This window comes from Heptranchias perlo, unplaced genomic scaffold, assembly GCF_035084215.1.
Source record: "Heptranchias perlo isolate sHepPer1 unplaced genomic scaffold, sHepPer1.hap1 HAP1_SCAFFOLD_141, whole genome shotgun sequence".
In the NCBI taxonomy this organism is placed as follows: Eukaryota; Metazoa; Chordata; class Chondrichthyes; order Hexanchiformes; family Hexanchidae; genus Heptranchias; species Heptranchias perlo.
The window spans coordinates 210686-282774 of NW_027138657.1; the positions used below are offsets into that span (position 1 = coordinate 210686).

At 54.8% G+C, this 72089-nt stretch overlaps 1 protein-coding gene across 1 annotated transcript; it reads right to left on the reverse strand.

The window, feature by feature from the left end:
- Positions 1-6116: 6116 nt before the first annotated feature.
- On the reverse strand, positions 6117-35088 carry LOC137308853 (probable G-protein coupled receptor 139). The gene is made up of 3 exons (XM_067977305.1): positions 34865-35088; positions 33450-33547; positions 6117-7015 (listed from the first exon to the last, which is right to left on the reverse strand). Exons 1-3 carry the CDS (start codon positions 35086-35088, stop codon positions 6117-6119), a joined length of 1221 nt encoding a protein of 406 aa, XP_067833406.1.
- Between the last annotated feature and the right edge of the window lie 37001 nt (positions 35089-72089).

Below are 72089 nucleotides of genomic sequence, written 5' to 3' on the forward strand. Positions count from 1 at the left end.
GGTGCAAGGCAAGGAGGGTGGGAATGGGACAGGTTAAGAAACAAAAGATAGGTCTAGAGGAGCTGTAAATGGCAACAGCAGAACCATTACCAGCACCCGCTGTCTGAACAAAAGATGGGAGTAGTGGTTCTGATCTGAAGTTATTGAAATCATTGTTGAGTCCGGAAGGTTGTAAAGTGCCTAATCAAAAGAAGAGGGGCTGTTCCTCGAGCTTCCGTTGAGCTTCATTGGAACAATGTAGGAGGCCAAGGACAGAGAGGTCAGAGTGGGAGTGGGACAGAGGTCAGGGTCACACTTGCGGACTGAGCGGAGGTGTTCAGCAAAGCAATCACCCAATCTGCATTTGGTCTCCCAATGTAGAGGTGACCGCATCGTGAGCAGTGAATACAGTATAACCAAACTGAAAGTACAAATAAATCACTGTTTCACTTGGAAGGAGTGTTTGGGACCCTGGACGGTGGGAAGGGAGGGGTGAAAGGCAGGTGTTGCATCTCCTGCACTCGCAGGGGCGGTGCTATGGGAATGGGACTGGGTGTTGGGGGTGATGGAAGAGTGGACCAGGGTGTCGCGGAGGGAGCGGTCGCAGCAGAATGCTAAAAGAGGAGGGGAGGGGAAGATGTGTTTGGTGGTGGCATCGCGTTGGAGGTGGCAGAAATGGCAGAGGATGATACGTTGATTGTGGAGGCTGGTGGGGTGGAAGGTGAGGACAATGGGGACCCCATTATGGTTCTGGGAGGGAGGGGAAGGGGTGAGGGCAGAGGTACAGGAAATGGAATGGACACGGTCGAGGGCCCTGTCAACTACAGTGGAGGGGAATCCTCGCTTGAGGAAAAAGGAAGAGATATCGGAAGCACTGGTGCGGAAGGTGGCATCGTCAGAACAGATGCGGCAGAGACGGAGAAACTGGGAGAAGGGAATAGAGTCCTTACAGGAAGCGGGATGGGAGGAAGTGTAATCAAGATGGTTGTGAGAGTCAGAGGGCTTCCAATAGATATTGGTTGACAGCCTATCCCCAGAAATGGAGATAGAGAAGTCGAGGAAGAGAAGGGAAGAGTTGGAGATAGATTATGTGAAGCTGAGGGAATGATGGAAATTGGAAGTAAAGTTGATGAAATTTTCCAGTTCGGGGCAAGAGCAGGAAACGGCACTGATACAGTCATCAATATAATGGAAAAAGAGGTGAAGGAAGGGACCCGAGCAGGACTGGAACTAGGAATGTTCCATGTATCCCACAAAAAGGCAGGCAGAGCTGGGACCCACACGGATTCCCATAGCGACTCCTTTTATTTGGAGGAAGTGAATGGAGTCAAAGGAGAAGTTGTTCAACATAAGAACAAGTTCAGCCGGGCGGAGGAGGGTGGTGGTGGATGGGGACTGGTTGGGCCTCCGTTCAAGGAAGAAGTGGAGGGCCCACAGGCCGTCCTGGTGGGGGATGGAGGTGTAGAGGGACTGGAAAAAGGAACAGTTAGGGCCGGGGAACTGGAAACTGTTAAAGTGGCGGAGGGCATCTGAAGAATTGCGGATGGAAGTGGGAAGAGACTGGACAAGGGGAGAAAAAATAGAGTTGAGATAGGAAGAAATAAGTTCTGTGGGGCAGGAACAGGCTGAAACGATGGGTCTCCCAGGGCAGTCCTGTTTGTGGATCTTGGGAACGAGGTAGAAGTGGGCTGTGTGGGGTTGGGGGACTATGAGGTTGGAGGCCATGGGGGGGGAAGATCTCCAGAGGAAATGAGGTCAGTGATGGTCTGGGAAACTATGACTTGATGTTCAGCGGTGGGGTCATGGTCCAGGGGGAGGTGTCAGAGACTTGGCGTTCAGCCTCCACAAGGCAGAGGTCTGCAGAGGTCTGTTTGCCACACAACAACAACAGCACCGCCCTTGTCAGCAGGTTTAATGACAGTGCCAGGGTTGGACCTGAGAGAACGGAATGCTGTTAGATCAGAGGGAGGGAGGTTCGAGTGAGTGAGGGGAGTGGAGAAATTGAGACAGCCGATGTCACACCAGCAGTTCGCAATGAAAAGATCAAGAGAGGGTAAGAGGAAAGAGGGAGGGTCCAGGCAGAACGAGAATTCTGAAGATGGGAGAAAGGGTCCGCCATGCAGGGGGAAGAGTCCTGGCCAAAGAAGTGGGCGCGGAGGTGAAGACGGCGGAAGAAGAGCCCAGCATCGTGTCGAGCTAGAAATTCATTAAGTGGGGGCGCAAGGGAATGAAGCTGAGGCCTTTGCTAAAGACTGATCATTAGGGTCAGAGAGGGAAAGGTCAGAGGGGATAGTAAAAACATGACAAAGAGCGAGATTGGAGGGAGAGATGGGGTCAGAGGAAGGGGAAGAAGGATTAGGAAGGGCGTTGGTATCGAATTATTATTATTAAATGCTTCACAATGCCCAAATGTGACCCAGTGTCCAGAGTGTATTATTATTAAACACTTCACTGCAACCAGATGTGACCCAGTGTCCAGTGCGCATTATTATTAAATGTTTTACATTGACCAGATGTGATCCAGGGTGCATTATTATTAAATGTTTCACATTAACCAGATGTGACCCAGTGTCCAGTGTACATTGTTATGAAGTGCTTCTGTCAATCTATGATTTTATGATTCTTCACGTTGACCAGATTTACTAGAATGGTTCCAGGGACGATGGACCTCAGTTACGTGGATTGACTGGAAAAGCTGGGATTTTTCTTCTTGGAGCAGAGAAGGTGGGGAGGAGATTTGATTGAGGTGTTCAAAATCATGGAGGATCTAGACAGAGTAAATAAAGAAAAACTATTTCCATTGGTGGAAGGGTCGCGAACCAGAAGACACAGGTTTAAGGTGATCGGCAAAAGAAACAAAGGCGACATGAGGAAAAGCTTTTTTACGCAGCGAGTGGTTAGGACCTGGAATGCACGGCCTGAAAGGGTGGTGGAAGCAGGGTCAATTGTGACTCTCAAAAAGGAATTAGATAGGTACCTGAAGGAGAAAAATTTGCAGGGCTACAGGGAAGGAGCAGGGGAGTGGGACTAGCTGGATTGCTCTTGCAGAGAGCCAGCTCTGGCTCGATGGGCTGAATGGCCTCCTTCTGTGCTGTAACCATTCTATGATTCTATGTGATCAAATATGCATTATTATTAAAGGCATCACATTAACCAGATTTGGCCTAGCGTCCAGTGTACATTATTATTAAATGTTCCACTGTGACCTGATGTGGCCCATTATCCAGTGTGCATTATTATTAAATGTTCCACAGTGACCTGATGTGTCCCAGTGTGCACTATTATTAAATGTTTCACGTTGATCAGAAATGACACAATATCCATTGCAGACACAATATCCATTGCTTCACAGTCACCAGATGTTACCCATTATCCAGTGTGCATCATTATTAAAGGCTGCACAGTGCCCAGATGTGACTCAGTGTCTGGTGCACATTATTAATTGTTTCACATTGACCAGAGGTGCTGCAGTGTTGTGTCTGCAATATTAGTAAATACTTCACTTTGACCAGATGTGGTCCAGTGTTCATTAATTATTATCAAATGCTTCACATTGACCAGATGTGGTCCAGCGTGCATTATTATGAAATGCTTCACATTAACCAGGTGTGACCCAGTGCCCACTGCATATTATCATTAAATGCTTTACAGTGCCCAGATGTTACAGAGTATCCAGTGTGCATTATTATCACATGTTTCACAGTAACCAGATGGGTCGCAGTATCCAGTGTGCATTATTGTTAAATGTTTCACAGTAACCAGATGTGACCCATTGTGCATTATTATTAAATGCTTCACATTGACCACATGTGGTCCAGTGTGCATCATTAGTAAATGTTTCACAGTAACCAGAAATGATCCAGTGCGCATTATTATTATTAAATGTTTCTCATTGACCAGACATGACCCAGTGTGCATTATTATTATTAAATGTTTCACAGTAACCAGATGTGGTCCAGTGTGCATTATTATTATTAAATCTTTCACAGTAACAAGATGTGGTCCAGTGCACATTATTGTTATTAAATGTTTCACATAGACCAGATGTGGTCCAGTGGACATTATTGTTATTAAATGTTTCACAGTGACCAGACGTGACCCAGTGCGCATTATTATTATGAAATGTTTCTCATTGACCAGACATGACCCAGTGTGCATTATTATTATTAAATGTTTCACAGTAACCAGATGTGGTCCAGTGTGCATTATTATTATTAAATCTTTCACAGTAACAAGATGTGGTCCAGTGCACATTATTGTTATTAAATGTTTCACATAGACCAGATGTGGTCCAGTGGACATTATTGTTATTAAATGTTTCACAGTGACCAGACGTGACCCAGTGCGCATTATTATTATGAAATGTTTCACATTGACCAGATGTGGTCCAGTGTACATTATTATGAAATGTTTCACAGTAACAAGATGTGGTCCAGTGGATATTATTATTATGATTAATAATAATAAATGTTTCACTGTAACCAGATGTGGTCCAGTGTACATTATTATTAAATGCTTCACAGAAACGATACGTGACCCAGTGTACATTATTATTATTAAATGTTTCACATTGACCACACGTGACCCAGTGTGCATTATTATTATTAAATGTTTCATAGTGACCAGACGTGACCCAGTGTGCATTATTATTATTAAATGTTTCATAGTGACCAGACGTGACCCAGTGTGCATTATTATTATTACATGTTTCACATTGACCACACGTGACCCAGTGTGCATTATTATTATTACATGTTTCACAGTGACAAGACGTGACCCAGTGTGCATTATTATTATTAAATGTTTCATAGTGACCAGACGTGACCCAGTGTGCATTATTATTATTATTAAATGTTTCACAGTGACCAGACGTGGCCCATTGTGCATTATTAATATTCAATGTTTCACATTGACCAGATGTGGTCCAGTGTACATTATTATTATTAAATGTTTCACATTGACCAGATGTGGTCCAGTGCGCATTATTATTATTAAATGTTTCACATTGACCAGATGTGGTCCAGTGGACATTATTATGAAATGTTTCACAGTAACCAGATGTGGTCCAGTGGACATTATTATGAAATGTTTCACAGTAACCAGATGTGGTCCAGTGGACATTATTATTAAATGTTTCACAGTAACCAGACGTGACCCAGTGCGCATTATTATTAAATGTTTCAGATTGACCAGATGTGGTCCAGTGTACATTATTATTAAATGTTTCACTGTAACCAGATGTGGTCCAGTGTGCATTATTATTATTAAATGTTTCACATTGACCAGAGGTGACCCAGTGTGTATTATTATTATTATTATTAAATGTTTCACATTCACCAGATGTGGTCTAGTGTACATTACTATTATTAAATGCTACTCATTGACCAGATGTGATCCAGTGTGCATTATTATTAAATGTTTCACAGTAACCAGATGTGACCCAGTGTACATTATTATTAAATGTTTCAAATTGACCAGATGTGGTCCAGTGTACATTATTATTTTTTTACTCGTTCATGGGATGTGGGCGTCGCTGGCGAGGCCAGCATTTATTGCCCATCCCTAATTGCCCTCGAGAAGGTGGTGGTGAGCCGCCTTCTTGAACCGCTGCAGTCCGTGTGGTGAAGGTTCTCCCACAGTGCTGTTAGGGAGTGCCAGGATTTTGACCTAGCGACAATGAAGGAACGGTGATATTATTATTAACTGCGTCACGTTGACCAAATGCAGTTCCATTTTTTCCTCCTCTTCTCCTGCATTGGACACTTTGCATTTGTTATATTTTAGTTAACCGAGTTCATTTATTCTATTAAAATCCAGTGCGAGGGGCAGACCCTGTCTGATATTTGAGGGATGGCATTTGACTGTATCCGTGTTGGATAAATGTCCCATATCCCCACAGTCAATTGACTTATTCCCTTGAGCCCCTTCCTTGCTGCGCATGTTAACTCTTTCCTCATCCTCAATTAATCTACATCAAAATCCAACTTGCCTTCTTTTGCCTATCTATAATTGCCAATTCCCTCTCAAGACTGACAGTCTCTCTCTTCCTATCTCCTGCCAGCGTGGTGTTATTGAATAGAAGAGGGGACTGTGTTGTAAATCTCCAAAGCCTGCTGCAGCTTTATGTCAGTTGTTTGTTATTTACATAATATGCCATTCAGTGTAAACAGATATTTCACCCCATTCTTCAGCTCCTCTCTGAATTTCCTCTGTGTCAGTCCATAGATACACGTGTTGGTGCAGGAGCTGAGAAGCTGCAGCATGTACCCCGTTTGCTGATTGATGTATATCGGGTTACTGTAATATTTGTCTGTATAATTGTAGTTTTTCACCCGCCAACTTAAGGAATGTACAACATACGTCAGCCAGAGTAGAATGAAATTGCCGGATAGAGTGAAGAGTAAAATCATGGATTTCTTTCGGCTCTCGGTCTCTGGATCATCGTGATTATCCATATTGCTCAGGAGGGCCCTGCGGACTATATTGGACATTATAATGTGCTTGACGGTGAGAGCATTGAAGAGCAGGATGAAGAAGATGGGCAGTAAAGGGGTTAAAATGCTGTCGAACCACTCATACGCCGCCCACAAGGGCGAGTTGTAATAGGCAGCGGTTTCAATGCAAAAATACGGGACATTGTTAATTATAAGTTGGGGTTCGTACATGAAGTAAAAGGGAATGCTCCTCAAACAGCCCAGCACACACACTGTCCCGACAACCACGCTCGCCGTCCTCTGGGTACAAAACTTTGGTTTGAGATTCTGACAGCAAATGGCTACAAAGCGATCGAAGGTGAAAGCGACCGTGAACCAAACAGAACAGTCCAGAGCCGCAATCTTCGTCACAAGTTTCAGGGCGCATATCGGAGTGATGAACAAAAAATTTACTGGCAAGTAAATGTTGTTAATTCGTTTCAGTATAACTTCAATGATCACCACCGTTAGATCGGCCACTGCCATTGCTACCAGGTAACGAGTGATACATTTGGAGAGTCCGCACTTTCCTCGGGACAGGATCACAATCGCCACCAAGTTCACTGTAAGAGAGAGAAAAGGACATTCTCACCAGGCTCACCCAAAAATAACCAGTCCCCCACAAGTCGGCTGCTTGTTCCCTGTGTTGACTGTAACTGGTTCTGTGCACAACAATAAACTGGGGAATTGCAATGAGGATAATTAAAATGAACAACATCGATTGAATCTTACAGAAACTGAATTAGTTAAGAGATTACAAAATCGGGTGTTATTAATGTGAGGTGGAAGGGTCAGGTAAAGGAAGTGAATTTCATCAGTTAAAGATTACATATAGGAGGAATAAAACAAGGCAAACTTAAAATGATTGGGAGTGTACAGTGATCTGGAATAAAGATCAACAAAATCAAAAATGAGTTGTGAGATTGTGAGGGATCAGAATAAAACACAAGAAGATTAATCATTGAGATTAAAGGTTGTAACAGAAGTGAAACAAAGGCACGCAATGGACAAATGACGGGGAGTGAGATAAAAAATAAATCGGGATATTGGAGGAAAGGCGAAATACACAATACTGGGTCCAAGTTACAACCCCCATCAGGCCATTCGGCCTAACCAGTCCGAATTCGGGTTTGCCCTCCAGACGAACAGATAATTTGAATCCTATCGACCAACCCTTCCCTCATATCCCATTCACTTCATCCAACTCTCCAATCTCATCTTCAATGTTGCCATTGTTTCTGCCTGAACCCTGGAAGTGAATTCCAGCAGCCTCCCTACTCTCTCTCTCTCTCCCTCTGTGTGGGGAACTCACTCCAGTACTTCAATCTCTCAAAATACCAAATGTCTGAGATCCCGGATTCTGTTGGGGAGAGGTGAGGGAGGGGTGGTGTTGGGGAGAGAGGAGGGGGGAGGGATGGTGTTGGGGGTTTGAGGGCTTGTGCTTTGGGCGTGAGCTTGGACCTTTGCAGGGGATTTGTGTGCCCGAATTGCAACGTAATTCCTTATGTTGGTAAACACACTGGACTGTGAGGCAAACCCCGCAGCGGAGTGAGTCACCATGGAGTGAGACACCAAAGAGTGAGTCACCATGGAGTGAGACACCAAAGAGTGAGTCACCATGGAGAGAGACACAATGGAGAGAGACACAATGGAATGAGACAAAATGGAATGAGATATTGTGTACAAAATTATGAGGGGCACAGATAGGATGGATACTAAGGAGCTTTTTCCCTTCGTTGAGGGTTCTATAACAAGGGGGCATAGATTCAAGGTAAAAGGAGGGAGGTTTAGAGGGGATTTGAGAAAACTTTTTCACCCAGAGGGTGGTTGGAGTCTGGAACTCACTGCCTGAGAGGGTTGTGGAGGCAGGAACCCTCACAACATTCAAGAAGCATTTGGATGAGCACTTGAAATGCCATAGCATACAAGGCTACGGACCAAATGCTGGAATATGGGATTAGATTAGACTGGGCTTGATGGCTGGCGCGGACACGATTGGCCGAAGGGCCTCTATCCGTGCTGTATAACTCTATGACTCTATGACCATGGAGAGAGACTCAATGGAGAGAGACTCAATGGAGAGAGACTCAATGGAGAGAGACTCAATGGAGAGAGACACAATGGAGAGAGACTCAATGGAGAGAGACTCAATGGAGAGAGACTCAATGGAGAGAGACTCAATGGGGAGAGACTCAATGGGGAGAGACTCAATGGAGAGAGACTCAATGGAGAGAGACTCAATGGAGAGAGACTCAATGGAGAGAGACTCAATGGGGAGAGACTCAATGGAGAGAGACTCAATGGAGAGAGACTCAATGGAATGAGATACAATGGAATGAGACACAATGGAATGAGACACAATGGAATGAGACACAATGGAATGAGACACAATGGAATGAGGAGAGTCCATGGAGTGAGCAGAGACCATGGAGTGAGGAGAGACCATGGAGTGAGGAGAGACGTGGGAGTGAGGAGAGAACTTGGAGTGAGACTCGGGACACCATGGAGAGAGACACCATGGAGAGAGACACCATGGAGAGAGACACCATGGAGAGAGACAATGGAGAGAGACACCATGGAGAGAGACACCATGGAGAGAGACACCATGGAGAGAGACAATGGAGAGAGACACCATGGAGAGAGACACCATGGAGAGAGACACAATGGAGAGAGACAATGGAGAGACACCATGGAGAGAGACAATGGAGAGACACCATGGAGAGAGACACCATGGAGAGAGACAATGGAGAGAGACAATGGAGAGAGACAATGGAGAGACACCATGGAGAGAGACACCATGGAGAGAGACACAATGGAGAGAGACAATGGAGAGACACCATGGAGAGAGACACCATGGAGAGAGACACAATGGAGAGAGACACAATGGAGAGAGACAATGGAGAGACACCATGGAGAGAGACACAATGGAGAGAGACAATGGAGAGACACCATGGAGAGAGACACCATGGAGAGAGACAATGGAGAGAGACTCAATGGAGAGAGACAATGGAGAGACACCATGGAGAGAGACACCATGGAGAGAGACAATGGAGAGAGACACCATGGAGAGAGACACCATGGAGAGAGACAATGGAGAGAGACACAATGGAGAGAGACAATGGAGAGAGACACCATGGAGAGAGACAATGGAGAGAGACAATGGAGAGACACCATGGAGAGAGACACCATGGAGAGAGACACCATGGAGAGAGACACCATGGAGAGAGACACCATGGAGAGAGACAATGGAGAGAGACACCATGGAGAGAGACACCATGGAGAGAGACACCATGGAGAGAGACACAATGGAGAGAGACAATGGAGAGAGACAATGGAGAGACACCATGGAGAGAGACACAATGGAGAGAGACAATGGAGAGACACCATGGAAAGAGACACAATGGAGAGAGACAATGGAGAGACACCATGGAGAGAGACACAATGGAGAGAGACAATGGAGAGACACCATGGAGAGAGACACCATGGAGAGAGACAATGGAGAGACACCATGGAGAGAGACACAATGGAGAGAGACAATGGAGAGACACCATGGAGAGAGACACAATGGAGAGAGACAATGGAGAGAGACAATGGAGAGAGACAATGGAGAGACACCATGGAGAGAGACACAATGGAGAGAGACAATGGAGAGAGACAATGGAGAGACACCATGGAGAGAGACACAATGGAGAGAGACAATGGAGAGAGACACCATGGAGAGAGACACAATGGAGAGAGACAATGGAGAGAGACACAATGGAGAGAGACAATGGAGAGACACCATGGAGAGAGACACAATGGAGAGAGACAATGGAGAGAGACAATGGAGAGACACAATGGAGAGAGACAATGGAGAGAGACAATGGAGAGAGACAATGGAGAGAGACAATGGAGAGAGACACCATGGAAAGAGACACAATGGAGAGAGACAATGGAGAGAGACAATGGAGAGAGACAATGGAGAGAGACAATGGAGAGACACCATGGAGAGAGACACAATGGAGAGAGACAATGGAGAGAGACAATGGAGAGACACCATGGAGAGAGACACAATGGAGAGAGACAATGGAGAGAGACACCATGGAGAGAGACACAATGGAGAGAGACAATGGAGAGAGACACAATGGAGAGAGACAATGGAGAGAGACAATGGAGAGACACCATGGAGAGAGACACCATGGAGAGAGACAATGGAGAGACACCATGGAAAGAGACACAATGGAGAGAGACACAATGGAGTGAGACGAGAACATGGAGTGAGGAGAGACCATGGAGTGAGGAGAGACCATGGAGTGAGGAGAGACCATGGAGTGAGGAGAGACCATGGAGTGAGGAGAGACCATGGAGTGAGACTCGGGACACAATAAATCACTCGGATAGTTGGGGAATCCATGAAGTGACAGCTCAGAGGAGGCGAACTAAGTGCAACTGGAAAATAAAATAACACAGAGCTGGTAGAACATTCATTATTAACTCAGAGATTAATTGCCCACTCTCTCTCTGACCATCAATCAATGCTGTCCCATTCCCCACTTTCTCTCCAACCCTCAATCAATGCTGTCCCATTCCCCACTCTCTCTCTCTGACCCTCAATCAATGCTGTCCCATTCCCCACTCTCTCTGACCCACAATCAATGCTGTCCCATTCCCCGCTCTCTTTCTGACCCTCAATCAATGCTGTCCCATTCCCACTCTCACTCTCACTCTCTGGGCCTCAATCAATGCTGTCCCATTCCCCAGTCTCTCTCTCTGACCCTCAATCAATGCTGTACAATTCCCAGCTCTCTCTCTGACCCACAATCAATGCTGGCCCATTTCCCACACACTCTCTGAACCTCAATCAATGCTGTCCCATTCCCCGCTCTCCCTGAGACCCTCAATCAATGCTGTCCAATTCCCCGCTCTATTTCTGACCCTTAATCAATGCTGTCCCATTCCCAACTCTCTCCACGACCCTCAATCAATGCTGTCCCATTCCCCGCTCTCACGCTGACCCTCAATCAATGCTGTCCCATTCCGCACTCTCTCACCAACCCTCAATCAATGCTGTCCCATTCCCCACTCTCTGACCCTCAATCAATGCTGTCCCATTCCCCACTCTCTCTCTGACCCTCAATCAATGCTGTCCCGTTCCCCGCTCTCTCTCTGACCCTCAATCAATGCAATCCCATTCCCCGCTCTATTTCTGACCCTCAATCAATGCAGTCCCATTCCCAAATCTCTCCCCAACCCTCAATCAATGCTGTCCCATTCCCGCTCTCTTTCTGACCCTCAGTCAATGCTGTCCCATTCCCCACTCTCTCTCTGACCCTCAATCAATGCTATCCCATTTCCCGCTCTCTCTCTGACCCTCAATCAATGCTATCCCATTCCCCGCTCTATTTCTGACCCTCAATCAATGCAGTCCCATTCCCAAATCTCTCCCCAACCCTCAATCAATGCTGTCCCATTCCCGCTCTCTTTCTGACCCTCAATCAATGCTGTCCAATTCCCCACTCTCTCTCTGACCCTCAATCAATGCTATCCCATTTCCCGCTCTCTCTCTGACCCTCAATCAATGCTGTCCCATTCCCCACTCTCTCTCTGTCCCTCAATCAATGGTGTCCCATTTCCCGCACTCTCTCTCTGACCATCACTCAATGCTGTCCCATTACCAACTCTCTCTCTCTGACCCTCAATCAATGCTGTCCCATTCCCAATTCTCTCTCTCTGAACCTCAATCAATGCTGTCCCATTCCCCACTCTCTCTCTGACCCTCAATCAATGCTGTAAAATTCCCCACTCTCCCTCTGACCCTAAATCAATGCTGTCCCATTCCCGACTCTCTCTCTGACCCTCAATCAATGCTGTCACATTCCCAAATATCTCCCCAACCCTCAATTAATGCTGTCCCATTCCCCGCTCTATTTCTGACCCTAATTCAATGCTGTCCCATTCCCAACTCACTCCCCGACCCTCAATCAAAGCTGTCCCATTCCCCACTCTCTCTCTGACCCTCAATAAATGCTGTCCCGTTCCCCGCTCTCTCTGACCCTCAATCAATGCTGTCCCATTCCCAACTCTCTCCCCGACCCTCAATCAATGCGATCCCATTTCCACTCTCACTCTCTGGGCCTCAATCAATGCTGCCCCATTATCCGCTCTCTATCCGAACTTCAATCAATGTTGTCCAATCACCACTCGATTCCTGACCCTCAATCAATGCTGTCCCATTCCCCACTCTCTCTCTGACCCTCAATCAATGCTGTCCCATTCCCCACTCCCTCTCTGACCCTCAATCAATGCTATCCCATTTCCACACTCTCTCTCTGACCCTCAATCAATGCTGTAATATTCCCCACTCTCCCTCTGACCCTCAATCAATGCTGTCCCATTCCCCACTCTCCCTCTGACCCTCAATCAATGCTGTCCCATTCCCCACTCTCCCTCTGACCCTCAATCAATGCTGTCCCATTCCCCACTCTCCCTCTGACCCTCAATCAATGCTGTCCAATTCCCTGCTCTCCCTCTGACCCTCAATCAATGATGTCCCATTCCCCACTCTCTCTCTGACCCTCAATCAATGCTGTCCCATTCCCCACACTCTCTCTGACCATCAATCAATGCTGTCCAATTTGCCACTCTATTCCTGACCCTCAATCAATGCTGTTCCATTCCCCACTCTCTCTGACCCTCAATCAATGCTGTCCCATTCCCCGCTCTCTTTCTGACCCTCAATCAATGCTGTCCCATTCCCACTCTCACTCTCACTCTCTGGGCCTCAATCAATGCTGTCCCATTCCCCAGTCTCTCTCTCTGACCCTCAATCAATGCTGTACAATTCCAAGCTCTCTCTCTGACCCTCAATCAATGCTGTCCCATTCACCGCTCTCCCTGAGACCCTCAATCAATGCTGTCCCATTCCCCGCTCTATTTCTGACCCTCAATCAATGCTGTCCCATTCCCAACTCTCTCCACGACCCTCAATCAATGCTGTCCCATTCCCCGCTCTCACGCTGACCCTCAATCAATGCTGTCCCATTCCCCACAATACTTCTGACCCTCAATCAATGCTGTCCCATTCCCCACTCTCTGACCATCAATCAATGCTGTCCCATTCCCCACTTTCTCTCCAACCCTCAATCAATGCTGTCCCATTCCCCACTCTCTCTCTCTGACCCTCAATCAATGCTGTCCCATTCCCCACTCTCTCTGACCCACAATCAATGCTGTCCCATTCCCCGCTCTCTTTCTGACCCTCAATCAATGCTGTCCCATTCCCACTCTCACTCTCACTCTCTGGGCCTCAATCAATGCTGTCCCATTCCCCAGTCTCTCTCTCTGACCCTCAATCAATGCTGTACAATTCCCAGCTCTCTCTCTGACCCACAATCAATGCTGGCCCATTTCCCACACACTCTCTGAACCTCAATCAATGCTGTCCCATTCCCCGCTCTCCCTGAGACCCTCAATCAATGCTGTCCAATTCCCCGCTCTATTTCTGACCCTTAATCAATGCTGTCCCATTCCCAACTCTCTCCACGACCCTCAATCAATGCTGTCCCATTCCCCGCTCTCACGCTGACCCTCAATCAATGCTGTCCCATTCCGCACTCTCTCACCAACCCTCAATCAATGCTGTCCCATTCCCCACTCTCTGACCCTCAATCAATGCTGTCCCATTCCCCACTCTCTCTCTGACCCTCAATCAATGCTGTCCCGTTCCCCGCTCTCTCTCTGACCCTCAATCAATGCAATCCCATTCCCCGCTCTATTTCTGACCCTCAATCAATGCAGTCCCATTCCCAAATCTCTCCCCAACCCTCAATCAATGCTGTCCCATTCCCGCTCTCTTTCTGACCCTCAGTCAATGCTGTCCCATTCCCCACTCTCTCTCTGACCCTCAATCAATGCTATCCCATTTCCCGCTCTCTCTCTGACCCTCAATCAATGCTATCCCATTCCCCGCTCTATTTCTGACCCTCAATCAATGCAGTCCCATTCCCAAATCTCTCCCCAACCCTCAATCAATGCTGTCCCATTCCCGCTCTCTTTCTGACCCTCAATCAATGCTGTCCAATTCCCCACTCTCTCTCTGACCCTCAATCAATGCTATCCCATTTCCCGCTCTCTCTCTGACCCTCAATCAATGCTGTCCCATTCCCCACTCTCTCTCTGTCCCTCAATCAATGGTGTCCCATTTCCCGCACTCTCTCTCTGACCATCACTCAATGCTGTCCCATTACCAACTCTCTCTCTCTGACCCTCAATCAATGCTGTCCCATTCCCAATTCTCTCTCTCTGAACCTCAATCAATGCTGTCCCATTCCCCACTCTCTCTCTGACCCTCAATCAATGCTGTAAAATTCCCCACTCTCCCTCTGACCCTAAATCAATGCTGTCCCATTCCCGACTCTCTCTCTGACCCTCAATCAATGCTGTCACATTCCCAAATATCTCCCCAACCCTCAATTAATGCTGTCCCATTCCCCGCTCTATTTCTGACCCTAATTCAATGCTGTCCCATTCCCAACTCACTCCCCGACCCTCAATCAAAGCTGTCCCATTCCCCACTCTCTCTCTGACCCTCAATAAATGCTGTCCCGTTCCCCGCTCTCTCTGACCCTCAATCAATGCTGTCCCATTCCCAACTCTCTCCCCGACCCTCAATCAATGCGATCCCATTTCCACTCTCACTCTCTGGGCCTCAATCAATGCTGCCCCATTATCCGCTCTCTATCCGAACTTCAATCAATGTTGTCCAATCACCACTCGATTCCTGACCCTCAATCAATGCTGTCCCATTCCCCACTCTCTCTCTGACCCTCAATCAATGCTGTCCCATTCCCCACTCCCTCTCTGACCCTCAATCAATGCTATCCCATTTCCACACTCTCTCTCTGACCCTCAATCAATGCTGTAATATTCCCCACTCTCCCTCTGACCCTCAATCAATGCTGTCCCATTCCCCACTCTCCCTCTGACCCTCAATCAATGCTGTCCCATTCCCCACTCTCCCTCTGACCCTCAATCAATGCTGTCCCATTCCCCACTCTCCCTCTGACCCTCAATCAATGCTGTCCAATTCCCTGCTCTCCCTCTGACCCTCAATCAATGATGTCCCATTCCCCACTCTCTCTCTGACCCTCAATCAATGCTGTCCCATTCCCCACACTCTCTCTGACCATCAATCAATGCTGTCCAATTTGCCACTCTATTCCTGACCCTCAATCAATGCTGTTCCATTCCCCACTCTCTCTGACCCTCAATCAATGCTGTCCCATTCCCCGCTCTCTTTCTGACCCTCAATCAATGCTGTCCCATTCCCACTCTCACTCTCACTCTCTGGGCCTCAATCAATGCTGTCCCATTCCCCAGTCTCTCTCTCTGACCCTCAATCAATGCTGTACAATTCCAAGCTCTCTCTCTGACCCTCAATCAATGCTGTCCCATTCACCGCTCTCCCTGAGACCCTCAATCAATGCTGTCCCATTCCCCGCTCTATTTCTGACCCTCAATCAATGCTGTCCCATTCCCAACTCTCTCCACGACCCTCAATCAATGCTGTCCCATTCCCCGCTCTCACGCTGACCCTCAATCAATGCTGTCCCATTCCCCACAATACTTCTGACCCTCAATCAATGCTGTCCCATTCCCCACTCTCTGACCATCAATCAATGCTGTCCCATTCCCCACTCTCTCTCTGACCCTCAATCAATGCTGTCCCATTCCCCACTCTCTCTCTGACCCTCAATCAATGCTGTCCCATTCCCCACTCTCTGACCCTCAATCAATGCTGTCCCATTCCCCACTCTCTCTCTGACCCTCAATCAATGCTGTCCCGTTCCCCGCTCTCTCTCTGACCCTCAATCAATGCTGACCCATTCCCCACTCTCTCTCTGACCCTCAATCAATGCTGTCCCATTCCCCGCTCTCTCTCTGACCATCAATGAATGCTGTCCCATTCCCCATTCTCTCCCTGACCCTCAATCAATGCTGTCCCATTCGGTGCTCTCTCTCTCACCCTCAATCAATGCTGTCCCATTCCCCACTCTCTCTCTCTGACCCTCAATCAATGCTGTCCAATTCCCCGCTCTCTTTCTGACCCTCAATCAATGCTGTCCCATTCCCACTCTCACTCTCACTCTCTGGGCCTCAATCAATGCTGTCCCATTCCCCAGTCTCTCTCCCCGACCCTCAATCAATGCTGTCCCATTTCCCGCTCTCTCTCTGACCCTCAATCAATGCTGTCCCATTTCCCGCACTCTCTCTCTGACCCTCACTCAATGCTGTCCCATTCCCAACTCTCTCTCTCTGACCCTCAATCAATGCTGTCCCATTCCCGACTCTCTCTCTGACCCTCAATCGATGCTGTCCCATTCCCCGCTCTATTTCTGACCCTAATTCAATGCTGTCCCATTCCCAACTCACTCCCCGACCCTCAATCAATGCTGTCCCATTTCCCGCTCTCTCTCTGACCCTCAATCAATGCTGTCCCATTTCCCGCACTCTCTCTCTGACCCTCACTCAATGCTGTCCCATTCCCAACTCTCACTCTCTCACCCTCAATCAATGCTGTCCCATTCCCAACTCACTCCCCGACCCTCAATCAATGCTGTCCCATTCCCAACTCTCTCTCTCTGACCCTCAATCAATGCTGTCCCATTCCCCGCTCTCTCTGACCCTCAATCAATGCTGTCCCATTCCCAACTCTCTCCCCGACCCTCAATCAATGCGATCCCATTCCCACTCTCACTCTCTGGGCCTCAATCAATGCTGACCCATTCTCCGCTCTCTATCCGAACTTCAATCAATGTTGTCCAATCACCATTCGATTCCTGACCCTCAATCAATGCTGTCCCATTCCCCACTCTCCCTCTGACCCTCAATCAATGCTGTCCCATTCCCCACTCTCCCTCCGACCCTCAATCAATGCTGTCCAATTCCCCGCTCTCCCTCTGACCCTCAATCAATGCTGTCCCATTCCCCACTCTCTCTCTGACCCTCAATCAATGCTGTCCCATTCCCCGCTCTCTCTCTGACCCTCAATCAATGCTGTCCCATTCCCCACTCTCTCTCTGACCCTCAATCAATGCTGTCCCATTCCCCACAATCTCTCTGACCCTCAATCAATGCTGTAAAATTCCCCACTCTCTCTCTGACCCTCAATCAATGCTGTCCCATTCCCCACTCTCTCTCTGACCCTCAATCAATGCTGTCCCATTCCCCACAATCTCTCTGACCCTCAATCAATGCTGTAAAATTCCCCACTCTCTCTCTGACCCTCAATCAATGCTGTCCCATTCCCCACTCTCTCTCTGACCCTCAATCAATGCTGTCCAATTCCACGACCTCTCTGTGACCTTCAATCAATGATGTCCCATTCCCCACTCTCCCTCTGACCCTCAATCAATGCTGTCCCATTCCCCACTCTCTCTCTGACCCTCAATCAATGCTGTCCCATTCCCCACAATCTCTCTGACCCTCAATCAATGCTGTAAAATTCCCCACTCTCTCTCTGACCCTCAATCAATGCTGTCCCATTCCCCACTCTCTCTCTGACCCTCAATCAATGCTGTCCCATTCCCCACAATCTCTCTGACCCTCAATCAATGCTGTAAAATTCCCCACTCTCTCTCTGACCCTCAATCAATGCTGTCCCATTCCCCACTCTCTCTCTGACCCTCAATCAATGCTGTCCCATTCCCGCTCTCTCTCTGACCTTCAATCAATGCTGTCCCGTTCCCCGCTCTCTCTGACCCTCAATCAATGATGTCCCATTTCCCACTCTCTCTCTGACCCTCAATCAATGCTGTCCCATTCCCCACTCTCTCTCTGACCCTCAATCAATGCTGTCCCATTCCCGCTCTCTCTCTGACCTTCAATCAATGCTGTCCCGTTCCCCGCTCTCTCTGACCCTCAATCAATGCTGTCCCATTTCCCACTCTCTCTCTGACCCTCAATCAAAGCTGTCCCATTTCCCACTCTCTCTCTGACCCTCAATCAATGCTGTCCCATTCCCCACTCTCTCTCTGACCCTCAATCAATGCTGTCCCATTCCCCACTCTCCCTCTGACCCTCAATCAATGATGTCCCATTCCCCGCACTCCCTCTGACCATCAATCAATGCTGTCCCATTCCCCACTCTCTCTCTGACCCTCAATCAATGCTGTCCCGTTCCCCGCTCTCTCTCTGACCCTCAATCAATGCTGACCCATTCCCCACTCTCTCTCTGACCCTCAATCAATGCTGTCCCATTCCCCGCTCTCTCTCTGACCATCAATGAATGCTGTCCCATTCCCCATTCTCTCCCTGACCCTCAATCAATGCTGTCCCATTCGGTGCTCTCTCTCTCACCCTCAATCAATGCTGTCCAATTCCCCGCTCTCCCTCTGACCCTCAATTAATGCTGTCCCATTCCCCACTCTCTCTCTGACCCTCAATCAATGCTGTCCCATTCCCCACTCTCCCTCTGACCCTCAATCAATGATGTCCCATTCCCCACTCTCCCTCTGACCCTCAATCAATGATGTCCCATTCCCCACTCTCTCTCTGACCCTCAATCAATGCTGTCCCGTTCCCCGCTCTCTCTCTGACCCTCAATCAATGCTGACCCATTCCCCACTCTCTCTCTGACCCTCAATCAATGCTGTCCCATTCCCCGCTCTCTCTCTGACCATCAATGAATGCTGTCCCATTCCCCATTCTCTCCCTGACCCTCAATCTATGCTGTCCCATTCGGTGCTCTCTCTCTCACCCTCAATCAATGCTGTTCCATTCCCCACTCTCTCTCTCTGACCCTCAATCAATGCTGTCCAATTCCCCGCTCTCTTTCTGACCCTCAATCAATGCTGTCCCATTCCCACTCTCACTCTCACTCTCTGGGCCTCAATCAATGCTGTCCCATTCCCCAGTCTCTCTCCCCGACCCTCAATCAATGCTGTCCCATTTCCCGCTCTCTCTCTGACCCTCAATCAATGCTGTCCCATTTCCCGCACTCTCTCTCTGACCCTCACTCAATGCTGTCCCATTCCCAACTCTCTCTCTCTGACCCTCAATCAATGCTGTCACATTCCCAATTCTCTCTCTCTGAACCTCAATCAATGCTGTCCCATTCCCCACTCTCTCTCTGACCCTCAATCAATGCTGTCCCATTCCCAACTATCTCCCCAACCCTCAATCGATGCTGTCCCATTCCCCGCTCTATTTCTGACCCTAATTCAATGCTGTCCCATTCCCAACTCACTCCCCGACCCTCAATCAATGCTGTCCCATTCCCCGCTCTCCCTCTGACCCTCAATCAATGCTGTCCCATTCCCCACTCTCACTCTGACCCTCAATCAATGCTGTCCCATTCCCCGCTCTCTCTGACCCTCAATCAATGCTGTCCCATTCCCAACTCTCTCCCCGACCCTCAATCAATGCGATCCCATTCCCACTCTCACTCTCTGGGCCTCAATCAATGCTGCCCCATTCTCCGCTCTCTATCCGAACTTCAATCAATGTTGTCCAATCACCACTCGATTCCTGACCCTCAATCAATGCTGTCCCATTCCCCACTCTCTCTCTGACCCTCAATCAATGCTGTCCCATTCCCCACTCCCTCTCTGACCCTCAATCAATGCTATCCCATTTCCCGAACTCTCTCTCTGACCCTCACTCAATGCTGTCCCATTCCCAATTCTCTCTCTCTGAACCTCAATCAATGCTGTCCCATTCCCAATTCTCTCTCTCTGAACCTCAATCAATGCTGTCCCATTCCCAATTCTCTCTCTCTGAACCTCAATCAATGTTGTCCAATCACCATTCGATTCCTGACCCTCAATCAATGCTGTCCCATTCCCCACTCTCCCTCTGACCCTCAATCAATGCTGTCCCATTCCCCACTCCCTCTCTGACCCTCAATCAATGCTATCCCATTTCCCGAACTCTCTCTCTGACCCTCACTCAATGCTGTCCCATTCCCAACTCTCTCTCTCTGACCCTCAATCAATGCTGTCCCATTCCCAATTCTCTCTCTCTGAACCTCAATCAATGCTGTCCCATTCCCAACTCACTCCCCGACCCTCAATCAAAGCTGTCCCATTCCCCACTCTCTCTCTGACCCTCAATAAATGCTGTCCCGTTCCCCGCTCTCTCTGACCCTCAATCAATGCTGTCCCATTCCCAACTCTCTCCCCGACCCTCAATCAATGCGATCCCATTCCCACTCTCACTCTCTGGGCCTCAATCAATGCTGCCCCATTCTCCGCTCTCTATCCAAACTTCAATCAATGTTGTCCAATCACCATTCGATTCCTGACCCTCAATCAATGCTGTCCCATTCCTCACTCTCTCTCTGACCCTCAATCAATGCTGTCCCATTCCCCACTCTCCCTCTGACCCTCAATCAATGCTGTCCCATTCCCCACTCTCCCTCCGACCCTCAATAAATGCTGTCCAATTCCCCGCTCTCCCTCTGACCCTCAATCAATGCTGTCCCATTCCCCACTCTCTCTCTGACACTCAATCAATGCTGTCCAATTCCACGACCTCTCTGTGACCTTCAATCAATGATGTCCCATTCCCCACTCTCCCTCTGACCCTCAATCAATGATGTCCCATTCCCCACAATCTCTCTGACCCTCAATCAATGCTGTAAAATTCCCCACTCTCTCTCTGACCCTCAATCAATGCTGTCCCATTCCCCACTCTCTCTCTGACCCTCAATCAATGCTGTCCCATTCCCGATCTCTCTGACCCTCAATCAATGCTGTCCCATTCCCCACTCTCTCTCTGACCTTCAATCAATGCTGTCCCGTTCCCCGCTCTCTCTGACCCTCAATCAATGCTGTCCCATTCCCAACTCTCTCCCCGACCCTCAATCAATGCGATCCCATTCCCACTCTCACTCTCTGGGCCTCTATCAATGCTGCCCCATTCTCCGCTCTCTATCCGAACTTCAGTCAATGTTGTCCAATCACCACTCGATTCCTGACCCTCAATCAATGCTGTCCCATTCCCCACTCTCCCTCTGACCCTCAATCAATGCTGTCCCATTCCCCACTCTCCCTCTGACCATCAATCAATGATGTCCCATTCCCTGCTCTCTCTCTGACCCTCAATCAATGCTGTCCCATTTCCCACTCTCTCTGACCCTCAATCAATGCTGTCCCAATCCCCACTCTCTCTCTGACCCTCAATCAATGCTGTCCCATTCCCCACTCTATTCCTGACCCTCAATCAATGCTGTCGCATTACCCAATCTCACTCTGGCCCTCAATCAATGCTATCCGCTTCCCACTCTCACTCTCTGGGCCTTAATCAAAGCTGTCCCATTACCAGCTCTCCCTCTGACCCTCAATCAATGCTGTCCCAATCCCCACTCTCTCTCTGACCCTCAATTAATGCTGTCCCATTCCCCACTCTCTCTCTGACCCTCAATCAATGCTGTCCCATTCCCCACTCTCCCTCTGACCCTCAATCAATGATGTCCCATTCCCCACTCTCCCTCTGACCCTCAATCAATGATGTCCCATTCCCCGCACTCCCTCTGACCATCAATCAATGCTGTCCCATTCCCCACTCTCTCTCTGACCATCAATCAATGCTGTCCAATTCCCCACTCTATTCCTGACCCTCAATCAATGCTGTCCCATTCCCACTCTCCCTCTGACCCTCAATCAATGCTGTCCAATTCCCCACTCTCTCTCTGACCCTCAATCAATGCTGTCCCATTCCCCGCTCTATTTCTGACCCTCAATCAATGCTGTCCCATTCCCAACTCACTCCCCGAACCTCAATCAATGCTGTCCCATTCCCCGCTCTCCCTCTGACCCTCAATCAATGCTGTCCCATTCCCCACTCTATTCCTTACCCTCAATCAATGCTGTCCCATTCCCCGCTCTATTTCTGACCCTCAATCAATGCTGTCCCATTCCCACTCTCACTGTCCGGGCCTCAATCAATGCTGCCCCATTCACCACTCTCTATCCGACTGTCCATCAATGCTGTCCAATCACCACTCGATTCCTGACCCTCAATCAATGCTGTCCCATTCAACGCTCTCTCTCTGACCCTCAATCAATGATGTCCCATTCCCCACTCTATTCCTGACCCTCAATCAATGCTGTCGCATTAACCAATCTCACTCTGGCCCTCAATCAATGGTATCCCCTTCCCACTCTCTCTCTCTGACCCTCAATCAATGCTGTAAAATTCCCCACTCTCTCTCTGACCTTCAATCAATGCTGTCCCATTCCCCACTCTCCCTCTGACCTTCAATCAATGCTGTCCCATTCCCCACTCTCTCTCTGACCTTCAATCAATGCTGTCCCATTCCCCACTCTCCCTCTGACCCTCAATCAATGCTGTCCAATTCCCCGCTCTCCCTCTGACCCTCAATCAATGCTGCCCCTTTCCCGACTCTATTCCTGACCATCAATCAATGCTGTCGCATTACCCAATCTCACTCTGGCCCTCAATCAATGCTATCCCCTTCCCACTCTCACTCTCTAGGCCTCAATCAATGCTCTCCCATTCCCTGCTCTCTCGCTGATCCGCAATCAATGCTTTCCCATTCCCCGTTCTCTCTCTCTGACCCTCAATCAATGCTGCCTCATTCCCCACTCTCTCTCTGACCTTCAATCAATGCTGTCCCATTCCCCATTCTCCCTCTGACCCTCAATCAATGCTGTCCCATTCCCCACTCTCTCTCTGACCCTCAATCAATGATGTCCCATTCCCCACTCTCTCTCTGACCTTCAATCAATGCTGTCGCATTCCTCACTCTCCCTCTGACCCTCAATCAATGATGTCCCATTCCCCGCTCTCCCTCTGACCCTCAATCAATGCTGTCCAATTCCCCACTCTCTCTCTGACCCTCAATCAATGTGTCCCATTCCCCGCTCTCCCTCTGACCATCAATTAATGCTGTCCCATTCCCCACTCTCTCTCTGACCATCAATCAATGCTGTTCCATTCCCCACTCTCTCTCCCTAACCCTCAATCAATGCTGTCCCATTCCCCACTCTCTCTCTGACCCCAATCAAAGCTGTCCCAGTCCCACTCTCTATCTGACCCTCAATCAATGTGTCCCATTCCCAACTCACTCCCCGACCCTCAATCAATGCTGTCCCATTCCCAGCTCTCCCTCTGACCCTCAATCAATGCTGTCCCATTCCCCAGTCTATTCCTGACCCTCAATCAATGCTGTCCCATTCCCCGCTCTCCCTCTGACCCTCAATCAATGCTGTCCAATTCCCCGCTCTCCCTCTGACCCTCAATCAATGCTGTCCCATTCCCCACTCTCTCTCTGACCCTCAATCAATGCTGCCCCATTACCCACTCTCTCTGTCCCTCAATCAATGCTGTCCCATTCCCCACTCTCTCTCTGACCTTCAATCAATGCTGTAAAATTCCCCACTCTCTCTCTGACCCTCAATCAATGATGTCCCATTCCCCGCTCTCCCTCTGACCCTCAATCAATGCTGTCCAATTCCCCACTCTCTCTCTGACCCTCAATCAATGTGTCCCATTCCCCGCTCTCCCTCTGACCATCAATTAATGCTGTCCCATTCCCCACTCTCTCTCTGACCATCAATCAATGCTGTTCCATTCCCCACTCTCTCTCCCTAACCCTCAATCAATGCTGTCCCATTCCCCACTCTCTCTCTGACCCCAATCAAAGCTGTCCCAGTCCCACTCTCTATCTGACCCTCAATCAATGTGTCCCATTCCCAACTCACTCCCCGACCCTCAATCAATGCTGTCCCATTCCCAGCTCTCCCTCTGACCCTCAATCAATGCTGTCCCATTCCCCAGTCTATTCCTGACCCTCAATCAATGCTGTCCCATTCCCCGCTCTCCCTCTGACCCTCAATCAATGCTGTCCCATTCCCCGCTCTCCCTCTGACACTCAACCAATGCTGTCCTATTCCCCACTCTCTCTCTGACCCTCAATCAATGCTGTCCCATTCCCCACTCTATTCCTGACCCTCAATCAATGCTGACGCATTACCCAATCTCACTCTGGCCCTCAATCAATGCTATCCCCTTCCCACTCTCACTCTCAGGGCCTCAATCAAAGCTGTCCCATTCCCTGCTCTCTCTCTGACCCTCAATCAATGCTGTCCCATTCCCCGCTCTCTCTCTCTTACCCTCACTCAATGCTGTCCCTTTCACCACTCTCCCTCTGACCCTTAATCAAAATCAATGCTGTCCAATTCCCCGCTCTCCCTCTGACCCTCAATCAATGCTGTCCCATTCCCCACTCTCTCTCTGACCCTCAATCAATGATGTCCCATTCCCCACTCTCTCTCTGACCTTCAATCAATGCTGTCGCATTCCTCACTCTCCCTCTGACCCTCAATCAATGATGTCCCATTCCCCGCTCTCCCTCTGACCCTCAATCAATGCTGTCCAATTCCCCACTCTCTCTCTGACCTTCAATCAATGCTGTCCCATTCCCCACTCTCCCTCTGACCTTCAATCAATGCTGTCCCATTCCCCACTCTCTCTCTGACCTTCAATCAATGCTGTCCCATTCCCCACTCTCCCTCTGACCCTCAATCAATGCTGTCCAATTCCCCACTCTCCCTCTGACCCTCAATCAATGCTGCCCCTTTCCCGACTCTATTCCTGACCCTCAATCAATGCTGTCGCATTAACCAATCTCACTCTGGCCCTCAATCAGTGCTATCCCCTTCCCACTCTCACTCTCCAGGCCTCAATCAATGCTCTCCCATTCCCTGCTCTCTCGCTGATCCGCAATCAATCCTGTCCCATTCCCCGTTCTCTCTCTCTGACCCTCAATCAATGCTGCCTCATTCCCCACTCTCTCTCTGACCCTCAATCAATGCTGTACCATTCCCCACTCTCTCTCTGACCTTCAATCAATGCTGTCCCATTCCCCATTCTCCCTCTGACCCTCAATCAATGCTGTCCCATTCCCCACTCTCTCTCTGACCCTCAATCAATGATGTCCCATTCCCCGCACTCCCTCTGACCATCAATCAATGATGTCCCATTCCCCATTCTCTCACTGACCCTCAATCAATGATGTCCCATTCCCCACTCTCTCTCTGACCTTCAATCAATGCTGTCGCATTCCTCACTCTCCCTCTGACCCTCAATCAATGATGTCCCATTCCCCGCTCTCCCTCTGACCCTCAATCAATGCTGTCCAATTCCCCACTCTCTCTCTGACCCTCAATCAATGTGTCCCATTCCCTGCTCTCCCTCTGACCATCAATTAATGCTGTCCCATTCCCCACTCTCTCTCTGACCATCAATCAATGCTGTTCCATTCCCCACTCTCTCTCCCTAACCCTCAATCAATGCTGTCCCATTCCCCACTCTCTCTCTGACCCCAATCAAAGCTGTCCCAGTCCCACTCTCTATCTGACCCTCAATCAATGTGTCCCATTCCCAACTCACTCCCCGACCCTCAATCAATGCTGTCCCATTCCCCGCTCTCTCTCTCTTACCCTCACTCAATGCTGTCCCTTTCACCACTCTCCCTCTGACCCTTAATCAAAATCAATGCTGTCCAATTCCCCGCTCTCCCTCTGACCCTCAATCAATGCTGTCCCATTCCCCACTCTCTCTCTGACCCTCAATCAATGCTGTCCAATTCCCCGCTCTCCCTCTGACCCTCAATCAATGCTTTCCCATTCCCCACACTCCCTCTGACCCTCAATCAATGATGTCCCATTCCCCGCACTCCCTCTGACCATCAATCAATGCTGTCCCATTCCCCGCTCTCCCTCTGACCATCAATCAATGCTGTCCAATTCCCCACTCTCCCTCTGACCATCAATCAATGCTGTCCCATTCCCCGCTCTCCCTCTGACCATCAATCAATGCTGTCCCATTCCCCGCTCTCCCTCTGACCATCAATCAATGCTGTCCAATTACCCACTCTATTCCTGACCCTCAATCAATGCTGTCCCATTCCCCACTCTCTCTCTGACCCTCAATCAATGCTGTCCCATTCCCGCTCTCTCTCTGACCCTCAATCAATGTGTCCCATTCCCCGCTCTCCCTCTGACCCTCAATCAATGCTGTCCCATTCCCCGCTCTATTCCTGACCCTCAATCAATGCTGTCCCATTCCCGCTCTCTCTCTGACCCTCAATCAATGCTGTCCCATTCCCCACTCTCTCTCTGACCCTCAATTAATGCTGTCCCATTCCCCATTCTCTCTCTGACCTTCAATCAATGATGTCCCAATCCCCACTCTCCCTCTGACCCTCAATCAATGCTGTCCAATTCCCCGCTCTCCCTCTGACCCACAATCAATGCTGTCCAATTCCCCGCTCTCTCTCTGACCTTCAATCAATGCTGTCCCATTTCCCACTCTCTCTGACCCTCAATCAATGCTGTAAAATTCCCCACTCTCTCTCTGACCCTCAATCAATGCTGTCCCATTCCCCACTCTATTCCTGACCCTCAATCAATGCTGTCGCATTAACCAATCTCACTCTGTCCCAAAATCAATGGTATCCCCTTCCCACTCTCTCTCTCTGACCCTCAATCAATGCTGTAAAATTCCCCACTCTCTCTCTGACCCTCAATCAATGCTGTCCCATTCCCCACTCTCTCTCTGACCTTCAATCAATGCTGTCCCATTCCCCACTATCCCTCTGACCCTCAATCAATGCTGTCCCATTCCCCACTCTCGCTCTGACCCTCAATCAATGCTGCCTCATTCCCCACTCTCTGTCTGACCCCCAATCAATACTCTCCCATTCCCCACTCTCTCTCTGACCCTCAATCAATGCTGTCCCATTCCCCACTCTCTCTCTGACCCTCAATCAATGCTGTCCCATTCCCGCTCTCTCTCTGACCCTCAATCAATGCTGTCCCATTCCCCGCTCTATTTCTGACCCTCAATCAATGCTGTCCCATTCCCACTCTCACTGTCCGGGCCTCAATCAATGCTGCCCCATTCACCACTCTCTATCCGACTTTCTATCAATACTGTCCAATCACCACTCGATTCCTGACCCTCAATCAATGCTGTCCCATTCCCCGCTCTCTCTCTGACCTTCAATCAATGATGTCCCAATCCCCACTCTCTCTCTGACCCTCAATCAATGCTGTCCAATTCCTCGCTCTCTCTCTGACCCTCAATCAATGCTGTCCCATTCCCCACTCTCTCTCTGACCCTCAATCAATGCTGTTCCATTCCCCACTCTCTCTCTGACCCTCAATCAATGCTGTTCCATTCCCCACTCTCTCTCTGACCAGCAATCAATGCTGTCCAATTTCCCACTCTGTTCCTGACCCTCAATCAATGCTGTCCCATTCCCCACTCTCTCTCTGACCCTCAATCAATGCTGTTCCATTCCCCACTCTCTCTCTGACCCTCAATCAATGCTGTCCCATTCCCCACTCTCTCTCTGTCCCTCAATCAATGCTGTCCCATTTCCCACTCTCTCTGACCCTCAATCAATGCTGTCCCATTCCCACTCTCTCTCTGACCCTCAATCAATGCTGTCCCATTCCCACTCTCTCTCTGACCCTCAATCAATGCTGTCCCATTCCCACTCTCTCTCTGACCCTCAATCAATGCTGTCCCATTCCCCACTCTCTCTCTGACCCTCAATCAATGCTGTCCCATTCCCCGCTCTCTCTCTGACCCTCAATCAATGCTGTCCCAATCCCCGCTCTCCCTCTGACCCTCAATCAATGCTGTCCCATTCCCCACTCTCTCTCTGACCCTCAATCAATGCTGTCCCATTCCCCACTCTATTCCTGACCCTCAATCAATGCTGTCGCATTACCCAATCTCGCTCTGGCCCTCAATCAATGCTATCCCCTTCCCACTCTCACTCTCTGGGCCTCAATCAATGCTGTCCCATTCCCTGCTCTCTCTCTGACCCTCAATCAATGATGTCCCATTCCCCACTCTCTCTCTGACCCTCAATCAATGATGTCCCATTCCCCGCACTCCCTCTGACCATCAATCAATGCTGTCCCATTCCCCACTCTCTCTCTGACCATCAATCAATGCTGTCCAATTTCCCACTCTATTCCTGACCCTCAATCAATGCTGTCCATTCCTTGCTCTCTCTCTGACCCCCAATCAATGCTGTCCCATTCCCACTCTCTATCTGACCCCAATCAATGCTGTCCCGTTCCCCACTCTCTCTCTGACCCCAATCAATGCTGTCCCATTCCCACTCTCTCTGACCCCAATCAATGCTGTCCCATTCCCACTCTCTCTCTGACCCTCAATCAATGCTGTCCCATTCCCCACTCTCTCTCTGACCCCAATCAATGCTGTCCCATTCCCCGCTCTCTCTCTGACCCCAATCAATGCTGTCCCATTCACTCTGTTGGTTGCTGAGATCTCAAACACATTGACGGTGATTTATCAGCCCATGATTTATTTCTCCAATGATTAGAACAATCGAGGATTGGTGAGTGTTGACCCCACATTACTGATCATGCACAGATGCCGTTGACATAATGTCCAGAGTTTTCCATTTAAATTGCAATCCTTTAACAGAGTATTTGCATTTTACACAAATCTACCTGTTTCTGTTGGACCGGTCTGTTGAGAGACCAATCAGTCACGTGCAATGTCTTGCCATGCTGAATGTCTCCTCCATCAACAGTCAATGGAGATTTATTTATTGCAGATAAATCTCCCATTGCTTGACCATCCCATCTCATTTAAACACTTAAGTATCTGATTGCAAGTCTGAAGCATACTGACCACAGAGCGCTACATAACATCCAATATAATTCCAATTGAGGGGACATCTGGGCACCGCGTTCACCATCGAAAAGGCAACGAGCCAATCACTGGTCCTGTCCAGTCTCAGATAGAGCACTAGTTATCCCTAGATGACCTGGGACTACCTCAACAAGTAAACTGGAACAAAAGGCAGTCAATTATAACGGACCAAAGAACCATCCATTGATACTGAGCAGATGGACAACTTTTGACAATGGCAAATAATTTTTTTCAATCAATGTAATAAGAACATAAGAAATAGGAGCAAGAGTAGGCCATATGGTCTCTCGAGCCTGCTATGACATTCAATAAGATCATGGCTGATCTTCACCTCAACTCCACTTTCCCGCCCAATCCCCATATCCCTTTGATTCACCTCGAGTCCAAATATCCATCGATCTCAGTCTTGAAAATACTCAATGACTCAGTATCCACAGCCTCTGGGGTTGAGAATTCCAAAGATTTACGACTCTCTGAGCTAAGAAACATTTCCTCATCTCAGTCCTAAATGGCTGACCCCTTATCCTGAGACTATGTCCCCCAGTTCTAGACCCTCCAGCCAGGGGAAACATCCTCTCAGCATCTACCCTATCAAGCCCTCTAAGAGTTTTATATGTTTTGATGAGATCACATCTCATTCTTCTAAACTCCAGAGAAAATAGGACCATTCTACTCAACCTCTCCTCATAGGACAACCCTCTCATCCCAGGAATCAATCTAATGAACCTTTATTGCAGCCCCTCTAAGGTAAATATAGGAACATAGGAATATAGGAACAGGAGTAGGCCATTCAGCCCCTCATGCCTGCTCCGCCATTTGATAAGATCATGGCTGATCTGTGATCTAACTCCATATACCTGCCTTTGGCCCATATCCCTTAATACCTTTGATTGACAAAAAGCTATCTATCTCAGATTTAAATTTCACAATTGAGCTAGTATCAATTGCCATTTGCGGAAGAGAGTTCCAAACTTCTACAACCCTTTGTGTGTAGAAATGTTTTCTAATCTCGCTCCTTTTCGACTGTGCCCCCTACTCCTAGAATCCCCAACCAGCGGAAATAGTTTCTCTCTATCCACCCTATCCGTTCCCCTTAATATCTTATAAACTTCAATCAGATCACCCCTTAACCTTCGAAACTCGAGAGAATACAACCCCAATTTTTGTAATCTCTCCTCGTAACTTAACCCTTGAAGTCCGGGTATCATTCTAGTAAACCTACGCTGCACTCCCTCCAAGGCCAATATGTCCTTCCGAAGGTGCGGTGCCCAGAACTGCTCACAGTACTCCAGGTGCGGTCTAACCAGGGTTTTGTATAGCTGCAGCATAACTTCTGCCCCCTTGTACTCTAATCCTCTGGATATAAAGGCCAGAATTCCATTAGCCTTATGGATTATTTTCTGCACCTGTTCATGACACTTCAATGATCGATGTACCTGAACCCCTAGGTTCGTTTGGACATCCACTGTTTTTAACTTCTTACCATTTAGAAAGTACCCTGTTCGATCCTTTTTTGATCCAAAGTGGATGACCTCACATTTGTCTACATTGAATTCCATTTGCCACAGTTTTGCCCATTCACCTAATCTATCAATATCGCTTTGTAATTTTATGTTTTCATCTACACTGCTTACAATGCCACCAATCTTTGTGTCATCGGCAAACTTAGATATGAGACTTTCTATGCCTTCATCTAAGTCGTTAATAAATATTGTGAATAATTGAGGCCCCAAGACAGATCCCTGCGGGACTCCACTAGTCACATCCTGCCAATGTGAATACCTACCCATTATCCCTACTCTCTGTCGCCTTTCGCTCAGCCAACTTCCTAACCAAGTCCGTACTTTTCCCTCGATTCCATGGGCTTCTATCTTCGCTAACCGTCTCTTATGTGGGATCTTATCAAATGCCTTCTGGAAGTCCATATAAACAACATCCATTGACATTCCCCTGTCCACTACTTTAGTCACCTCTTCAAAAAATTCAATCAGGTTTGTCAGGTATGACCTACCTTTCACAAATCCATGCTGGCTCTCTCTGATTAACTGAAAATTCTCGAGGTGTTCAGTCACCCTATCCTTAATTATAGACTCCAGCATTTTCCCCACAACAGATGTTAGGCTAACTGGTCTATAATTCCCTGGTTTCCTTCTCTCTCCTTTCTTAAAAAGCGGAGTGACATGTGCAATTTTCCAATCTGAGGGACAGTTCCTGAATCTAGAGAACTTTGAAAGATCCTTCCTTAGGTAAGGAGACCAAAACTGTGCACAATACTCCAGATGTGTTCTCACCAGAGCCCTATATAATCGCAGCAAGACTTCCTTAGTCATTATACTCTAACCTCCTTGCAATAAAGGCCAACATACCATTTGCCTTCCTAATTGCTTGCTGTACCTGCATGGTAAGATTCTGTGATTAATGTATAATGACACCCAACTCCCTCTGACTACCAACATTTCTTAGTCTCTCAACATTTAAAAAATATTCTGTTTTTCTATTCTTCCTATCAAAGTGGATAATTTCACATTTCCCACATTATACTCCATCTACCACCTTTGCGCCCACTCACTGAACTTGTCTATAATCCCTGTGACCAGTTCAATACCAACAGCACCAAACTACTATTATCTGGAACCTTGAACCTTGTGGAGAACTCGTAGACAATTGTCTGGACTCAGCTCATTACTTTTTGGTTGAAAAATGCTTTCTTTGACCTTGAGTGTTAACATGATATTTCTGGCAATCTAAAGGACAAGTTGAAACTTCAGCACAGGCAAAGATTACACTTTCTCACAGCCCGACTAAGGTTTCTATTCTGTCTGATGCCAATGTCTATTTGAGATAAGGAATTATCCAGCAGACAGTACTGGGAATAATTTGCCATTATTTCTTGGATTGAAAATTCAAAAATGTTCATAATTTCAATCAAGAAATCCAATTAATAGACAACAAAAGAACTGTACAATGAACTGATCCAATGGAAAGGCGATTATATCACAAACATATCAAAACATATAATACTGTCGCTTTCTCTGTGTTTTTGTCTCTCTTGCTCTCTCTTTCTCTCTGACACACAGACTCTCCATCTAGAGTCATAGAGTCATACAGCACGGATAGAGGCCCTTCGGCCCATCGTGTCCGCGCCGGCCATCAGCCCTGTCTACTCTAATCCCATATTCCAGCATTTGGTCCGTAGCCTTGTATGCTATGGCATTTCAAGTGCTCATCCAAATGCTTCTTGAATGTTGTGAGGGTTCCTGCCTCCACAACCCTTTCAGGCAGTGAGTTCCAGACTCCAACCACCCTCTGGGTGAAAAAGTTCTTTCTCAAATCCCCTCTAAACCTCCCGCCTTTTACCTTGAATCTATGTCCCCTTGTTATAGAACCCTCAACGAAGGGAAAAAGCTCCTTAGTATCCATCCTATCTGTGCCCCTCATAATTTTGTACACCTCAATCATGTCCCCCCTCAGCCTCCTCTGCTCCAAGGAAAACAAACCCAATCTCTCTTCATAGCTGAAGCGCTCCAGCCCTGGTAACATCCTGGTGAATCTCCTCTGCACCCTCTCCAAAGCGATCACATCCTTCCTGTAGTGTGGCGACCAGAACTGCACACAGTACTCCAGCTGTGGCCTAACCAGTGTTTTATACAGCTCCATCATAACCTCCTTGCTCTTATATTCTATGCCTCGGCTAATAAAGGCAAGTATCCCATATGCCTTCTTTACCACCTTATCTACCTGTTCCGCCGCCTTCAGGGATCTGTGAACTTGCACACCAAGATCCCTCTGACCCTCTGTCTTGCCTAGGGTCCTCCCATTCATTGTGTATTCCCTTGCCTTGTTAGTCCCTCCAAAGTGCATCACCTCGCACTTTTCCGGGTTAAATTCCATTTGCCACTGTTCCGCCCATCTGACCAACCCATCTATATCGTCCTGCAGACTGAGGCTATCCTCCTCACTATTTACCACCCTACCAATCTTTGTATCATCAGCGAACTTACTGATCATACCTTTTACATTCATATCCAAGTCATTAATGTAGACCACAAACAGCAAGGGACCCAGCACCGATCCCTGTGGTACCCCACTGGCCACAGGCTTCCAGTCACAAAAACAACCTTCGACCATCACCCTCTGCCTTCTGCCACTAAGCCAGTTTTGTATCCAAAGCTGTGTTATATATATATTAAATATATCAAAACATATGAAAACCAATCAGTAAGAGGGCAAGACAAGCACCAAGAGCAGTAACAGTTACACTGATTTATACTGTGACCAGTTTCATTTCCTTACCCATAATACCAACGGCTGCAAGAACGGGGTAGTAAATACGTTCCACCTCAAAGATGACTGGATAATCCATGTTCAGTGTGGAGGACACAAGGCTCTGACTGAAAAATATCAATTCAGTCAAAGAAATCCCCACTTATACCAGAGGGGCTCCTCTGCTGGGACAATTAACTGGAGTGCACCATCAGAGATATTAGTGACACTCAGTTAAACAAACAGATTTAATCAACCGTTCTCCCCAAAGCTTCATTTATTATGTACCACAATCTATATTAAGGGATATTTCAAAACACTTTAAAACTGCTTTGAAATTTCTTCCGTAAACAATGGTTCTCCTGCAGCCCTGGGACTGAGGCACACGAACAGTCTCATTAACAGGCCTCAGGGTATTTATTACATTTACAGACCCATCTCTTCGATAGTCATCCTTAATGAATCTCTACTCAGAACGGTGTGCACGGCACTGAGGTATCTGAAGGCACATCCATGGGCGTTTCCCTTTTAAAACACAATCGAGAATTGGAGCCTCAAACAGAAGGAGAGCTAATGTCCGTGCTTTTTCATAGGGTTTTACTATTGAAAATCACAATCACAGGCAGATGGGATAAAGGGGATTCAGGAGTTATTTAAATGTTCAAAGCTTATTCACATCAGTAAACCAGGAGCAAACATTCTAAGCAAACCTGTTCAGTTATTCGAGGACTGTTAAAGAGTTCACAGACACAGTATGTCATTAACACGCATGTATGGGCAGTGGCCGTGGGAACACCAGTGTCTGCAGCTTCACCAACATTTCTGATTGACCTGGCACATTTCAGTGTCAGGGCTCTGGACCAATGAGGTAGAAGGTGTCACAGAAGCCCAACAAATTACCATGAGGAAATTTACAGCCTTCTGACCGAAACATCCCAACCCACGACTTTAGACCCGAACCACTGCTCGCACTGTCTCGGACAGCTGGTGCTGCTAATGATTCTGCTATTGCCATTTACACCTCCCTGGACCCATCTTTTGCTTCTTCATTGTCCCATTATCACCATCCTTTCCTTGCACCGTCATCTCTTTTGTCCTTTAATTACTCCTGCCCTCCACCTATCACCGACCTTCCCTCCGGACCCCAGACCAACACTGTTATTTCCCCTTTCCCCTTCTTTTCTCTTCACCACTCTGTGACCCTTCTCTCCTGTTATTATGTCTCCTGTCATTTCTCCCCTCTCACATACCCTGCCCAAACCCCCGAATCCCTACTCCAACCCTTCACCACTCTGTGACCTTGCTTCACTCATGCCGCCAGCCCAGGCTTGACTCCCTCTTAGATAATCCTACAGCTTCCCTCTGTACCTCACTCAGCATCCTCCAAAGGACCAGCGAGGCTCACTGGGGGATAATCTTGCCAAACTCTTTCCCGTCCCACTCACCCCTCCCAGAGCTGACCCTGAGCCTCTGCCAGGGGATCAGCTCTCACGGCCTCTCTCCGCATCTCCCTCCAGAATGTCCGTTCACTTGTGAATAAGGCTCTTGCCATCCATGAGCTTATTGTGGATGATTGCACCGACATCATGGCCTTGACGGAAACCTGGCTGACGGGTGATGACACTTTTCCCTGAATGAAGCCTCCCGGCCTGGTTATTCCTTCCACCATTTGCCCCGTCCAGACCGCCGCGGTGGCAGTGTGGCCGTTATCACCAAATCACACCTTGGTCTTTTGCACTACTCCTCTGGCACCTTCTCCTCCTTTGAGCATCTCACCTTGTTTCATCCCTTTCACCTCACCTTTAAAATCCTCATTCTCTGCCGCCCACTCACTGAGATATCTTCACCACTTTCCTCCCTCAGCCTCTGCACCGAGCGGCTTCTCATCCTCGGTGATTTCAACCTCCATCCAACTCTGAGTTCACTACCCTCCTATCCTCCCCGAATCGCTCCCTCCACATAAACTCCCCACCCCCTCGACCTTGCCCACTCATGTGGCCTCTCTAGTTTCATTGTGCCAATCACGGATAAGGCCATCTCTGATCACTTCCTTATATCTCTTTCTACTCATATCCCCCTTCCCCCTCCCAACCCCACTTCCTTCTGTGCCCGAACAGGAAAAAACTCTCCCCCAGGACACTTACAAGGGCACTTTCAAATTCCCAACTGTCCTGCCTTTGGCCCTCCATTCACCACGACATTTCTACAGCTACTGATCTGCTCAATCACACCCTCACCTCCACCTTTGTTGCTCTTGTCCCCATTAAAACCATTACTCTCTCTCACCCTGGTCGTTCCCCCTGGTATGGCCCTCATTTCCGCTCCCTTAAGTCCAAGGGATGCAGACTTGAACATTTACGGTGAACAACTAGTTTAGCCATTCATCGCCAGATCTGGCTGGACCACATAAAGCACTATCGGGTCCTGCTCTCCTCTCCCAAAACTGCTCACTATTCCAGGATCATCCTGGAATGCAAAGATAATCCCCGACTTCTCTTCTCCACTACAAACCATCTTCTTAAACCCCTCTCACCTACCTCCTCCACCCTCACCTCCAACAACAAGTGTGAGGAGCTCATGGACTTCTTTGTCACTAAGATTGAGACCCTCCGTTCAGCTGCCTCTGCCTCTTCCCTCCCTTCCTCTAGCCCATCAAGCCAATCTTTCCCTAAGGTCCCCTCCTGCTCTAGCCCTGAACTTGTATTTTTCTCTCGTTTCTCTCCTATCTCTCCTCATCCGCTCTCTGAGGAAATCTTATCCATGAGACCCACCTCCTGCTCCCTCAACCCTATTCCCACCAAACTGTTGACCACCCAACTTCCCTTCCTGGCCCCCATCTTAGCTGATAATGTTAATGGTTCCCTCCCCTCAGGTACTGTCCCCCTCCCCTTCATAATCTGCTGTCGTCACCCCCTCCTCAAAAAACGCACCGTTGACCCCTCTGTCCTTGCAAACTACCGGCCCCATCTCCAACCTCCCTTTCCTCTCCAAAGTCCTTGAACATGTTGTCACCTCCCAAATCCGTGCCCGTCTTTCCCGGAACTCCATGTTTGAATCCCTACAATCAGATTTCTACCCTTTCCACAGTACTGAAACGGCCCTCATCAAAGTCACAAATTACATCCTGTGTGACTGTGACCGTGGTAAACTATCCCTCCTCATCCTTCTCCACCTGTCCGCAGCCTTTGATGCGGTTGACCACACCATTCTCCTCCATCGCCTCTCCTCCGTCATCCAGCTGGGTGGGACTGTCCTCACCTGGTTCCATTGTTATATCTCCAGTCATAGACAGAGAATCACCTGTAATAGCTTCTCTTCCCACTCCCACACCGTTACCTCTGGAGTCCCCCAAGGATCTATCCTTGGCCCCCTCCTATTTCTCATCTACATGCTGCCCCTTGGTGACATCATCTGAAAACACGTCAGGTTCCACATGTACACTGATGACACCCAGCTCTACCTCACCACCACCTCTCTCAACCCCTCCATTGTGTCTCATTTGTCACACTGCTTGTCTGACATCCAGTACCAGATGAGCAGAAATACCGTTCAACTAAATATTGGGAAGACTGAAGCCACTGTCCCCGCCACAGACTCCGTTTCCTGGCCACCAATTCCATCCCTCTCCCCGGTCACTGCCTGAGACTGAACCAGAGCATTCACAACCTTTTCGTCCTATTTGACCCTGAGATGAGCTTCCGAACACATATTCTCTCCATCACGAAGTCCGCCTACTTCCACCTCCGTAACATCGCCCGTCTCCACCCCTGCCTCAGCTCATCTGCTGCTGAAACCATGCCTTTATTACCTCCAGACTGGATTATTCCAATATTCTCCTGGCCGGCCTCCCAGCCTGCACTCTCCGTAAACTTGAGCTCATCCAAAACTCTGCTGCCCGTCTCCTCACTCGCACCGAGTCCCATTCACCCACCACCCCTGTGCTCACTGACCTACATTGGCAACACATCAATTTAATATTCCCATCCTTGTGTTCAATTCCCTCCGTGGCCTCGCCCCTCCCTATCTCTGTAACCTCCTCCAGCCCTACAACCCTCCGCGATCTCTGCACTCCTCCAATTCTGGCCTCTTGCGCAGCCCCGATTTTAATCGCTCCACCATTGGCGGCCGTGCCTTCAGCTGCCTGGGCCCATAGCTCTGGAATTCCCTCCCTAAACCTCTCCGCCTCTCTCTCCTCCTTTTAGACCCTCCTTAAAACCTACCTCTTTGACTGAGCTTTTGGTCACCTGTCCTAATATCTCCTTATGTGGCTCAGTGTCATAGTTTGTTTGATAATCGCTCCTGTGAAGCACCCTGGGATGTTTTACTATGTTAAAGGCAGGATATAAATGCAGGTTGTTGTTGTTATTTCCTCCCTTCCCCCTTTCCCAGGCTCTGTACTTGTATATAAACTGTTAAATTTCTAACTTCTTCCAGTTCTGAGGTAAGGTCATCGACCTGAAACATTAACTTTGTTTTCTCTCCTCAAATGCTCTCTGACCAGCTGAGAGTTTCCAACATTTTCTGTTTTTATTTCAAGTTAACATGAGGGCTGCTGCACAAAGAAACTTACCTGAAAGTGTAGTTTGTACCTCCCGAAACGGGAATTCAGCGGCAGTCAACTGATTTAAGACGGAAACATTGATCATAGTAGGTACAGCACAGGAGGAGGCCATTCGGCCCATTGTGCCTGTGCCAGCTCTTTTAAAGAATTATCCAATTATTCCCATTCCCCTGCTCTTTCCCCATAACCCTGCAATTTTTTTGTCTTCAAGTATTTATCCAATTCCCTTTTGAAAGTTATTATTGAATCTGCCTCCACCGCCCTTTCAGGCAGTGAATTCCAGATCATCACAACTCACTGAGTAAAAGAATGTTTCCTCACACTGCCCGCACACTGCCCTCACACTGCCCTCACACTGCCCTCACACTTCCCTCACACTGCCCTCACACTGCCCTCACACTGCCCTCACACTGCCCTCACACTGCCCACACACTGCCCAGACACTGCCCTCACACTTCCCTCACACTGCCCACACACTGCCCTCACACTGCCCACACACTGCCCTCACACTGCCCACACACTGCCCTCACACTGCCCACACACTGCCCACACACTGCCCTCACACTTCCCTCACACTGCCCACACACTGCCCTCACACTGCCCACACACTGCCCTCACACTGCCCTCACACTGCCCTCACACTGCCCTCACACTGCCCTCACACTGCCCTCACACTGCCCTCACACTGCCCTCACACTGCCCTCACACTGCCCTCACACTTCCCACACACTGCCCTCACACTGCCCACACACTGCCCTCACACTGCCCACACACTGCCCTCACACTGTCCTCACACTGCCCTCACACTTCCCTCACACTGCCCACACACTGCCCTCACACTGCCCACACACACTGCCCTCACACTGCCCACACACTGCCCTCACACTGTCCTCACACTGCCCTCACACTTCCCTCACACTGCCCACACACTGTCCTCACACTGCCCACACACTGCCCTCACACTGCCCTCACACTGTCCTCACACTGACCACACACTGCCCTCACACTGCCCTCACACTGCCCACACACTGCCCTCACACTGCCCACACACTGCCCACACACTGCCCACACACTGCCCACACACTGCCCACACACTGCCCTCACACTGCCCACACACTGCCCTCACACTGCCCTCACACTGCCCACACACTGCCCTCACACTGCCCACACACTTCCCTCACACTGCACACACACTGTCCTCACACTGCCCTCACACTGTCCACACTCTGCCCTCACACTGCCCTCACACTGCCCTCACACTGCCCTCACACTGCCCACACACTGCCCTCACACTGCCCTCACACTGCCCACACACTGCCCACACACTGCCCTCACACTGTCCTCACACTGCACACACACTGTCCTCACACTGTCCACACACTGCCCGCACACTGCCCGCACACTGCCCGCACACTGCCCTCACACTGCCCTCACACTGCCCTCACACTGCCCTCACACTGCCCACACACTGCCCACACACACTGCCCACACACTGCCCACACACTGCCCTCACACTGCCCACACACTGCCCACACACTGCCCACACACTGCCCACACACTGCCCACACACTGCCCACACACTGCCCACACACTGCCCTCACACTGTCCTCACACTGCACACACACTTCCCTCACACTGCCCTCACACTGCCCTCACACTGCCCTCACACTGCCCACACACTGCCCACACACTGCCCACACACTGCCCACACACTGCCCGCACACTGCCCTCACACTGCCCACACACTGCCCACACACTGCCCTCACACTGCCCTCACACTGCCCACACACTGCCCACACACTGCCCACACACTGCCCTCACACTGTCCACACACTGCCCACACACTGCCCTCACACTGCCCTCACACTGCCCACACACTGCCCACACACTGCCCGCACACTGCCCTCACACTGCCCTCACACTGCCCTCACACTGCCCTCACACTGCCCACACACTGCCCTCACACTGCCCTCACACTGCCCTCACACTGCCCACACACTGCCCACACACTGCCCACACACTGCCCACACACTGCCCACACACTGCCCTCACACTGTCCTCACACTGCACACACACTGTCCTCACACTGTCCACACACTGTCCACACACTGCCCACACACTGCCCTCACACTGCCCTCACACTGCCCTCACACTGCCCTCACACTGCCCTCACATTGCCCTCACACTGCCCACACACTGCCCTCACACTGCCCACACACTGCCCACACACTGCCCACACACTGCCCTCACACTGCCCTCACACTGTCCACACACTGCCCACACACTGCCCTCACACTGTCCACACACTGCCCACACACTGCCCTCACACTGTCCACACACTGCCCACACACTGCCCACACACTGCCCTCACACTGCCCACACACTGCCCTCACACTGCCCACACACTGCCCACACACTGCCCACACACTGCCCACACACTGCCCTCACACTGCCCTCACACTGCCCACACACTGCCCACACACTGCCCTCACACTGTCCTCACACTGCCCTCACACTGCCCTCACACTGCCCACACACTGCCCACACACACTGCCCTCACACTGCCCACACACTGCCCTCACACTGCCCACACACTGCCCACACACTGCCCACACACTGCCCTCACACTGTCCTCACACTGCCCTCACACTGCCCTCACACTGCCCACACACTGCCCACACACACTGCCCTCACACTGCCCACACACTGCCCTCACACTGCCCTCACACTGCCCACACACTGCCCTCACACTGCCCACACACACTGCCCACACACTGCCCACACACTGCCCTCACACTGCCCTCACACTGCCCACACACTGCCCACACACACTGCCCACACACTGCCCTCGCACTGCCCTCACACTGCCCACACACTGCCCACACACTGCCCTCACACTGCCCTCACACTGCCCACACACTGCCCGTACACTGCCCACACACTGCCCTCACACTGCCCTCACACTGACCACAAACTGCCCACACACTGCCCACACACTGCCCATACACTGCACTCACACTGCCCTCACACTGCCCACACACTGCCCTCACACTGCCCACACACTGCCCACACACTGCCCTCACACTGCCCTCAACCTGCCCTCACACTGCCCACACACTGCCCACACACTGCCCTCACACTGCCCTCACACTGCCCACACACTGCCCTCACACTGCCCACACACTGCCCTCACACTGCCCTCACACTGTCCTCACACTGTCCTCACACTGCCCTCACACTGCCCACACACTGCCCTCACACTGCCCTCACACTGTCCTCACACTGCCCACACACTGCCCTCACACTGCCCGCACACTGCCCTCACACTGCCCACACACTGCCCTCACACTGCCCTCACACTGCCCACACACTGCCCACACACTGCCCACACACTGCCCTCACACTGCCCACACACTGCCCTCACACTGCCCTCACACTGCCCTCACACTGCCCACACACTGCCCACACACTGCCCTCACACTGTCCTCACACTGCACACACACTGTCCTCACACTGTCCACACACTGTCCGCACACTGCCCGCACACTGCCCTCACACTGCCCTCACACTGCCCTCACACTGCCCTCACACTGCCCTCACACTGCCCACACACTGCCCTCACACTGCCCACACACTGCCCACACACTGCCCTCACACTGCCCTCACACTGTCCACACACTGCCCACACACTGCCCTCACACTGTCCACACACTGCCCACACACTGCCCTCACACTGTCCACACACTGCCCACACACTGCCCTCACACTGTCCTCACACTGCCCTCACACTGCCCTCACACTGCCCACACACTGCCCTCACACTGCCCACACACTGCCCACACACTGCCCTCACACTGCCCTCACACTGCCCACACACTGCCCACACACTGCCCTCACACTGCCCTCACACTGCCCACACACTGCCCTCACACTGCCCACACACTGCCCACACACACTGCCCACACACTGCCCACACACTGCCCTCACACTGCCCTCACACTGCCCACACACTGCCCACACACACTGCCCACACACTGCCCACACACACTGCCCACACACTTCCCACACACTGCCCTCACACTGCCCTCACACTGCCCACACACTGCCCACACACTGCCCTCACACTGCCCTCACACTGCCCACACACTGCCCACACACACTGCCCACACACTGCCCACACACTGCCCTCACACTGCCCTCACACTGCCCTCATACTGTCCACACACTGCCCTTACAGTGCCCACACACTGCCCTCACACTGCCCTCACACTGACCACAAACTGCCCACACACTGCCCACACACTGCCCATACACTGCCCTCACACTGCCCTCACACTGCCCACACACTGCCCTCACACTGCCCACACACTGCCCTCACACTGCCCTCACACTGCCCACACACTGCCCACACACTGCCCTCACACTGCCCTCACACTGCCCTCACACTGCCCACACACTGCCCTCACACTGCCCACACACTGCCCTCACACTGCCCTCACACTGCCCATACACTGCCCTCACACTGCCCACACACTGCCCTCACACTGCCCTCACACTGCCCTCACACTGCCCACACACTGCCCTCACACTGCCCTCACACTGCCCACACACTGCCCTCACACTGCCCACACACTGCCCTCACACTGCCCTCACACTGCCCATACACTGCCCTCACACTGCCCACACACTGCCCTCACACTGCCCTCACACTGCCCACACACTGCCCACACACTGCCCTCACACTGCCCACACACTGCCCACACACTGCCCACACACTGCCCACACACTGCCCACACACTGCCCTCACACTGTCCTCACACTGCCCACACACTGCCCTCACACTGCCCACACACTGCCCTCACACTGCCCACACACTGCCCACACACTGCCCACACACTGCCCACACACTGCCCACACACTGCCCACACACTGCCCACACACTGCCCACACACTGCCCTCACAGTGTCCTCACACTGCCCTCACACTGTCCTCACACTGCCCACACACTGCCCACACACTGCCCTCACACTTCCCTCACACTGCCCTCACACTGCCCTCACACTGCCCTCACACTTCCCTCACACTGCCCTCACACTTCCCTCACACTGCCCACACACTGCCCTCACACTGCCCTCACACTTCCCTCACACTGCCCTCACACTTCCCTCACACTGCCCACACACTGCCCTCACACTGCCCTCAAACTTCCCTCACACTGCCCACACACTGCCCTCACACTGCCCACACACTGCCCTCACACTGCCCTCACACTGTCCTCACACTGCCCACACACTGCCCTCACACTGCCCTCACACTGCCCTCACACTGCCCTCACACTGCCCACACACTGCCCTCACACTGCCCACACACTTCCCTCACACTGCACACACACTGTCCTCACACTGCCCTCACACTGTCCTCACACTGCCCACACACTGCCCTCACACTGCCCTCACACTGCCCTCACACTGCCCACACACTGCCCTCACACTGCCCTCACACTGCCCTCACACTGCCCACACACTGCCCTCACACTGCCCTCACACTGCCCACACACTGCCCACACACTGCCCTCACACTGTCCTCACACTGCACACACACTGTCCTCACACTGTCCACACACTGCCCGCACACTGCCCGCACACTGCCCGCACACTGCCCTCACACTGCCCTCACACTGCCCTCACACTGCCCACACACTGCCCTCACACTGCCCTCACACTGCCCTCACACTGCCCACACACTGCCCACACACTGCCCACACACTGCCCACACACTGCCCACACACTGCCCTCACACTGTCCTCACACTGCACACACACTTCCCTCACACTGCCCTCACACTGCCCTCACACTGCCCTCACACTGCCCACACACTGCCCACACACTGCCCACACACTGCCCACACACTGCCCGCACACTGCCCTCACACTGCCCACACACTGCCCACACACTGCCCTCACACTGCCCTCACACTGCCCACACACTGCCCACACACTGCCCACACACTGCCCTCACACTGTCCACACACTGCCCACACACTGCCCTCACACTGCCCTCACACTGCCCACACACTGCCCGCACACTGCCCTCACACTGCCCTCACACTGCCCTCACACTGCCCTCACACTGCCCACACACTGCCCTCACACTGCCCTCACACTGCCCTCACACTGCCCACACACTGCCCACACACTGCCCACACACTGCCCACACACTGCCCACACACTGCCCTCACACTGTCCTCACACTGCACACACACTGTCCTCACACTGTCCACACATTGTCCACACACTGCCCACACACTGCCCTCACACTGCCCTCACACTGCCCTCACACTGCCCTCACACTGCCCTCACATTGCCCTCACACTGCCCACACACTGCCCTCACACTGCCCACACACTGCCCACACACTGCCCACACACTGCCCTCACACTGCCCTCACACTGTCCACACACTGCCCACACACTGCCCTCACACTGTCCACACACTGCCCACACACTGCCCTCACACTGTCCACACACTGCCCACACACTGCCCACACACTGCCCTCACACTGCCCACACACTGCCCTCACACTGCCCACACACTGCCCACACACTGCCCACACACTGCCCACACACTGCCCTCACACTGCCCTCACACTGCCCACACACTGCCCACACACTGCCCTCACACTGTCCTCACACTGCCCTCACACTGCCCTCACACTGCCCACACACTGCCCACACACACTGCCCTCACACTGCCCACACACTGCCCACACACACTGCCCACACACTGCCCACACACTGCCCTCACACTGCCCTCACACTGCCCACACACTGCCCACACACACTGCCCACACACTGCCCACACACTGCCCTCACACTGCCCTCACACTGCCCACACACTGCCCGTACACTGCCCACACACTGCCCTCACACTGCCCTCACACTGACCACAAACTGCCCACACACTGCCCACACACTGCCCATACACTGCACTCACACTGCCCTCACACTGCCCACACACTGCCCTCACACTGCCCACACACTGCCCACACACTGCCCTCACACTGCCCTCACACTGCCCTCAGACTGCCCACACACTGCCCACACACTGCCCTCACACTGCCCTCACACTGCCCACACACTGCCCTCACACTGCCCACACACTGCCCTCACACTGCCCTCACACTGTCCTCACACTGTCCTCACACTGCCCTCACACTGCCCACACACTGCCCTCACACTGCCCTCACACTGTCCTCACACTGCCCACACACTGCCCTCACACTGCCCGCACACTGCCCTCACACTGCCCACACACTGCCCTCACACTGCCCTCACACTGCCCACACACTGCCCACACACTGCCCACACACTGCCCTCACACTGCCCACACACTGCCCTCACACTGCCCTCACACTGCCCTCACACTGCCCACACACTGCCCACACACTGCCCTCACACTGTCCTCACACTGCACACACACTGTCCTCACACTGTCCACACACTGCCCGCACACTGCCCGCACACTGCCCTCACACTGCCCTCACACTGCCCTCACACTGCCCTCACACTGCCCTCACACTGCCCACACACTGCCCTCACACTGCCCACACACTGCCCACACACTGCCCTCACACTGCCCTCACACTGTCCACACACTGCCCACACACTGCCCTCACACTGTCCACACACTGCCCACACACTGCCCTCACACTGTCCACACACTGCCCACACACTGCCCTCACACTGTCCTCACACTGCCCTCACACTGCCCTCACACTGCCCACACACTGCCCTCACACTGCCCACACACTGCCCACACACTGCCCTCACACTGCCCTCACACTGCCCACACACTGCCCACACACTGCCCACACACTGCCCTCACACTGCCAACACACTGCCCTCACACTGCCCACACACTGCCCACACACACTGCCCACACACTGCCCACACACTGCCCTCACACTGCCCTCACACTGCCCACACACTGCCCACACACACTGCCCACACACTGCCCACACACACTGCCCACACACTTCCCACACACTGCCCACACACTGCCCTCACACTGCCCACACACTGCCCACACACTGCCCTCACACTGCCCTCACACTGCCCACACACTGCCCACACACACTGCCCACACACTGCCCACACACTCCCCTCACACTGCCCTCACACTGCCCTCACACTGTCCACACACTGCCCTTACAGTGCCCACACACTGCCCTCACACTGCCCTCACACTGACCACAAACTGCCCTCACACTGCCCACACACTGCCCACACACTGCCCTCACACTGCCCTCACACTGTCCACACACTGCCCACACACTGCCCTCACACTGTCCACACACTGCCCACACACTGCCCTCACACTGTCCACACACTGCCCACACACTGCCCTCACACTGTCCTCACACTGCCCTCACACTGCCCTCACACTGCCCACACACTGCCCTCACACTGCCCACACACTGCCCACACACTGCCCTCACACTGCCCTCACACTGCCCACACACTGCCCACACACTGCCCACACACTGCCCTCACACTGCCAACACACTGCCCTCACACTGCCCACACACTGCCCACACACACTGCCCACACACTGCCCACACACTGCCCTCACACTGCCCTCACACTGCCCACACACTGCCCACACACACTGCCCACACACTGCCCACACACACTGCCCACACACTGCCCACACACTGCCCACACACTGCCCTCACACTGCCCACACACTGCCCACACACTGCCCTCACACTGCCCTCACACTGCCCACACACTGCCCACACACACTGCCCACACACTGCCCACACACTGCCCTCACACTGCCCTCACACTGCCCTCACACTGTCCACACACTGCCCTTACAGTGCCCACACACTGCCCTCACACTGCCCTCACACTGACCACAAACTGCCCACACACTGCCCACACACTGCCCATACACTGCCCTCACACTGCCCTCACACTGCCCACACACTGCCCTCACACTGCCCACACACTGCCCACACACTGCCCTCACACTGCCCTCACACTGCCCTCACACTGCCCACACACTGCCCACACACTGCCCTCACACTGCCCTCACACTGCCCACACACTGCCCTCACACTGCCCACACACTGCCCTCACACTGCCCTCACACTGCCCATACACTGCCCTCACACTGCCCACACACTGCCCTCACACTGCCCACACACTGCCCTCACACTGCCCACACACTGCCCTCACACTGCCCACACACTGCCCACACACTGCCCACACACTACCCACACACTGCCCACACACTGCCCACACACTGCCCACACACTGCCCACACACTGCCCACACACTGCCCTCACACTGTCCTCACACTGCCCACACACTGCCCTCACACTGCCCACACACTACCCTCACACTGCCCACACACTGCCCACACACTGCCCACACACTGCCCACACACTGCCCACACACTGCCCACACACTGCCCACACACTGCCCTCACAGTGTCCTCACACTGCCCTCACACTGTCCTCACACTGCCCACACACTGCCCACACACTGCCCTCACACTGCCCTCACACTGTCCTCACACTGTCCTCACACTGCCCACACACTGCCCACACACTGCCCGCACACTGCCCACACACTGCCCTCACACTGTCCTCACACTGCCCACACACTGCCCACACACTGCCCACACACTGCCCTCACACTGCCCACACACTGCCCTCACACTGCCCTCACACTGCCCTCACACTGCCCACACACTGCCCACACACTGCCCACACACTGCCCTCACACTGTCCTCACACTGCCCACACACTGCCCACACACTGCCCACACACTGCCCTCACACTGCCCACACACTGCCCACACACTGCCCTCACACTGCCCTCACACTGTCCACACACTGCCCACACACTGCCCACACACTGCCCTCACACTGTCCTCACACTGCCCACACACTGCCCACACACTGCCCACACACTGCCCACACACTGCCCACACACTGTCCTCACACTGCCCTCACACTGTCCTCACACTGCCCTCACACTGCCCACACACTGGCCACACACTGCCCACACACTGCCCACACACTGCCCACACACTGCCCTCACACTGCCCACACACTGCCCACACACTGCCCACACACTGCCCACACACTGCCCTCACACTGCCCACACACTGCCCACACACTGCCCACACACTGCCCACACACTGCCCACACACTGCCCACACACTGCCCTCACACTGCCCACACACTGCCCACACACTGCCCACACACTGCCCTCACACTGCCCACACACTGCCCACACACTGCCCACACACTGCCCACACACTGCCCTCACACTGCCCTCACACTGCCCACACACTGCCCTCACACTGCCCACACACTGCTCTCACACTGCCCACACACTGCCCACACACTGCCCACACACTGCCCACACACTTCCCTCACACTGCCCACACACTGCCCACACACTGCCCTCACACTGCCCACACACTGCCCTCACACTGCCCACACACTGCCCTCACACTGCCCTCACACTGCCCACACACTGCCCTCACACTGCCCTCACACTGCACTCACACTGCCCACACACTGCCCACACACTGCCCACACACTGCCCTCACACACTGCCCTCACACTGCCCTCACACTGCCCACACACTGCCCACACACTGCCCACACACTGCCCTCACACTGCCCACACACTGCCCACACACTGCCCACACACTGCCCACACACTGCCCTCACACTGCCCACACACTGCCCTCACACTGCCCACATACTGCCCACACACTGCCCTCACACTGCCCTCTCACACTGCCCTCACACTGCCCTCACACTGCCCACACACTGCCCACACACTGCCCACACACTGCCCTCACACACTGCCCTCACACTGCCCTCACACTGCCCACACACTGCCCACACACTGCCCTCACACTGCCCTCACACACTGCCCTCACACTGCCCTCACACTGCCCACACACTGCCCACACACTGCCCACACACTGCCCACACACTGCCCTCACACACTGCCCTCACACTGCCCTCACACTGCCCACACACTGCCCACACACTGCCCACACACTGCCCTCACACACTGCCCTCACACTGCCGTCACACTGCCCACACACTGCCCACACACTGCCCTCACACTGCCCACACACTGCCCACACACTGCCCACACACTGCCCACACACTGCCCTCACACTGCCCTCACACTGCCCTCACACTGCCCTCACACTGCCCACACACTGCCCTCACACTGCCCTCACACTGCCCACACACTGCCCACACACTTCCCACACACTGCCCTCACACACTGCCCTCACACTGCCCTCACACTTCCCACACACTGCCCTCACACTGCCCACACACTGCCCTCACACTGCCCTCACACTGCCCACACACTGCCCACACACTGCCCACACACTGCCCTCACACTGCCCTCACACTGCCCACACACTGCCCACACACTGCCCACACACTGCCCACACACTGCCCTCACACTGCCCACACACTGCCCACACACTGCCCACACACTGCCCTCACACTGCCCTCACACTGTGCCCTCACACTGCCCACACACTGCCCACACACTGCCCACACACTGCCCTCACACTGCCCTCACACTGCCCACACACTGCCCACACACTGCCCACACACTGCCCACACACTGCCCTCACACTGCCCTCACACTGCCCACACACTGCCCTCACACTGACCACACACTGCCCTCACACTGCCCACACACTGCCCTCACACTGCCCTCACACTGCCCACACACTGCCCACACACTGCCCATACACTGCCCTCACACTGCCATCACACTGCCCACACACTGCCCACACACTGCCCTCACACACTGCCCTCACACTGCCCACACACTGCCCACACACTGCCCACACACTGCCCTCACACTGCCCACACACTGCCCACACACTGCCCTCACACTGCCCTCACACTGCCCACACACTGCCCACACACTGCCCTCACACTGCCCTCACACTGCCCACACACTGCCCTCACACTGCCCTCACACTGCCCATACACTGCCCTCACACTGCCCACACACTGCCCACACACTGCCCTCACACTGCCCATACACTGCCCTCACACTGCCCACACACTGCCCACACACTGCCACACACTGCCCACACACTGCCCTCACACTGCCCACACACTGCCCACACACTGCCCACACACTGCCCAGACACTGCCCTCACACTGCCCACACACTGCCCACACACTGCCCACACACTGCCCACACACTGCCCTCACACTGCCCACACACTGCCCACACACTGCCCACACACTGCCCACACACTGCCCACACACTGCCCTCACACTGCCCACACACTGCCCTCACACTGCCCACACACTGCCCACACACTGCCCACACACTGCCCACACACTGCCCACACACTGCCCACACACTGCCCACACACTGCCCACACACTGCCCTCACACTGCCCACACACTGCCCTCACACTGCCCACACACTGCCCACACACTGCCCACACACTGCCCACACACTGCCCACACACTGCCCTCACACTGCCCACACACTGCCCACACACTGCCCACACACTGCCCACACACTGCCCTCACACTGCCCACACACTGCCCACACACTGCCCACACACTGCCCACACACTGCCCACACACTGCCCTCACACTGCCCACACACTGCCCTCACACTGCCCTCACACTGCCCACACACTGCCCACACACTGCCCACACACTGCCCACACACTGCCCTCACACTGCCCACACACTGCCCACACACTGCCCACACACTGCTCTCACACTGCCCACACACTGCCCACACACTGCCCACACACTGCCCACACACTGCCCACACACTGCCCACACACTGCCCACACACTGCCCACACACTGCCCTCACACTGCCCACACACTGCCCACACACTGCCCACACACTGCCCAAACACTGCCCACACACTGCCCACACACTGCCCACACACTGCCCACACACTGCCCTCACACTGCCCACACACTGCCCACACACTGCCCACACAATGCCCACACACTGCCCACACACTGCCCTCACACTGCCCACACACTGCCCACACACTGCCCACACACTGCCCTCACACTGCCCACACACTGCCCACACACTGCCCACACACTGCCCACACACTGCCCACACACTGCCCACACACTGCCCACACACTGCCCACACACTGCCCACACACTGCCCACACACTGCCCACACACTGCATTCACACTGCCCACACACTGCCCACACACTGCATTCACACTGCCCACACACTGCCCTGACACTGCCCACACACTGCCCACACACTGCCCACACACTGCCCACACACTGCATTCACACTGCCCACACACTGCCCACACACTGCATTCACACTGCCCACACACTGCCCTCACACTGCCCTCACACTGCCCACACACTGCCCACACACTGCCCACACACTGCCCACACACTGCATTCACACTGCCCACACACTGCCCTCACACTGCCCACACACTGCCCACACACTGCCCACACACTGCATTCACACTGCCCACACACTGCCCACACACTGCATTCACACTGCCCACACACTGCCCACACACTGCCCTCACACTGCCCACACACTGCATTCACACTGCCCACACACTGCCCTCACACTGCCCTCACACTGCCCACACACTGCCCACACACTGCCCACACACTGCCCACACACTGCCCACACACTGCCCACACACTGTCCTCACACTTCCCACACACTGCCCACACACTGCATTCACACTGCCCACACACTGCCCACACACTGCATTCACACTGCCCACACACTGCCCTCACACTGCCCACACACTGCCCACACACTGCCCACACACTGCCCACACACTGCATTCACACTGCCCACACACTGCCCACACACTGCATTCACACTGCCCACACACTGCATTCACACTGCCCACACACTGCCCTCACACTGCCCTCACACTGCCCACACACTGCCCACACACTGCCCACACACTGCCCACACACTGCCCACACACTGCCCACACAATGTCCTCACACTGCCCACACACTGCCCACACACTGCATTCACACTGCCCACACACTGCCCACACACTGCATTCACACTGCCCACACACTGCCCTCACACTGCCCTCACACTGCCCACACACTGCCCTCACACTGCCCTCACACTGCCCACAGACTGCCCACACACTGCCCACAGACTGCCCTCACACTGCCCACACACTGCCCTCACACTGCCCTCACACTGCCCTCACATTGCCCACACACTGCCCACACACTGCCCACACACTGCCCACACACTGCCCTCACACTGCCCTCACACTGCCCTCACACTGCCCTCACACTGTCCGCACACTGCCCTCACACTGCCCACACACTGCCCACACACTGCCCTCACACTGCCCACACACTGCATTCACACTGCCCACACACTGCATTCACACTGCCCACACACTGCCCTCACACTGCCCTCACACTGCCCTCACACTGCCCACACACTGCCCACACACTGCCCAAACACTGCCCACACACTGCCCTCACACTGCCCTCACACTGCCCTCACACACTGCACACACACTGCCCACACACTGCCCACATACTGCCCTCACACTGCCCTCACACTGCCCTCACACTGCCCTCACACTGCCCTCACACTGCCCACACACTGCCCTCACACTGCCCACACACTGCCCACACACTGCCCACACACTGCCCGCACACTGCCCGCACACTGCCCAAACACTGCCCTCACACTGCCCTCACACTGCCCTCACACTGCCCTCACACTGCCCACACACTGCCCACACACTGCCCACACACTTCCCACACACTGCCCGCACACTGCCCACACACTGCCCTCACACTGCCCTCAAACTGCCCTCACACTGCCCACACACTGCCCTCACACTGCCCACACACTTCCCTCACACTGCCCTCACACTGCCCACACACTGCCCACACACTGTCCACACACTGCCCTCACACAGCCCTCACACTGCCTGCACACTGCCCTCACACTGCCCACACACTGCCCACACACTGCCCACACACTGCCCACACACTGCCCTCACACTGCCCTCATACTGCCCACACACTGCCCTCACACTGCCCACACACTTCCCTCACACTGTCCTCACACTGCCCACACACTGCCCACACACTGCCCTCACACTGCCCTCACACTGCCCTCACACTGCCCACACACTGCCCTCACACTGCCCTCACACTGCCCTCACACTGCCCACACACTGCCCGCACACTGCCCTCACACTGCCCACACACTGTCCGCAAACTGCCCACACACTGCCCACACACTGCCCACACACTGTCCGCAAACTGCCCGCACACTGCCCACACACTGTCCGCAAACTGCCCACACACTGCCCACAAACTGCCCACACACTGCCCACACACTGCCCACACACTGTCCGCAAACTGCCCACACACTGCCCACTCACTGCCCACACACTGCCCACACACTGCCGACATAATGTCCGCAAACTGCCCACACACTGCACACACTGCCCGCACACTGTCCACACGCTGCCCACACACTGCCCTCACACTGTCCACACAATGCCCACACACTGCCCGCACACTGTCCACACAATGCCCACACACTGCCCGCACACTGTCCACACGCTGCCCACACACTGCCCTCACACTGCCCACACACTGCCCACACGCTGCCCACACACTGCCCACACACTGCCCGCACACTGTCCACACGCTGCCCACACACTGCCCACACACTGCCCGCACACTGTCCACACGCTGCCCACACACTGCCCACACACTGCCCTCACACTGCCCACACACTGCCCAAACACTGTCTGCAAACTGACCACACACTGCCCACACACTGCCCACACACTGTCCGCAAACTGCACACACACTGTCCTCACACTGCCCACACACTGTCTGCAAACTGACCACACACTGCCCACACACTGCCCACACACTGCCCACACACTGCACTCAAACTGTCCACACACTGCCCACACAATGCCCGCACACTGCCCACACACTGCCCACACACTGCCCACACACTGCCCACACACTGCGCTCACACTGCCCTCACACTGCCCAAACTCTGTCAGCAAACTGCCCAAACACGGCCCACACACTGCCCACACACTGTCCACACACTGCTCACATACTGCCCACACACTGCCCTCACACTGCCCACACACTGCTCACACACTGCCCACACACTGCCCTCACACTGCCCACACACTGCCCACACACTGCCCTCACACTGTCCACACACTGCCCACACAATGCCCACACACTGCCTGCACACTGCCCACACACTGCCCACACACTGCCGACACACTGCCCACACACTGCCCTCACACTGCCCACACACTGCCCGCACACTGCCCACACACTGCCCTCACACTGCCCTCACACTGCCCTAACTCTGTCAGCAAACTGCCCAAACACTGCCCACACACTGTCCACACACTGCTCACACACTGCCCACACACTGCCCTCACACTGCCCTCAAACTGCCCACACACTGCCCACACACTGCACACACACTGCCCTCACACTGCCCACACACTGCCCTCACACTACCCTCACACTGCCCTCACACTGCCCACACACTGCCCTCACACTGCCCTCACAATGCACTCACACTGCCCACACACTGCCCTCACACTGCCCTCACACTGCCCACACACTGCCCTCACACTGCCCACACACTGCCCACACACTGCCCACACACTGCCCTCAAACTGCCCACACACTGCCCACACACTGCCCACACACTGCCCACACACTGCCCTCACACTGCCCACACACTGCCCTCACACTACCCTCACACTGCCCTCACACTGCCCACACACTGCCCTCACACTGCCCTCACAATGCACTCACACTGCCCACACACTGCCCGCACACTGCCCTCACACTGCCCACACACTGCCCTCACACTGCCCTCACACTGCCCACACTCTGCCCTCACACTGCCCTCACAATGCACGCACACTGCACTCACACTGCCCACACACTGCCCACACACTGCCCTCACACTGCCCTCACACTGCCCACACACTGCCCACACACTGCCCGCACACTGCCCTCACACTGCCCACACACTGCCCACACACTGCCCACACACTGCCCACACACTGCCCTCACACTGCCCTCACACTGCCCACACACTTCCCTCACACTTCCCTCACACTGCCCTCACACTGCCCTCACACTGCCCTCACACTGCCCTCACACTGCCCACACACTGCCCTCACACTGCCCACACACTGCGCACACACTGCCCACACACTGCCCACACACTGCCCTCACACTGCCCTCACACTGCCCTCACACTGCCCACACACTGCCCACACACTGCCCACACACTGCCCACACACTGCCCACACACTGCCCGCACACTGCCCACACACTGCCCTCACACTGCCCTCACACTGCCCTCACACTGCCCACACACTGCCCTCACACTGCCCACACACTTCCCTCACACTGCCCTCACACTGCCCACACACTGCCCAAACACTGCCCACACACTGCCCTCACACTGCCCTCACACTGCCCTCACACTGCCCACACACTTCCCTCACGCTGCCCTCACACTGCCCACACACTTCCCTCACACTGCCCACACACTTCCCTCACACTGACCACACACTGCCCAAACACTGCCCTCACACTGCCCACACACTTCCCTCACACTGCCCTCACACTGCCCACACACTGCCCAAACACTGCCCACACACTGCCCTCACACTGCCCACACACTTCCCTCACACTGCCCTCACACTGCCCACACACTGCCCTCACACTGCCCTCACACTGCCCTCACACTGCCCACACACTGCCCTCACACTGCCCTCACAATGCACTCACACTGCCCACAAACTGCCCACACACTGCCCGCACACTGCCATCACACTGCCCACACACTGCCCTCACACTGCCCACACACTGCACTCACACTGCCCACACACTGCCCTCACACTGCCCTCACACTGCCCTCACACTGCCCACACACTGCCCTCACACTGCCCTCACACTGCCCACACACTGCCCACACACTGCCATCACACTGCCCACACACTGCCCTCACACTGCCCTCACACTGCCCTCACACTGCCCTCACACTGCCCACACACTGCCCACACACACTGCCCTCACACTGCCCACACACTGCCCACACACTGCCCGCACACTGCCCTCACACTGCCCACACACTGCCCTCACACTGCCCACACACTGCCCACACACTGCCCACACACTGCCCTCACACTGCCCTCACACTGCCCACACACTGCCCACACACTGCCCGCACACTGCCCTCACACTGCCCACACACTGCCCTCACACTGCCCACACACTGCCCACACACTGCCCACACACTGCCCTCACACTGCCCTCACACTGCCCACACACTGCCCACACACTGCCCTCACACGGCCCACACACTGCCCACACACTGCCCACACACTGCCCTCACACTGCCCACACACTGCCCTCACACTGCCCTCACACTGCCCTCACACTGCACACACACTGCCCTCACACTGCCCACACACTGCCCTCACACTGCCCACACACTGCCCGCACACTGCCCTCACACTGCCCACACACTGTCCGCAAACTGCCCACACACTGCCCACACACTGCCCACACACTGTCCGCAAACTGCCCGCACACTGCCCACACACTGTCCGCAAACTGCCCACACACTGCCACAAACTGCCCACACACTGCCCACACACTGCCCACACACTGTCCACAAACTGCCCACACACTGCCCACTCACTGCCCACACACTGCCCACACACTGCACACACTGCCCGCACACTGTCCACACGCTACCCACACACTGCCCTCACACTGTCCACACAATGCCCACACACTGCCCGCACACTGCCCACACACTGCCCACACACTGCCCAAACACTGTCTGCAAACTGCCCACACACTGCCCACACACTGCCCACACACTGCCCACACACTGCCCACACACTGTCCGCAAACTGCACACACACTGTCCTCACACTGCCCACACACTGCCCACACACTGTCTGCAAACTGACCACACACTGCCCACACACTGCCCACACACTTCACTCACACTGTCCACACACTGCCCACACAATGCCCGCACACTGCCCACACACTGCCCACACACTGCCCACACACTGCCCACACACTGCCCTCACACTGCCCACACACTGCCCGCACACTGCCCACACACTGCCCACACACTGCCCTCACACTGCCCTCACACTGCCCTCACACTGCCCACACACTGCCCTCACACTGCCCACACACTTCCCTCACACTGCCCTCACACTGCCCACACACTGCCCAAACACTGCCCACACACTGCCCTCACACTGCCCACACACTGCCCTCACACTGCCCACACACTGCCCTCACACTTCCCTCACACTGCCCACACACTTCCCTCACACTGCCCTCACACTGCCCACACACTTCCCTCACACTGCCCACACACTTCCCTCACACTGACCACACACTGCCCAAACACTGCCCTCACACTGCCCACACACTTCCCTCACACTGCCCTCACACTGCCCACACACTGCCCAAACACTGCCCACACACTGCCCTCACACTGCCCACACACTTCCCTCACACTGCCCTCACACTGCCCACACACTGCCCACACACTGCCCTCACACTGCCCTCACACTGCCCTCACACTGCCCACACACTGCCCTCACACTGCCCTCACAATGCACTCACACTGCCCACACACTGCCCACACACTGCCCGCACACTGCCATCACACTGCCCACACACTGCCCTCACACTGCCCACACACTGCACTCACACTGCCCACACACTGCCCTCACACTGCCCTCACACTGCCCTCACACTGCCCACACACTGCCCTCACACTGCCCTCACACTGCCCACACACTGCCCACACACTGCCATCACACTGCCCACACACTGCCCTCACACTGCCCTCACACTGCCCTCACACTGCCCTCACACTGCCCACACACTGCCCTCACACTGCCCTCACACTGCCCACACACTGCCCACACACTGCCCGCACACTGCCCTCACACTGCCCACACACTGCCCTCACACTGCCCACACACTGCCCACACACTGCGCACACACTGCCCTCACACTGCCCTCACACTGCCCACACACTGCCCACACACTGCCCGCACACTGCCCTCACACTGCCCACACACTGCCCACACACTGCACACACACTGCCCACACACTGCCCTCACACTGCCCTCACACTGCCCACACACTGCCCTCACACTGCCCACACACTGCCCACACACTGCCCACACACTGCCCTCACACTGCCCACACACTGCCCTCACACTGCCCTCACACTGCCCTCACACTGCACACACACTGCCCTCACACTGCCCACACACTGCCCTCACACTGCCCACACACTGCCCGCACACTGCCCTCACACTGCCCACACACTGTCCGCAAACTGCCCACACACTGCCCACACACTGCCCACACACTGTCCGCAAACTGCCCGCACACTGCCCACACACTGTCCGCAAACTGCCCACACACTGCCCACAAACTGCCCACACACTGCCCGCACACTGCCCACACACTGTCCGCAAACTGCCCGCACACTGCCCACACACTGTCCGCAAACTGCCCACACACTGCCCACAAACTGCCCACACACTGCCCACACACTGCCCACACACTGTCCGCAAACTGCCCACACACTGCCCACTCACTGCCCACACACTGCCCACACACTGCCGACATAATGTCCGCAAACTGCCCACACACTGCACACACTGCCCGCACACTGTCCACACGCTGCCCACACACTGCCCTCACACTGTCCACACAATGCCCACACACTGCCCGCACACTGTCCACACAATGCCCACACACTGCCCGCACACTGTCCACACGCTGCCCACACACTGCCCTCACACTGCCCACACACTGCCCACACGCTGCCCACACACTGCCCACACACTGCCCGCACACTGTCCACACGCTGCCCACACACTGCCCACACACTGCCCGCACACTGTCCACACGCTGCCCACACACTGCCCACACACTGCCCTCACACTGCCCACACACTGCCCAAACACTGTCTGCAAACTGACCACACACTGCCCACACACTGCCCACACACTGTCCGCAAACTGCACACACACTGTCCTCACACTGCCCACACACTGTCTGCAAACTGACCACACACTGCCCACACACTGCCCACACACTGCCCACACACTGCACTCAAACTGTCCACACACTGCCCACACAATGCCCGCACACTGCCCACACACTGCCCACACACTGCCCACACACTGCCCACACACTGCGCTCACACTGCCCCCACACTGCCCAAACTCTGTCAGCAAACTGCCCAAACACGGCCCACACACTGCCCACACACTGTCCACACACTGCTCACACACTGCCCACACACTGCCCTCACACTGCCCACACACTGCTCACACACTGCCCACACACTGCCCTCACACTGCCCACACACTGCCCACACACTGCCCTCACACTGTCCACACACTGCCCACACAATGCCCACACACTGCCTGCACACTGCCCACACACTGCCCACACACTGCCGACACACTGCCCACACACTGCCCTCACACTGCCCACACACTGCCCGCACACTGCCCACACACTGCCCTCACACTGCCCTCACACTGCCCAAACTCTGTCAGCAAACTGCCCAAACACTGCCCACACACTGTCCACACACTGCTCACACACTGCCCACACACTGCCCTCACACTGCCCTCAAACTGCCCACACACTGCCCACACACTGCCCACACACTGCCCTCACACTGCCCACACACTGCCCTCACACTACCCTAACACTGCCCTCACACTGCCCACACACTGCCCTCACACTGCCCTCACAATGCACTCACACTGCCCACACACTGCCCTCACACTGCCCTCACACTGCCCACACACTGCCCTCACACTGCCCACACACTGCCCACACACTGCCCACACACTGCCCTCAAACTGCCCACACACTGCCCACACACTGCCCACACACTGCCCACACACTGCCCTCACACTGCCCTCACAATGCACTCACACTGCCCACACACTGCCCGCACACTGCCCTCACACTGCCCACACACTGCCCTCACACTGCCCTCACACTGCCCACACTCTGCCCTCACACTGCCCTCACAATGCACGCACACTGCACTCACACTGCCCACACACTGCCCACACACTGCCCTCACACTGCCCTCACACTGCCCACACACTGCCCACACACTGCCCGCACACTGCCCTCACACTGCCCACACACTGCCCACACACTGCCCACACAATGCCCACACACTGCCCTAACACTGCCCTCACACTGCCCACACACTTCCCTCACACTTCCCTCACACTGCCCTCACACTGCCCTCACACTGCCCTCACACTGCCCTCACACTGCCCACACACTGCCCTCACACTGCCCACACACTGCGCACACACTGCCCACACACTGCCCACACACTGCCCTCACACTGCCCTCACACTGCCCTCACACTGCCCTCACACTGCCCACACACTGCCCACACACTGCCCACACACTGCCCACACACTGCCCACACACTGCCCGCACACTGCCCACACACTGCCCTCACACTGCCCTCACACTGCCCTCACACTGCCCTCACACTGCCCACACACTTCCCTCACACTGCCCTCACACTGCCCACACACTTCCCTCACACTGCCCACACACTTCCCTCACACTGACCACACACTGCCCAAACACTGCCCTCACACTGCCCACACACTTCCCTCACACTGCCCTCACACTGCCCACACACTGCCCAAACACTGCCCACACACTGCCCTCACACTGCCCACACACTTCCCTCACACTGCCCTCACACTGCCCACACACTGCCCACACACTGCCCTCACACTGCCCTCACACTGCCCTCACACTGCCCACACACTGCCCTCACACTGCCCTCACAATGCACTCACACTGCCCACAAACTGCCCACACACTGCCCGCACACTGCCATCACACTGCCCACACACTGCCCTCACACTGCCCACACACTGCACTCACACTGCCCACACACTGCCCTCACACTGCCCTCACACTGCCCTCACACTGCCCACACACTGCCCTCACACTGCCGTCACACTGCCCACACACTGCCCACACACTGCCATCACACTGCCCACACACTGCCATCACACTGCCCTCACACTGCCCTCACACTGCCCTCACACTGCCCACACACTGCCCACACACACTGCCTTCACACTGCCCACACACTGCCCACACACTGCCCGCACACTGCCCTCACACTGCCCACACACTGCCCGCACACTGCCCTCACACTGCCCACACACTGCCCTCACACTGCCCACACACTGCCCACACACTGCCCTCACACTGCCCACACACTGCCCTCACACTGCCCTCACACTGCCCACACACTGCCCACACACTGCCCTCACACGGCCCACACACTGCCCACACACTGCCCACACACTGCCCTCACACTGCCCACACACTGCCCTCACACTGCCCTCACACTGCCCTCACACTGCACACACACTGCCCTCACACTGCCCACACACTGCCCTCACACTGCCCACACACTGCCCGCACACTGCCCTCACACTGCCCACACACTGTCCGCAAACTGCCCACACACTGCCCACACACTGCCCACACACTGTCCGCAAACTGCCCGCACACTGCCCACACACTGTCCGCAAACTGCCCACACACTGCCACAAACTGCCCACACACTGCCCACACACTGCCCACACACTGTCCACAAACTGCCCACACACTGCCCACTCACTGCCCACACACTGCCCACACACTGCACACACTGCCCGCACACTGTCCACACGCTACCCACACACTGCCCTCACACTGTCCACACAATGCCCACACACTGCCCGCACACTGCCCACACACTGCCCACACACTGCCCAAACACTGTCTGCAAACTGCCCACACACTGCCCACACACTGCCCACACACTGCCCACACACTGCCCACACACTGTCCGCAAACTGCACACACACTGTCCTCACACTGCCCACACACTGCCCACACACTGTCTGCAAACTGACCACACACTGCCCACACACTGCCCACACACTTCACTCACACTGTCCACACACTGCCCACACAATGCCCGCACACTGCCCACACACTGCCCACACACTGCCCACACACTGCCCACACACTGCCCTCACACTGCCCACACACTGCCCACACACTGTCCGCAAACTGCCCGCACACTGCCCACACACTGTCCGCAAACTGCCCACACACTGCCCACAAACTGCCCACACACTGCCCGCACACTGCCCACACACTGTCCGCAAACTGCCCGCACACTGCCCACACACTGTCCGCAAACTGCCCACACACTGCCCACAAACTGCCCACACACTGCCCACACACTGCCCACACACTGTCCGCAAACTGCCCACACACTGCCCACTCACTGCCCACACACTGCCCACACACTGCCGACATAATGTCCGCAAACTGCCCACACACTGCACACACTGCCCGCACACTGTCCACACGCTGCCCACACACTGCCCTCACACTGTCCACACAATGCCCACACACTGCCCGCACACTGTCCACACAATGCCCACACACTGCCCGCACACTGTCCACACGCTGCCCACACACTGCCCTCACACTGCCCACACACTGCCCACACGCTGCCCACACACTGCCCACACACTGCCCGCACACTGTCCACACGCTGCCCACACACTGCCCACACACTGCCCGCACACTGTCCACACGCTGCCCACACACTGCCCACACACTGCCCTCACACTGCCCACACACTGCCCAAACACTGTCTGCAAACTGACCACACACTGCCCACACACTGCCCACACACTGTCCGCAAACTGCACACACACTGTCCTCACACTGCCCACACACTGTCTGCAAACTGACCACACACTGCCCACACACTGCCCACACACTGCCCACACACTGCACTCAAACTGTCCACACACTGCCCACACAATGCCCGCACACTGCCCACACACTGCCCACACACTGCCCACACACTGCCCACACACTGCGCTCACACTGCCCCCACACTGCCCAAACTCTGTCAGCAAACTGCCCAAACACGGCCCACACACTGCCCACACACTGTCCACACACTGCTCACACACTGCCCACACACTGCCCTCACACTGCCCACACACTGCTCACACACTGCCCACACACTGCCCTCACACTGCCCACACACTGCCCACACACTGCCCTCACACTGTCCACACACTGCCCACACAATGCCCACACACTGCCTGCACACTGCCCACACACTGCCCACACACTGCCGACACACTGCCCACACACTGCCCTCACACTGCCCACACACTGCCCGCACACTGCCCACACACTGCCCTCACACTGCCCTCACACTGCCCAAACTCTGTCAGCAAACTGCCCAAACACTGCCCACACACTGTCCACACACTGCTCACACACTGCCCACACACTGCCCTCACACTGCCCTCAAACTGCCCACACACTGCCCACACACTGCCCACACACTGCCCTCACACTGCCCACACACTGCCCTCACACTACCCTAACACTGCCCTCACACTGCCCACACACTGCCCTCACACTGCCCTCACAATGCACTCACACTGCCCACACACTGCCCTCACACTGCCCTCACACTGCCCACACACTGCCCTCACACTGCCCACACACTGCCCACACACTGCCCACACACTGCCCTCAAACTGCCCACACACTGCCCACACACTGCCCACACACTGCCCACACACTGCCCTCACACTGCCCTCACAATGCACTCACACTGCCCACACACTGCCCGCACACTGCCCTCACACTGCCCACACACTGCCCTCACACTGCCCTCACACTGCCCACACTCTGCCCTCACACTGCCCTCACAATGCACGCACACTGCACTCACACTGCCCACACACTGCCCACACACTGCCCTCACACTGCCCTCACACTGCCCACACACTGCCCACACACTGCCCGCACACTGCCCTCACACTGCCCACACACTGCCCACACACTGCCCACACAATGCCCACACACTGCCCTAACACTGCCCTCACACTGCCCACACACTTCCCTCACACTTCCCTCACACTGCCCTCACACTGCCCTCACACTGCCCTCACACTGCCCTCACACTGCCCACACACTGCCCTCACACTGCCCACACACTGCGCACACACTGCCCACACACTGCCCACACACTGCCCTCACACTGCCCTCACACTGCCCTCACACTGCCCTCACACTGCCCACACACTGCCCACACACTGCCCACACACTGCCCACACACTGCCCACACACTGCCCGCACACTGCCCACACACTGCCCTCACACTGCCCTCACACTGCCCTCACACTGCCCTCACACTGCCCACACACTTCCCTCACACTGCCCTCACACTGCCCACACACTTCCCTCACACTGCCCACACACTTCCCTCACACTGACCACACACTGCCCAAACACTGCCCTCACACTGCCCACACACTTCCCTCACACTGCCCTCACACTGCCCACACACTGCCCAAACACTGCCCACACACTGCCCTCACACTGCCCACACACTTCCCTCACACTGCCCTCACACTGCCCACACACTGCCCACACACTGCCCTCACACTGCCCTCACACTGCCCTCACACTGCCCACACACTGCCCTCACACTGCCCTCACAATGCACTCACACTGCCCACAAACTGCCCACACACTGCCCGCACACTGCCATCACACTGCCCACACACTGCCCTCACACTGCCCACACACTGCACTCACACTGCCCACACACTGCCCTCACACTGCCCTCACACTGCCCTCACACTGCCCACACACTGCCCTCACACTGCCCTCACACTGCCCACACACTGCCCACACACTGCCATCACACTGCCCACACACTGCCATCACACTGCCCTCACACTGCCCTCACACTGCCCTCACACTGCCCACACACTGCCCACACACACTGCCTTCACACTGCCCACACACTGCCCACACACTGCCCGCACACTGCCCTCACACTGCCCACACACTGCCCGCACACTGCCCTCACACTGCCCACACACTGCCCTCACACTGCCCACACACTGCCCACACACTGCCCTCACACTGCCCACACACTGCCCTCACACTGCCCTCACACTGCCCACACACTGCCCACACACTGCCCTCACACGGCCCACACACTGCCCACACACTGCCCACACACTGCCCTCACACTGCCCACACACTGCCCTCACACTGCCCTCACACTGCCCTCACACTGCACACACACTGCCCTCACACTGCCCACACACTGCCCTCACACTGCCCACACACTGCCCGCACACTGCCCTCACACTGCCCACACACTGTCCGCAAACTGCCCACACACTGCCCACACACTGCCCACACACTGTCCGCAAACTGCCCGCACACTGCCCACACACTGTCCGCAAACTGCCCACACACTGCCACAAACTGCCCACACACTGCCCACACACTGCCCACACACTGTCCACAAACTGCCCACACACTGCCCACTCACTGCCCACACACTGCCCACACACTGCACACACTGCCCGCACACTGTCCACACGCTACCCACACACTGCCCTCACACTGTCCACACAATGCCCACACACTGCCCGCACACTGCCCACACACTGCCCACACACTGCCCAAACACTGTCTGCAAACTGCCCACACACTGCCCACACACTGCCCACACACTGCCCACACACTGCCCACACACTGTCCGCAAACTGCACACACACTGTCCTCACACTGCCCACACACTGCCCACACACTGTCTGCAAACTGACCACACACTGCCCACACACTGCCCACACACTTCACTCACACTGTCCACACACTGCCCACACAATGCCCGCACACTGCCCACACACTGCCCACACACTGCCCACACACTGCCCACACACTGCCCTCACACTGCCCACACACTGCCCGCACACTGCCCACACACTGCCCACACACTGCCCTCACACTGCCCTCACACTGCCCTCACACTGCCCACACACTGCCCTCACACTGCCCACACACTTCCCTCACACTGCCCTCACACTACCCACACACTGCCCAAACACTGCCCACACACTGCCCTCACACTGCCCACACACTGCCCTCACACTGCCCACACACTGCCCTCACACTTCCCTCACACTGCCCACACACTTCCCTCACACTGCCCTCACACTGCCCACACACTTCCCTCACACTGCCCACACACTTCCCTCACACTGACCACACACTGCCCAAACACTGCCCTCACACTGCCCACACACTTCCCTCACACTGCCCTCACACTGCCCACACACTGCCCAAACACTGCCCACACACTGCCCTCACACTGCCCACACACTTCCCTCACACTGCCCTCACACTGCCCACACACTGCCCACACACTGCCCTCACACTGCCCTCACACTGCCCTCACACTGCCCACACACTGCCCTCACACTGCCCTCACAATGCACTCACACTGCCCACACACTGCCCACACACTGCCCGCACACTGCCATCACATTGCCCACACACTGCCCTCACACTGCCCACACACTGCACTCACACTGCCCACACACTGCCCTCACACTGCCCTCACACTGCCCTCACACTGCCCACACACTGCCCTCACACTGCCCTCACACTGCCCACACACTGCCCACACACTGCCATCACACTGCCCACACACTGCCCTCACACTGCCCTCACACTGCCCTCACACTGCCCTCACACTGCCCACACACTGCCCTCACACTGCCCTCACACTGCCCACACACTGCCCTCACACTGCCCTCACACTGCCCTCACACTGCCCACACACTGCCCACACACTGCCCACACACTGCCCTCACACTGTCCTCACACTGCCCACACACTGCCCACACACTGCCCACACACTGCCCTCACACTGCCCACACACTGCCCACACACTGCCCTCACACTGCCCTCACACTGTCCACACACTGCCCACACACTGCCCACACACTGCCCTCACACTGTCCTCACACTGCCCACACACTGCCCACACACTGCCCACACACTGCCCACACACTGCCCACACACTGCCCTCACACTGTCCTCACACTGCCCTCACACTGTCCTCACACTGCCCTCACACTGCCCACACACTGCCCACACACTGCCCACACACTGCCCACACACTGCCCTCACACTGCCCACACACTGCCCACACACTGCCCACACACTGCCCACACACTGCCCTCACACTGCCCACACACTGCCCACACACTGCCCACACACTGCCCACACACTGCCCACACACTGCCCACACACTGCCCTCACACTGCCCACACACTGCCCACACACTGCCCACACACTGCCCTCACACTGCCCACACACTGCCCACACACTGCCCACACACTGCCCACACACTGCCCTCACACTGCCCTCACACTGCCCACACACTGCCCTCACACTGCCCACACACTGCTCTCACACTGCCCACACACTGCCCACACACTGCCCACACACTGCCCACACACTTCCCTCACACTTCCCACACACTGCCCACACACTGCCCACACACTGCCCTCACACTGCCCACACACTGCCCTCACACTGCCCACACACTGCCCTCACACTGCCCTCACACTGCCCACACACTGCCCTCACACTGCCCTCACACTGCACTCACACTGCCCACACACTGCCCACACACTGCCCACACACTGCCCTCACACACTGCCCTCACACTGCCCTCACACTGCCCACACACTGCCCACACACTGCCCACACACTGCCCTCACACTGCCCACACACTGCCCACACACTGCCCACACACTGCCCACACACTGCCCTCACACTGCCCACACACTGCCCTCACACTGCCCACATACTGCCCACACACTGCCCTCACACTGCCCTCTCACACTGCCCTCACACTGCCCTCACACTGCCCACACACTGCCCACACACTGCCCACACACTGCCCTCACACACTGCCCTCACACTGCCCTCACACTGCCCACACACTGCCCACACACTGCCCTCACACTGCCCTCACACACTGCCCTCACACTGCCCTCACACTGCCCACACACTGCCCACACACTGCCCACACACTGCCCACACACTGCCCTCACACACTGCCCTCACACTGCCCTCACACTGCCCTCACACTGCCCACACACTGCCCACACACTGCCCACACACTGCCCACACACTGCCCTCACACTGCCCTCACACTGCCCTCACACTGCCCTCACACTGCCCACACACTGCCCTCACACTGCCCTCACACTGCCCACACACTGCCCACACACTTCCCACACACTGCCCTCACACACTGCCCTCACACTGCCCTCACACTTCCCACACACTGCCCTCACACTGCCCACACACTGCCCTCACACTGCCCTCACACTGCCCACACACTGCCCACACACTGCCCACACACTGCCCACACACTGCCCTCACACTGCCCTCACACTGCCCACACACTGCCCACACACTGCCCACACACTGCCCACACACTGCCCTCACACTGCCCACACACTGCCCACACACTGCCCACACACTGCCCACACACTGCCCTCACACTGCCCACACACTGCCCTCACACTGCCCTCACACTGCCCATACACTGCCCTCACACTGCCCACACACTGCCCACACACTGCCCTCACACTGCCCATACACTGCCCTCACACTGCCCACACACTGCCCACACACTGCCACACACTGCCCACACACTGCCCATACACTGCCCTCACACTGCCCACACACTGCCCACACACTGCCCACACACTGCCCAGACACTGCCCTCACACTGCCCACACACTGCCCACACACTGCCCACACACTGCCCACACACTGCCCACACACTGCCCTCACACTGCCCACACACTGCCCACACACTGCCCACACACTGCCCACACACTGCCCACACACTGCCCTCACACTGCCCACACACTGCCCTCACACTGCCCACACACTGCCCACACACTGCCCACACACTGCCCACACACTGCCCACACACTGCCCTCACACTGCCCACACACTGCCCTCACACTGCCCTCACACTGCCCACACACTGCCCTCACACTGCCCACACACTGCCCACACACTGCCCTCACACTGCCAACACACTGCCCACACACTGCCCACACACTGCCCACACACTGCCCACACACTGCCCACACACTGCCCTCACACTGCCCACACACTGCCCTCACACTGCCCTCACACTGCCCACACACTGCCCACACACTGCCCACACACTGCCCACACACTGCCCTCACACTGCCCACACACTGCCCACACACTGCCCACACACTGCCCACACACTGCTCTCACACTGCCCACACACTGCCCACACACTGCCCACACACTGCCCACACACTGCCCTCACACTGCCCACACACTGCCCACACACTGCCCACACACTGCCCACACACTGCCCTCACACTGCCCACACACTGCCCACACACTGCCCACACACTGCCCAAACACTGCCCACACACTGCCCACACACTGCCCACACACTGCCCACACACTGCCCTCACACTGCCCACACACTGCCCACACACTGCCCACACACTGCCCACACACTGCCCACACACTGCCCACACACTGCCCACACACTGCCCACACACTGCCCACACACTGCCCACACACTGCCCACACACTGCCCACACACTGCATTCACACTGCCCACACACTGCCCACACACTGCATTCACACTGCCCACACACTGCCCTGACACTGCCCACACACTGCCCACACACTGCCCACACACTGCCCACACACTGCATTCACACTGCCCACACACTGCCCACACACTGCATTCACACTGCCCACACACTGCCCTCACACTGCCCTCACACTGCCCACACACTGCCCACACACTGCATCCACACTGCCCACACACTGCCCACACACTGCATTCACACTGCCCACACACTGCATTCACACTGCATTCACACTGCCCACACACTGCCCACACACTGCATTCACACTGCCCACACACTGCCCACACACTGCCCTCACACTGCCCACACACTGCATTCACACTGCCCACACACTGCCCTCACACTGCCCTCACACTGCCCTCACACTGCCCACACACTGCCCACACACTGCCCACACACTGCCCACACACTGCCCACACACTGCCCACACACTGTCCTCACACTTCCCACACACTGCCCACACACTGCATTCACACTGCCCACACACTGCCCACACACTGCATTCACACTGCCCACACACTGCCCTCACACTGCCCTCACACTGCCCTCACACTGCCCACACACTGCCCTCACACTGCCCACACACTGCCCACACACTGCCCACACACTGCCCGCACACTGCCCGCACACTGCCCAAACACTGCCCTCACACTGCCCTCACACTGCCCTCACACTGCCCTCACACTGCCCACACACTGCCCTCACACTGCCCACACACTGCCCAAACACTGCCCACACACTGCCCACACACTGCCCGCACACTGCCCACACACTGCCCTCACACTGCCCTCAAACTGCCCTCACACTGCCCACACACTGCCCTCACACTGCCCACACACTTCCCTCACACTGCCCTCACACTGCCCACACACTGCCCACACACTGTCCACACACTGCCCTCACACAGCCCTCACACTGCCCGCACACTGCCCTCACACTGCCCACACACTGCCCACACACTGCCCACACACTGCCGACACACTGCCCTCACACTGCCCTCATACTGCCCACACACTGCCCACACACTGCCCTCACACTGCCCTCACACTGCCCTCACACTGCCCACACACTGCCCTCACACTGCCCTCACACTGCCCTCACACTGCCCACACACTGCCCGCACACTGCCCTCACACTGCCCACACACTGTCCGCAAACTGCCCACACACTGCCCACACACTGCCCACACACTGTCCGCAAACTGCCCGCACACTGCCCACACACTGTCCGCAAACTGCCCACACACTGCCCACAAACTGCCCACACACTGCCCACACACTGCCCACACACTGTCCGCAAACTGCCCACACACTGCCCACTCACTGCCCACACACTGCCCACACACTGCCGACATAATGTCCGCAAACTGCCCACACACTGCACACACTGCCCTCACACTGTCCACACGCTGCCCACACACTGCCCTCACACTGTCCACACAATGCCCACACACTGCCCGCACACTGTCCACACAATGCCCACACACTGCCCGCACACTGTCCACACGCTGCCCACACACTGCCCTCACACTGCCCACACACTGCCCACACGCTGCCCACACACTGCCCACACACTGCCCGCACACTGTCCACACGCTGCCCACACACTGCCCACACACTGCCCGCACACTGTCCACACGCTGCCCACACACTGCCCACACACTGCCCTCACACTGCCCACACACTGCCCAAACACTGTCTGCAAACTGACCACACACTGCCCACACACTGCCCACACACTGTCCGCAAACTGCACACACACTGTCCTCACACTGCCCACACACTGTCTGCAAACTGACCACACACTGCCCACACACTGCCCACACACTGCCCACACACTGCACTCAAACTGTCCACACACTGCCCACACAATGCCCGCACACTGCCCACACACTGCCCACACACTGCCCACACACTGCCCACACACTGCGCTCACACTGCCCTCACACTGCCCAAACTCTGTCAGCAAACTGCCCAAACACGGCCCACACACTGCCCACACACTGTCCACACACTGCTCACATACTGCCCACACACTGCCCTCACACTGCCCACACACTGCTCACACACTGCCCACACACTGCCCTCACACTGCCCACACACTGCCCACACACTGCCCTCACACTGTCCACACACTGCCCACACAATGCCCACACACTGCCTGCACACTGCCCACACACTGCCCACACACTGCCGACACACTGCCCACACACTGCCCTCACACTGCCCACACACTGCCCGCACACTGCCCACACACTGCCCTCACACTGCCCTCACACTGCCCTAACTCTGTCAGCAAACTGCACAAACA

Coding starts and splice junctions, on each gene's coding strand:
- LOC137308853 (XM_067977305.1), bottom strand. CDS start 35,088: ATGGTGGAAGGAATAACCAGGCCGGGAGGCTTCATTCAGGGAAAAGTG. Junction 33,548..34,864: donor CAGGGTCAGCTCTGGGAGGG/GTGAGTGGGACG, acceptor GATATTTTTCAG/TCAGAGCCTTGTGTCCTCCA. Junction 7,016..33,449: donor TGCAGCCGTTGGTATTATGG/GTAAGGAAATGA, acceptor TCTCTCTTACAG/TGAACTTGGTGGCGATTGTG.